This window comes from Homo sapiens, chromosome Y (assembly GCF_000001405.40).
Source record: "Homo sapiens chromosome Y, GRCh38.p14 Primary Assembly".
Classification (NCBI taxonomy): domain Eukaryota; kingdom Metazoa; phylum Chordata; class Mammalia; order Primates; family Hominidae; genus Homo; species Homo sapiens.
In genome coordinates, this window is record NC_000024.10 from 9,139,113 (window position 1) to 9,211,201 (window position 72,089).

Here is a 72,089-nt window from a genome sequence, read left to right on the forward strand (position 1 = left end):
TCCCTGTTTTCTCTAACACTTGGTAACTAATTTTTGCTTTTCTTAACTTACAGCAATATAGTTGTTTGCATCAGTGCAAAAAAAATTTGTTTTAACAAAACAAAACTGGAAAAAAACTGGTTATTTTACTGAGGCTTTGACTGAAAGGATATGTTTCTCTTTAAAGAATAAAGCTTGAGGCCGGGCATGGTGGCTCACACCTGTAATCCCAGCACTTTGGGATGCCAAGGTGGGGGTGGATTGCCTGAGGTCAGTAGTTCAAGACCAGCCTGACCAACATGGTGAAACCCCATCTCTACTAAAAATACAAAAAAAAAAAAAAAATTAGCCTGGCGTGGTGGTGAGCACATGTAACCCCGTCTACTTGGGAGGCTGAGGCAGGAGAATCACTTGAACCTGAGAGGCAGAGGTTGCAGTGAGCTGAAATCACACCATTGCATTCCAGCCTAGGTGACAAGAGCAAGACTTCCTCTGAAAAAAAAAAAAAAGAATAAAGCTTGACTTCAATAAACAACATAAGTCCCTTAAGGAAAAAAAATGGCTTTAAACCTTGTCTACACAGTTCCCATTCAGGGTTCTGAACCTGTGGTAAGTAGAGAATATCACTTTCTCAAAAGCCTCAAAACACCCCATGCTTTTGGTAACTCAATAAGAGAGGAGTTTACCCAGCTTAGGTATTTAAGGGTACAAGCTCATGGCTGGTCTCAGCGTTAAAACTTCCTGAGATTCCTTGCAGAACGGAGTTCCATGAAAGCCAACTGAAAAAAAAATGTAAAGGTAATTATTCTTGGCTTCACTTTATAAAACTAGGCCAAGTGGAAGACTGACATCTATTTTCCAAACAATTTAGTTCTATCATGATTTTTTTTTACAAAAATATGAACTGAAGAGAAATAATGTGTTTCAAAACTTATTGTACTTCTGTCATCAATGCATAGTCTCATAAGTTCTCATAAGTTGTTTTTAAGTTGTTGCCTACATTTTAAACTAACCCTGCTGAATCCCATGAGCCAATTAATAATCTTTGACTTTAGATCAAAGTAAACAGAAAGTAATGTGTAATTAAAAAATTTGTTACAATATTATATATAATTCTTGGCAAAAATCCTACAAATCCTGCCAGTTGATGAAAATAAATATGGTTCCCATAATACAGAGGCTTGTTTGTATTTTTTTAATTAAAGCTGAATTCCATATACCTAAATCTTAGCAGGCATAACTGTAGCCATCAGTTATAAGGGTGTGTCACCAGGCTTGGGACACTTAAGCTGTCCTTAGCCAACTTGTCTTGTTTCAATACATGTCCTTTAGTAACTCTATTTTTTTTTTCCTTGAGGCTGTCAACTCCAAATAGTAATAATGCAAGTAAGACCACACATAAAATCACCTATCTTCTGAGGACTCTGAAACAATGTCTGAAATAAATTCTAACTGCTGTTTTTTACAAACACCCCTCTGCAGCAGAGAGTAGCCGGAAAGATCAACACTTAATCTCCCTAAAGCAGTTAGGTTCTTTATTTCTGAGGGGAGACTGAGAAAAGTTAGCTAGCTTCCCTTAGGTAAAAAGCAAGGCAAGGGTTTCCAGAGAGCCCCAAGCAGATATGTCAGTGCCTCAACCAAACAGAACACAAAAATCAGCCTTAAAAGAAATTAAGCTGAAACCACTGATACAGGACCTAACACAGTGGCTACTGCCTGAACATATTCCTGCAGCTACACAGACAGAAGAACCTCCAGTCCATTCTGGGAAAAAAAAAAAAACTTGCACAAAACTCAGGCTTACACAGACAAAAGAAAGAGGTGTGGCATAGAATATTTTTGTCTTTTGTATACTCAGTGCCCCACACCCACAACAAGAAAATTTTATTCTCCTTTCACAGGCATAAATTCAGCAAGATTCAGTGGGTTCTCACTGGCTGTATTGGTTGTTATTGTTCAGACAGTAAGTCCAGCTTCTAAGAATTATCATTTAAGCTCCTGACTGATCCTGGGCCAAACTCACAAGCCAGTCTTTCATTTGCATTTTTAAGTCTTCTTGGGCTATCCTGAGCAGTCTCTATGAATTATCACTTCAGCCTCCGATTGGTCCCAGACCAAGGTCTTAGGCTATGCTTTCTTATTGGTCCAAGACCAAGGCTAAGACACATTGTATAAGATAGCTGACAAACTAAGAACATCCCTTTCTCTTTTCAGTTTATAAAAATTTTAAACACTTGCCTCATAGTTTGCAACTCATGTGGGCCCATATTTCTGATGGTGAAATGGTCTCTTCTTTTGCATATTGAAGTTTTCCTCAAACTTTACCCATGTGTTCATGCTCCTTAATCTTCTAAATTGTGTGTCTGTGTAGGTGTGTGTGTGTGTGTATATATGTGTGTGTGCATATACATATATATATACACACACACATATGCTATGTGTATTTATACATATATCTATATACACAAACCAGACTGTATATATACACTTACATATACTGAGTAGTACATATGTGTATGTGTTGCTCTGAGCAATATCTAAAACAAAAAAGAATTGTTACATCTTGTTGCACTGGTAAAACTAGTACATTATCCGAACATGTGACCTGCTTTGTAGCTTTTTTTTTTTTTAATCAGGACTGCCTGAAAAATAAACCTCTTTCTTAAGATTAACTGGTGCTCAATTGAGTCAGAAAATACAGAGGTGTGTTTTACTCACCCTCTCTCAGCCTTTCCATAAAGATTGAGGGATTCTCATCAAGTTTTAATCTATTATGTTTATCTTAGAGTAATTAAGAGGTTTGGTCCCAGTCCTAGCTGCTGGCATCACTATACTACTAACAGACCGCAACCTCAACACCACCTTCTTCGTTGGCACTGTTCTTTTACTAGCGTTCCTGTACATGCATTCTAAATTTTTATTCTTTTCCACTCCTCTATCAAATGACGGGGATTCCAATTATGTTTTCAAAGAGCACTGTCTTTTTTCCTGTTGGGAATAAAGATTATGCTATCTGTTCACCTTAGTTTTGTCTTTCAGCATCCCTTTTTCTAGATTTATTTCCCTTTATACTTTTAGGCTGGGTATAGTAAATATGTTGTTCATCTTCAAATGCTTTTGCTGCTAGTAAAGCTGCCAAATTTTCTGCAGCTTTGGTTTAGGATTAACATAGCATGTCTCCACATACAATGAAATACCTGTGTTAGATTTTGGAATGCCTCTATATATCTATTAGAGTCATCAGAGAACTCGACTAGATTTACATTTATTTTTCTAAGGCCCTGCAATGAAAAGAGAACTTGAAATCTAGTAGTACCACGTTTTTTTGGCATTTTCTACAGGGCCCACATTGAAATTGATGGTTTACAGGGTGGAACAGGGAGAGAAACTGATGACATGGGCATTAGAAAGCCTATAAAAGAGGTGCGGGTAGGGCATTTAGAAGTAGCATTTAAGGGTTTACCAAGGGTTTGTGTCTCTGACTTTGGGGCATTATCTTCTGTATGCCTGCTTTATATGACAGCCAAAGCTCAGAGACAGTTTTACAATGCTTACAAAGATCTGGGTTATCTACCAAGGCAACGGAAGATTGTACATTGGAAACACTGTACATTTCTAGGCTGCATCTCTGTTTAAAGAAGTTTTACCAATGACACCTACTAAGTTTCTCTCTCATTGTCCCCTGCAGGTGTGAAAACACTACTTGCTGTTAGGGAGATTGAGGATTGATCTTTCTAGCTACTTTTTGCTAGGAAGGGCATCTTGTAAGGAAATACAACAGCTGGAGTTCACACTGAGGTTAGGGTAAGGTTTTTCAAAACCACGGTGTTTACATAAGTGGTTTCGTTTGCAGTACAATTTGTTTGATTGCCTCTATGTGAGATGAAACAATCTCGGTTATCAAAATATAAAGTGTTAAAATGAGACGAGGTGAGGAAAAGGATAGCTTAAAAATTCTGAGGCTGCTGACATGCCCTTATAACTAATAGCTATAGATATGCTTAACAAGTTTTGGGTGCATGGGGCTTGGCTTGGCTTAGCTTCCTTGGTCTTATCCCCCAAAACACAAAACCACCTCAATTATGAGTCCACTATATACTCTCATTACCTGGCAAGATTTGTAGAGTAATTGCCCACAACAAATATATTGTTAACATATTTTTCAATATTAATCTTTTTATATTTTCAACCTAGCTGCAGCTAGAGATTTCTGGCTGGCTCACAGGAATCAACAGGGATAGCCTGAAATATAGGCAAATATTAAAGACAACTAATGAGATGAGAATATAATGGCAAACATATGATAAGATTTGAAACATGTAGGCTAGTTGAGGTAGCTCACACCTGTAATCCCAGCACTTCAAGATCAAGATCAGCCTGACCAACACGTAGAAACACCGTCTCTACTAAAAATACAAAATTATCCAGGCATGGTGTCACATGCCTGTAATCGCAGCTACTTGGGAGGCTGAGTCATGAGAATCATGTGAACTCAAGAGGCAGAGGTTGTGGTGAGCCGAGATAGTGCCATTGGCCCTCCACTCTGGTAAACAAGAGTGAAACTTCATCACAAAAAAAAAGAAAAAAGAAAAGATTTAAACATAATTTTTCTCTCTTCATTTCTTATTACTGTAAATAAACAAAGTATGTTAGGCCTGAGTTGAAAATAGTAAAATGAACTATAATTTTATATTTAACCTAAGTATTTGCATAAAGTGCAGCAAAAATAATTATTTTTAAATAGTCTCTCTAAATTGGCTTTTACGAAACTGTTCTTCAGGAGGAACCTCTGATAAGAACTCTTAAAGCCAAGAAGAACTATGGGTTTTACTTTCAAATACCTATGAGTTGGGCAAACTTTACTCTTCTTGAGGTCCAAAAACATGAAAATCCTGGGCCTGTTAGCAAGTGACATTCTTTACTCACCACAAGTCTGCAATATTTTGTGGGTTTTTAATACATATCAGGACGTAATAAATGCACACTTTATCTGTCATATAAATGAAGTTCTTCTCTCTATCTTTCCCTAGATAGCTTTTCAGATATTGAGCAGCAGGGATAGAAACTGTCTTTTGAGATTATTATTATTTTTGAGATGGAGTCATGCTCTGTCTGCCAGGCTGGAGTGCAGTGGTGCAAACTGGGCTCACTGCAACTCCTGCCTCCTGGGTTCAAGTGATTCTCCTGCCTCAGCCTCCTGAATAACTGGGACTACAGGTACATACTACCATGCCCAGCTATTTTTTTGTGTGTGTGTATTTTTAGTAGACATGGGTTTTCACCATGTTAGCCAGGATGGTCTCAATCTCCAGCCCTTGTGATCTGCCCGCCTTGGCTTCCCAAAGTGTTGGGGTTACAGGCATGAACCACTGCACCTGGCCTAAGAAGATTATTTTTAAGGCAGGTTTCAAAAGTATTAAGAATCTGTTTGACTCTTTTCAGTAGTTTTTTTTCTTGTTGTTTTATAAGTCAAAACTTGGTGGAGGACATTAAAAACATTTCACTGACTGAAGGCTCATAATGCAATTATAAATATTTAGAGTGCTGAAAAATGTATCTTTCAAAAGTGGTCCATTCTATCTTTGCATGGGAATACTGAGGCTTTATTTCTTTAATGAAGCTTTCTAAGGCAAGAGAGACTTCCAGTATATTGCAAAATTGTCTGTTTTTTTTGTTGTTGTTGTTGTTATTTGTTTGCTTGGCTCTCTGGTTTCTCAATCTATTTTTCTTGGCTGCTTTATCAGTCCCCTACTTGTGTCCTCTACAATGTAGTACTACTACTTTCCACGAAAGAAAAAGAGGAGAAAAATCTATGTATATCCTGATGATACTTAATGAGTGACTGTCAGAAAATGTATTTCTTTCCACAAAGTGGCATGGTCATAGATGATCAGAAAAGCATATTTAAAATGAGTATAAATATTATAAACATTTCTTTTTTATTTTTTGCTTCATTTGAGTGTTCTCACAAGGGCAAGTAACTCAGTGATTTGAACTCTGGTGCCTGGTAAGAGAGGCATATTCTCAGTAATATAATTCAAAGGGACTACTGCATACCCTAACTTTGGTGTTTCTTGTTTTAGGAAAGAGCTCCATTTCTACATTTACTAAGGGAGTTGCTTTGAGGTCCTCTCTGGCTGTGTAAGTTTTTACTACTCTCTGTTAACAATCATGCTGAGACCAGCTCAGTTGGTGAGACCCTAACCCAGTGGCAGTAGTGGAATTAAACACACACACAGAAATAAAGAGGTGTGAAGTGGGAAATCAGAGGCCTCACAGCCTTCAGAGCTGAGAGCCTCAAACAGATATTTACTCACATATTTATTAACAGCAAGCCAGTCATTAGCATTGTTTCTATAGATATCAAATTAACTAAAAGTATCCCTTATGGGTAATGAAAGGATGGGCCAAATTAAAGGAATAGGTTGAGCTAGTTAACTGCAGCAGGATCATGTCCTTAAGGTACAGATCATGAATGCTATTGTTTGTGTTTAAGAATGCCTTTAAGTGGTTTTCTGCACTGGGCAGGCAAGGTGTTCCTTGCCCTCATTCCCATAAACCCATAACCTTCCAGTGTTGGCTTTATGGCCATCATGCACATGTCAGTGCTGGAGAGATTTTGTTTATGGCCAGTTTTGGGTCCAGTTTATGGCCAGATTTGTGGGGGGCTTGTTCTCAACATGCTCCCTTCTTTAATTTTCAAATTGATAAAAACAAAGGCAGCTTTGTCATGGTGAGCTACTTCTTGCAGGAGTCAGGAATCCACATCTGCAGACTATACAAACAAAAACAACACAGATTAAAAGCACAACCATCACTGAAATCACAGAGCTTCCAAGTGTTTTGATCCATTTTAATGGGTTACCAGCTGCTAATCTGTCTGCAGCTCCTTTAAGCACTCCAGTTCCTGGCATTAAGGTCGGGTGTGCCTGGGATGCTTTAAATATTTGTTCTTTTAATTTTGCAATATATGCTTTTTCATTCTTTCACAGATTTTGATCTTATTAAGAGGTGTTAATGGTTTCCACAAATCCTTATGTTTAGCTCCTACAGCAGGCCATATCATTTGAGGTTGAGGTGTAACTATACCGCCACGGTTCCAGATAATAGGAACTCTTGCCATACTTCTTATCATTTCTACCATCCTAACATTTTGTTCAGAGAAGCTGAACATAATGTGGCCATGGCATGCAGACTGAGAGGTTCAATTCAAGAGAAACATCCCCTTAGGGGATCAATCAATAATGATTCCGTAGGAATCATTGTGCAGCACCTCTGCCTGTTCTGCAAAGAAATTTTCCTAAACAATTACATTCATTATTTCTGTCCAGGTTCTATTTTGTATACAAATAGGTTTTTGAGGGCAATATGCCTCAATTATAGGAGAAGATTTATTATGTAAAATACTGAGATCAGAAGGCATGTGTAACTGTGGCATAAAGTGACTATATCCAGGCATTATTACCAGACAGGATTGATAAATATGCCCAATAAGCATAATTGTTCGTGTGTCAGCCCTTGTTGAAGGAATACTCACAGCAGTGGTGATAACTGCTATGATAGCTACCATTAAATTACTCATTGTGACTGGTTGTACTGCTTTCCTCAGGTTTTCTTCTGCCACTTTTGACAGCTTCTTGATCTGTCCCCAGGTCAGTGGCTGTGTTCAATGGGTGTTGCTCATGACAGTTAGGGTGTTCCTCAGCGGCAGCCTTGATGTGGCTGCAACTGGGGGATCCTCGGGATCCTCACGGAGTCTCTTCCTTGGCATCTGGCTCAGGATAAGGTTTCAGGTGTCTTGATGGTGTCCAAATCGGTTGTTGATTTTGGCCTGGAGAAACACAAGCATAACCTCTACAGCAAGTTATTATTTTACCTATTTCCCAATTTCGTTATTGGATCTCTCCACCAAATCAGTTGTTCTGCTTCTGTCTTTGCAGGTGGTTTCTGGAGATGCTGTTCAGCTGCTGATAACATCTGGCCTTTGGACAGGCTCAAAAAAATTAAAGCTAATAATGCTAGATTCAATTGCATCTATGGGGTTCCATATTCTCCATTTCCCCCTTTCTCCTTTGCAACTGCTGTTTTAGGGAAAGATTCATTCTTTCCACTATGGCTTGTCCTTGAGAATTGTATGGGATACCAGTAATGTGTTTAATATTCCACATAGAGAAAAATGTAGCTAGAGTTTGGATAGTACAGCCTGGGGCATTATCTGTTTTAGTAGAAGCTGGAATGCCCATCACCACAAAACACTGCAAAAGGTGATGCTTAACACAGGCAGAAGGCTTTCCTGATTGGCATGTGGCCCAGACAAAGTGAGAAAAGGTGTCCACACATACATGTACATAGGCTAGTCTCCCAAATGAGGAAACAAGTGTGATATTCATTTGCCAAAGAGAGTTAGGTTCCAATCTTCGAGGATTAACTCCTCCTATAAAAGATGAGGAATGTACCATTTGGCAACTTGGGCATCACTGGATAATAGCTTAACTTATTTCCAGGTAATGCTGTATCTGCATTTGAGACAAGGCATTAACATGGGTTAAATTGTGAAAGTGGCTAGCATTAGATACTGCATTAGCAACTAGGTGATCAGCCATTTGATTCCCTTCAGTCAAAGGTCCTGTAAGAGGTGTATGAGTGTGAGTGATGTAAAAAGGGTACATGCTACTTCTAACTGCTGTTTGCAGTTGGGTAAATAAAGGCATCAGTTGTTCATCTGCATGAAATCATAACTGAGCCTTTTCAATTAACTGTGTGGAATGAAACACCTATGAAGAATCAGAAATCACATTAATAGGCATATCAGAGCAGTAAATACTTCAATTACAGCTACAAGTTCCTCTTTTTGAGCTGAAGTATAGGGCTTCTGAAAAACTTTACTTTTTGACCAAGAATAGGAAGCTTTACCATTATCAGACCCATCTATAAAACAATGAAAATGCTTAGCAGGCTGCAGATTGTTTACCGCAGGGATTGTAAATGCAAACCATTCACAGTCGTGCTCACCTAAGGGGACAGTTAATAAATAGTCTTTTAAATCTATGACTACTAAAGGCCAATTCTTTTTGGAATTATAGCAGGAGAAGGCAATCCTGGCTGTAATGCTCCCATAGGTTTTATAACTGAATTGATAGCTCTTAAGTCAGTTAACATTCTCCATTTACCTGATTTTTTTCTTAATTATGAAAACTGGAGAATTCCAAGGGGAAAATGTTGGAGCTATGTGCCCATTTTCTAATTGTTCAGTAACTAATTTCTCTAGAGCCTCCAGTTTCTCTTTACTTAGCAGCCATTGTTCTATCCAAATTGGCTTATCTCTTAACCATTTTAAAGATATAGCTTCTGGAGGCTTAACAATGGCCGCCATGAAAAACTGTTTCCTAATCTTTGGCGAGAATTTGTCTTTCCACTTGAAGATTTTGTTTCAACCCTTGCAATTTTTTTATAGTCTCATACCAGGAACATACCCCATTTCATGCACCATATGTGGACTTTGAGGGCTATATAATTGTCCTGGAATTAGAACTTGTGCTCCCCATTGTTTTAATAAATCTCCTCCCCATAAATTTATAGGTACCGAAGTTATAATTGGTGGAATAGTCCCAGGTTGTCCATCAGGCCCTTCACAAAGCAAAATAGAACTACTTTGATATACTTCAGGGGCTTTACCAACTCCAACTCTGTTAAAATGAGCGGGTTGAATTGGCCATCTGGATGGCCAGTGCTGTAGAGAAATGATTGAAATGTCTGCTACTGTATCTACCAAACCTTTAAATTTCTTTCCCTCAATAGTTATTTCACAGGTAAGATGTTTATCAGTAATTTGATTTACCCAATAAGGTGCTTTGCCTTGTTTATTTGTGCTTCCAAGTCCTCCTGTTCATTTAATTTCACATTTTCCCATTCCCATATACAGCACAATCAGGAGCTGTGCTATACACTCTCCTGGCTCTGCTTTTCAGGGAACAGAAGTAGATATAACAATTTCAATTTCCCCATTATAATCTGAATCAATGACTCCTGTATGTATTTATACCCCTTTTAAACTTAAACAAGAGCTGCCTAGAAGTAATCCTATTGTCCCTGCTGGCAAGGGTCCACAGACTCCTGTTGGGACTTTTGTGGCAGTTCCCCAGGCAGAAGCCTCACAGCTTTTGTGCAGCATAAATCTACTGGGGCACTACCAGCTGTGGCAGTGGACAGACATTGTACAGAGGTGAGGGAAGAGCCTGAGCTAGAAATGCCCCAGTTTAGAAGAGGGCCCAGGATGGGCACCCCATGGCATTTCCTGAAATTGCGTTCCCTTCTTTATCAAACTTAGAGTGACACTGATTAGTACAATGTTGTCCTTTTATACATTTTGGACATATTTCATGCTCAGCAGTTATCTTTTTTCTCCTATCTGGTGGCCTGACTCCCTGATTTTTTCTACATTCTTTTTTAGTATGACCATGCTTCCCACAGTTTAAAGAAGCTCCAGGAAATGGAGTATTTCCTTTATCCACTCTCAGTCCTGCCATTGCCTGTGCCAACAAAGTAGCTTTATGCAGATTGCTTCTGATACCATAACAGGCCTTGATATAATCAACTAAATGTGCTTTCCCTGTGATAGGTCACAGAGCAGCCTGGCAATCAGGATTAGCATTGCTGAAAGCTAATAACTGCAACACTATATGCTGAGCAGCCAAATCTGCAGTCATCTTTTTAAGAGACTCCTGTAACAGAGCTATAAAATCAGTGTATGGGTTCTTTAGGTCCCTGTTTTATAGCAGTAAAGGAAAGATATTGTTCTCCACATGAAGTGATTTTTTTCCCGAGCTCTAATGCACACTCCTCTAAGCTGTTCTATGTCATCATCCTGCATGACCAGTTGTGCATCTTAACCAGCCCAGCCGCCAACCCCCAAAGTTGGTCTGCAGTTATATTAATTTAAGGTTGGGCATGGGTATTGTGAGCAGCCTGAATGGAAGCTTCATCTGCCCACCAAGTTTTAAATTGTAGGAACTAAGCAGGAGTTAGACAAGCTCGAGTAAGAGCATCTCAGTCAGTAGGAATCATCCGACTGGAAACAGCAACATTCTTTAACAGTCCCATTACAAAAGGAGAACCTGGTCCATACTGATTTATAGCTTGTTTAAATTATTTGAGTAATTTAAAAGGAAAAGGCTCAAATGTAGCTATAATATTTCCCTGTTGACCTCGGTGGTGTATTCTAACAGGGAACTTCCAAGCCTCTAAATCACCCTCCCATCTAGTTTGTTGAATTCCTGCCTGAATAGAACTAAGAGTGGTCACTCAAGGTGCTGCTTGAACAGTCATGGGGGCAAATGCTTTTTGCCCAGTGTCCTCCAGAAAAGAAAGATATGGAGGGTCTTTTTCTTCATAATAATAATGAGGGTGTGCAGAAGTATAGGGATGAACCTCTCCTTCCTTTGCCGCTTTAGCTTTAGCTGGCAAATAAACATGCTCTGTAACCTCTTCTGTTACTTCCCTATATTCTCCTTCCTCCTCATCATCAGTACGAAAAAGTTCCAAGGTGGAACGAAACACACCTCACACTTCTCCCATTGTTACCCTGATGCTTCTGAGCTCCCCTTATTACTCACCACGGGGATTGTTTTAAGAGTACTCGGGTGTCCTCCAGCTAGTTCCACCTTCTCAAACCATCACTCTGGTGATGCTTCAACCTGGATTCAAGCCCCCATGATGGACGCCACTTGCCAAGACCAGCTCAGTCAGGGAACCCCTAACCCAGTGGTGCTAGAGGAATTAAGGACACACACACAGAAATGTAGAGGTGTGAATTGGGAAATTGGGGTCTCACAGCCTTCAGAGCTGAGAGCCACAAACAAAGATTTACCCACATATTTATTAACAGCAAGCCAGTCATTAGCATTGTTTCTATGGATATTAAATTAACTAAAAGTCTCCCTTATGGGAAACATAGGGATGGGCAGAATTAAAGGAATAGGTTGGGCTACATAAATGCAGCAGTCGCATGTCCTTAATGCACAGATCATGCATGCTATTGTTTGTGACTTAAGAATGCCTTTAAGTGGATTTCCATACTGGGCAGGTGAGGTATTCCTTGCCCTCATTCCTGTAAACCCACAAACTTCCAGAGTTGGCTTTATGGCCATCATGAACATGTCACAATGCTGCAGAGATTTTGTTTGTGGCCAGTTTTGGGGCCAGTTTTTGGCCAGATTTTGGGGGGCTTGTTCCCAACACAATCATATACAGGTTCTTCAGTTATTTCTGGGAAAAAATTTCCTGGGTTCAAGCAAAGTCAGGTTGTTAACCAAACTACAAACTTTTCAGCAGCAAAGCTTGATATTTTAGGAAAAGATTGTCTATTATCCAAAAACATTCTTTAGAGGATAGCAGTTCTCCTAAATTATGTGGGTGTAAACAGTAAAATTATTCCCCATCGTTAACTTTGTGGCTTCCCACAGCAGCATGTCCAACACTGCTACTCAACTGCTTGGAGGCAGTCTGTTTATTCTTCAGGCAGCAAGTTGAGATCTTGGCTTAGGTAACTTACCAACTGCTTGTCTCGACCATGGGCCTGAGTTGAAACTCTCAAGGCCATCCATTTCTTTTCTGAAGCATAAAATTTAAATGTCAACTTTATAGGAAAACTGAAGGTACGTGCTTTCAGTAAGGCTTGTTTTAGCTGCTTAAAGGTATTTTGAGCTTCAAGTGCCCAGATTAGAAAGTTAGCCATAGCTTCTTGAGTTTATTTTATAACGTGATATAAAGGGTTACCTAGTTTACCATAGGTCGGTATCCACAATCTGCAAAAATTGATAATGCCCCCAAATCCTCTTAATTTTAGAGATGGGGGAAAAGAAAAAGAGGAAATGGGATAAATCCTCACCTTGACTAATGCTCTAGTTTCTTCTGATAGGACCAGGCCTAAGTATTTCACTGAGGTATGACAAAGCTGAGCCTTACATTGTGATTCTTCATAACCTCTGCTTGCTAGATAATTGAGAAGCCTTCTCAGTTGGGGCACAGAGGAGAATGTCATATTGTAAAACTTTAACCTGAGGATGAGATAACTCAGAGAGGTCTCTTGATAATGTCTACTAAAACAGATGGAGGCTTTCTTAAACCCCTGTGGCAATACTTTCCGTGTTAACTGTGTATCCTGTTTGGACAGATTCTCAAAGGAAAAGAGGTATTGGAAACCAGGGTGCAATCATAAAAATAAAAAAGGCATCCTTCAGGTCTAAAACTTTAAATCATTCAGTTCTCTTGGGAATTTGAGTTAGCAAAGTACAAGAATTAAGAACAACCACATAGAGTGGAAAAACTGCCTCAATAGTGAGACAAGTGTTCTTAACTAGCCTCCAATCCTAATTGAGTTTCTCTACTCCTAATATTTGCAGTTTTTTAAAGACTGATGTGGGGTCTAAGGAGGCCTTTCTCCTATAGCTTATTTATAATGTCTTCTAGCATTTTTCTACTTTATGGCTTTGGGAAATAATGCATCTGGCTAGAAAGAATAGTGGGATCCTTAAGGTAAATATTGATGCATGTAGTGGCTGTAGTTCAGTAAGTTTTTTCTTGATATCCCACACCTTTTCATTAATACTGATTTCCGCTAAGGGGAGAAAAAGATTTTGTCCAGAGCCATTAAGATGGTGGCTTCTATATGGGCCAAAATATCTCTACCTAGTTAATATTGATTTCCACTAAGGGGAGACAAAGCATTTGTCCTGGAGCCATTAAGATGATGCCTCCTGTATAGGCCAGAATATCTCTACCTAGTAATAAAGTGAAACTTTCAGAAATGACTAAATTGGCATGAGTAAATAGAAGGTCGTTCCAACTATAACTGTGAGCTGAGAAAATATTGGGTAAAGTTCTTTGCTGACACATCAATCATTTGTCACATAATGGAAGGATAGAAGACCTACATTGGAGAGGAGAACAAAAAGACCTGCTCCAGCTTCCAGAAGGAATTCTACCTTCCTCCCTCCCACCTCAAGAATCACTCAAGGCTCCTAAGGAGTATGGCCCTTGAGGAGTATGGCAGCTCTTAGAGCTGAGGAATTGATATCTAGGAATTATTAATCCTGCTAGAGCATTTGTGAGACTGATCCTGGGCCTAGTGATGTATGCCTCTGGAAACAGCACTCCTTTCAGTGGTTACCACAACAAGTTGGACAGTGTTAAGTTGGTTTCCTTTGTTGTCTCAGCATTTCTTGTTAAGTGTCCTGTCTTGCCAAACTGATAACAGTTATCAGGTGCCCTCAGGGACCCACATTTTATAGACCTGTATTGTGGTCTTTAGAGTCTCTGTTCTTTTCTTTTCTTTTCTCTTATTCTGCTATGCTTGTTTTTGTTCCCTATTGTAAGTCTGAAGTAGCCACATTCAGGGGTTCTCTAGAATGTTTCTGAGAGGAGAAAGCTAGCTTGACTTAGGGGGACAGCAAGGAATTGTTCCTGGGAAACCCCCAGCCTAGAGGTCACTGCATCATTTATACATACTACACTAAGCAGCCTGAAAAATAAATCAGATTGCAGACTTCAATAAGATAACTAACACATGGGTGTTGTACCTAGAGAGGCACCTGTGTGTTTACAGGCAGAAGAACCTTCAATCCATTCAGATAAAAATCTTTCACAAATTCTGATTCACTCAAATAACAAAACTAGGCCTGGCATAAAAATATCCTTGTCCTTTTTATAATCAGTGGGCTCTCAGGAAGCAGTTTCTTCTTCATTTGGAAACATAAACAGAGTGGGTTCTGGTTGGCACTGATTTTTTCTTTTTGGACTGTGAGCTGGGCCTCTATGAATCATTATTTTAGTTATTAATTAGGCCTGGGCCAAATTCTTGGGCCAAGCTTTAACATCAGCTCCTGATAGGTCATGGGATAAGCTGAACATCCACTATAAATTATGACTTCAGTCCCTGATTATTTCTGTGCAAGCCTCCTGGGCTAAGCTTTTTAATTAATCTCAGGCAAAGACCCTGGGCCAAGCTGAATCACATGTTCTTCCAAACAGCCCACTGACTAAGCACATTTCTTTGTCTTCCCACTTTATTATAACCCTGAAACCCAGCCTCATAGTAGAAAACACAGTTGGGCCTCTCTTTTTACTAGAAGAGAGCTTTTTCTTTTACTCATCTCTTTTGTTTTAATCTCATCGTTGGTGCCATAGCTTCTTAATTTTTTTTTGGATGTAATACAAAAGTCTTTGGGTATAATATCATATGAAGGGATACTACTATATCTTGGTGCATTGGTGGGACTACAACATATATTGATGCATGGGCTGAGAAACAAATAATTCATAAGAGGGTAAGAATGGATCTTTAATCTTTTACATTCATTTCAAAAACGTGTTTGTTTTTTTCAATCTAGTTTTCTTTCATGAAGAGCCTGGCTACCACATGGGATGTAAAGGAGATCCTAGGGAAACTGCAAGTTTCTCACTGAGGTTACAACTCTGTAATCTGATTGCCCTTAGACTAGTTCCAGTCCCTAACAGCTCATCAGGCTGTTAGCACAAGGACTTCCAGTTTTTGTCTATTAAATTTACCATTTTTCTTCTCACAGCTATTATGTCTTTTATCCATTTTTTTGGTATGGAATGCTCTAGGCATTTTTACAGCCTAGGTATAAAATTTTGCTGAGTAGAGTCACTCAATGACTAAGCAGGAATGTAATTCAGAAAGGTTTGTTTTTGTGATTTCCCTGAAACAAGGGGAATTCAAGAATTCAGTATAAACATTTACCTATTAAGGGCCTTTCTGTCCAACAATGATAGAGTTTTATGGCACTGTATGGGAGGATATTTTACCCAAAGTGAATACTCTTTTTTTAATTTAGATTTTTAAGAGATATTATTGTTTTCCATAGAACAGTTATATCATGAGACAAGTTAAATTTTGCCTGATTGGGGGTATACACTGGAGACAACTGATCAAACCCTGAACTGTCTTTCTAACTTTTGGCTGAAGTGAGTTTGGAGTCAGAATTATTGTTCTTTCTTTTTTCTTTTTTTTTTTTTTGGATGGAGTTTTTGCTCTTGGCATCCAGGATGCAGTGCAATGGTGGGATCTTGGCCTACTACTACAACCTCCACCTCCCAGGTACAAGTGGTTCTCCTGCCTCAGCCTTCTGAGTAGCTGTGATTAAAGGTGCCCACCACCATGCCTGGATTTTTTTGTATTTTTAGTACAGATGGGTTTTTACCATGTTGGTCAGGCTGGTCTTAAACTTTTGTCCTCAGGTGATTCACCTGCCTTGACCTCCCAAAGTGCTGGGATTACAGTTGTGAGCCACCATGTCTGGCCAGGAGTCAGGATTTTTAACCTAGCATTTCTAGCCTTACAATACCTCCTAGTGAAGTGAGATTTCTTTTCTATTGAAAGCTTTGGCAAGTCATTGTCCAAAACTTATGGTTTCCTAATTATTTTCCCAATGATATTCCTCTAGCAGTGATTAGGCCCCATGTTCTATCTGTAAGCAGGCAGCCTCCACTTTAACTGTTGGGAGGAAGACACTGTTGAAGGGCAGATTTTAACCTCTTTGCTGTCCCCGTCTAATGAAGGACCAGCCATTCAGCTTTTGCACTCTTTTGAGGCACCTATTCTCCATTTTCTTAATTTGGGATTTAAAATGTTTGAAAGTCAATCTCTCTCATTCTCTGAGATTCTGATGTTTCTCTGGGAACATAGTTAGGAAAAGCAAGTTAGTATGAGGACATTTTCTCCATTAAAAAGTCTTGCACAAATTCTCCTACTAAATAACGTCTCCCTAAAAACGGAGTAGATGCTTCATGCAGGTAAGCACGGCTAGTAAGCTGACTAGCTCTCCCCAAATCCTTGAGTAAAGGTTGTTGTTTCATTTATGGGAAGCATGTATGGTAGATTTTCAGACCCAGATGAGACAGGGGAAGTAGAAGAAGGGTACCGTAACATTTTCTATTTACCCTGCATCACAACAAAAGCAGGAACAGGTCTCAAGGACACCTTGTCTCCCCTCTGTTTCTAGATGGCAACGATGCATCTGCAGAGTGCATTCCAATGATATGCATTTGGAAACACTGGAATTCCATCAACCCTGAGACTCTGAATTAAAAAAAAAGAAGCTTAAGCCAGGTGTTGTGGCTCACACCTGTAGTCCCAACATTCTGGGAGGGCAAGGTGGGCAGATTGACTGGTCAGCATGGTAAAATCCCATCTCTGCTACAAATACAAAAATTAGATGGATGTGGTGGCAGGTGTCTTTACTCCAAGATACTCAGGAAGCTGAGCCAGGAGAATCCCTTGAACCCCAGAGGCAGATGTTGCACTGAGACAAGATTGTGCCATTGCACTAAAGCTTGGTCAACAGAATGAGACTCTATTTCAAAATACAAATAAATGTAAATATACATATACATATACATTTAAAAAACAGCTTATATTCTGCTGACAACAAAGTGGCCATTTTACAAAGAGAAGGCCTGGCCTTCTCAAAGAAGAATAGTTTCAATACTATCTGGCAACTAAGGCTCTTTTGCCCTTCAAGAAAATTTGAATTTTGTAAGCATTGTGGAATTTACTTTGCCTTTTTATTAGCCATACAAAGCAAATGTACAATACATAATTTTCAAAAGTCAGAGAGAGAAATCTCTGGAGAACCCTCAGATGCTATTTCTAGTGCCCTATCTGCCTTCTTTATCTGGGGCTGCCAATAGCCATATAGAAACTCCTCTGATTGTGCTACCTTAAGAAACCTCCAACTTTGCTGTTGCCTGTATAGCAAATGCCCAATGAACATGGTGGAACTAATTTAAATTTCCTTATCATTGCAGTAACATTAAACCAATAAAGCAGGACTCAGGCAAGTTCTCTGATGACCCTGATAGACATACACAGGCTTTTCAAAATTTAAACCAAGTGTTTAATCTAATGTGCAGAAATGTTGTGAGACTTTTAGGCCAAATTTTAACTGCTGCTGCTGCTGCTGCTGAAAAACAGGCAGCATTGCAGGGAGCAAAGAATTTTGAAGATGAACAACTAGTACCCTATAGTCAGGAAAGAAACACAGTTGAAGGAAAAAAATTAGTAAAAAAGAGATGAATTACTATTTCCAATACATACAAAAACAGTGCTTTTTGAAAACCCTAATTGATGTCTGAGTGATCCCATGGATAAGTGGATAAGAAAACACTTTCTTACGTGCATATTAGCAGGCTTCCAAAGAACTAGAACAAAACCTCTTAAATAATCTAAACTACCATTGTTGAATCACAAGCCAGATAAAAATCTCTTAGGCTCTTTGGAAAGTCTGAGAGAAGCTTTAGTGAAACATACCTCTCTACCTCCTAAATCCATCAACAGACAGATTATGTTAAAATACATGTTTATTTCTCAGACAGCCCCTAATATCAGAAGAAAACTACAAAAGCAGGCCATGGGATGACTCAGCACTGTGGACAGCCTCCTGGGGTGGATTTTTCAGTCTTTTACAAGAAGACCTGGAACAAGGAGTCCCAGAAAATCCAGGGGGGTCATAAGAGAATGAAAGAGGTACTACGGCTACATTACAGGCCTACAAGTTGCAGAATTACCAAGGTGCACCTGCTAATTTCTACTGGTGTGACAAGCCAGGACACTTTCAAAGGGATTGCACAGGCAGCAAGAAGAATATACTTAACTTTGTCCAGCCTGTGGTGGAGACCAGTGAAAGTAAAAATGACCCCAGTGACATTTGTCACCAATCAAATGTGTTTTCCCCTGATTGTTCAGCAGGAATAATGGGTCCCAGGCTCTACAGCCATTGTGATACAGAGGATCCAAGTAATTCTGGAGGTAAAGGCTAAATAATTTTCATCTAGTTTTAATCTGTTATCAGTACCTTAGAGTAATTAAGAAGTATGGCCCTGTTCTCTCATCAACCTTCCAGTATGCTAATTAGATTTTTTTTTTCACTCATCTACAAGATCACCAAGATGTCAATTGGGTTTTCAAGAAACGCTGTTTCCTTTCTTATTAGAAATAAACATTTTGCTATTTGTTTAACTTTTTTTTCCCCTTTCACCCTCCCTTCTTCTTGAATTTTGGCTGGCTGTAAGAAACACACATTTCCTCTATAAAAAATTCTGCTATCTATAAAGCTGCCTGCTTTACTGTAACATTTAGGGATTGCTTTAGGAGTAATGTAGTATTTTACAAGTAAGATTGAACACTTGGGTTATGCTTTGAAATGCCTCTGTATATGAATCAGGGTCATCAGAGGACTTGCTTGTTTCCTGCTATTTGTGTAAGGCCCTGAAATGAGAAGAAAACTTGAACTCTAGTAGCACCACATCTATCGATTATTTCCTGCAGGGGCAGCAGTGAAGTTGGAAGTTTCCTTGGTGGCACAAGAAGAAAAGCTGATGAAATGGCTGTTGGAGGGCCTGCATAAGGGTGGCAGGTAGGGCATTTAGAAGTCACATTTGAGGGTTCCTGAGGGGTTTGTCTCTGACTTTAATAAATTATTGTTTTAAACTTGCCTGATGTGACTGCCAAGAGGGCAGTCAATTTTACAATGTTTATGACGATCTGGGTTGTCTCCAAAATCAAAGTAAGCTTATACATAGAAAATTTCAAAGTGTTTTTTTTCCCATCTCAAGAAAAGATCTAGTTGTTGAACAGTATTAAAATGAACACTTCCCTCAGGAAGCCAGGCCTGCCTGTCTGGAGCTGGTAAGATAGCCATGCCCTTTTGCCAAAACAAACAAACAAAACCACTTTTTTTCAGAGTCACATGGTCAAATAAATTCCAGTGTTTCTGAATGCAACCTAGAGAAGTCCAGAATGCAGAAGGTTTGTGACCTTTCAAAATATATAGAAAGAGAAAGAATCCCACAGTCTCCTTCCTCTTTTTGAAAAACCCTGAGTGAAAAGGAAGATCTAAAGTGTGTTCATTGTTTTTTCATTTTTCTTGTCTTTTATGGATCTGGCAACTATCATAGGTGTCCTCCATGGATACAATCATAATCTTCACCCATGGTTCCAGAGGAGCTAGTAAGAAGGAGAAGTAATGTTCACCTGCACAAGGCGTTAGCTCTCCACTAGTGATCCTTTGTTGGTCTCCTAAGCATACTCAACCCAGAAGATTCCAAAGGTAACTTGGCAACCTAAGAAAGATTATGGGTAGTTTGATTTGAGCAAGGACCTTTTGCACAGGGAGATGTTCAATACTATTTCTGTCTTTCTTTGCTGTTGCCCTAGTAAAATCTTGAAATTCTAGAAAATGAGATCGATTGACTTTGAAACATAAAATTCTCTTTTAGTTTAAATGCCACTTGCTGCTGGAAGCAGAATACATACCTCCAAAAATGTAGGGCTTGAATGGCTGGTCTTCTTAAAATAGCCCTAAGTGGCCAAGTGCGGTGGCTCATGCCTGTAATCCCAGCACTTTGGGAGGCAGAGGTGGGCAGGTCATGAGGTCAGAAGTTCGAGATCAGCCTGACCAATATGGTGAAACCTCATCTATACAAAAATTACAAAAATTAGCTGGGCATGGTCGTGTGCACCTGTAATCACTGCTACTCAGGAGGCTGAGGCAGGAGAATCACTTGAACTCAGAAGGTGGAGATTACAATAGCCGAGATTGCATGACTGTGCTATAGCCTAGGCAACAGAATGAGACTCCATCTCAAAACAGAGAGAGAGAGAAAAGCCCGGAGCTAGAATATGTCTCTCAAAGGCAACTTTCTGCCAACTATTGAAAGTAGAGATTTTCTGTTTACAGATAGGGCATGGAGTCTTATTACTGTTAGAGAGACACAGGAGAGAGAGGAGTTGAAAACCTCAGGGTTTTGGGCAAAGTACTGACAAGTCTTCCTACAGAGAAAAATTTCATCACACTAGGTGACATGGTAAGATCTAAAATGTTAGATGAAAACTCTGACTCCAAGATTTTTGTAGCCAAAAGTTAGAAAAAGAAGGGGAAAACTCTATAGGTTGTCCCCACAGTTCGTGTCTCTGGAGAAAAAAAGATTAATGTGTCTCATAAAGAAACTGTTTAGATTTATATGGCAATGCTGAGCTTTTTACAGAGAAATAACCAACAAAAACAAAAACTTTCTTCTGAATGTATATCTTTCCATACAGTGCCATGAATATCTGTCACTGGGGGACAAAAAAACACTCACCAAATAAAAATTTTTAGAGTACAATTTGAGTTCTTTCTGGTTCCAAAAAAATCACAAAATAGCATCTCTTTTCATTACATTTTTAATTACTAACACACCAGCTGACATTACCCCATAAGATTATATCTCCAGGTTTCAACATTCATACAAACAGGAAATAGAATATATAATAGTCACAAAAAGAAAAAAAATGCAACAGAAATTTCTGGAATTTTTGGTGGCAACATAATTATGGGCTGTCAGAAACTGTAGTTAGTCCCGAGGCTTTCGGGTAACACCGTGGTGTAGTCTTAACCAGAAACCTTCAGTTTTTCAAGATTTTCTTTCAGCCCCACATGATGACTAGGTCCTCCATGAAAGAAAACTGAATTGGAACAGAGGCAACATTTTTGACACCTAAGGGTAAAGGGGGATTGCCAGAGTGTTTCCCAGCAGGCCTATCTCCTGAGCCTTGTAAGGATGGTAGCCATTTTACTGGATTTTAACTGACACTGGCCCAGTGTTTTGTGTGCTCTTGAGAAATTAAAAAAGAAAACCCTGAGGACAACAAGCCTCAGAAATGAATGTAAATAGTTTGGAGGTGCACTCCTAGTCACTTTTTAATTAATCTTTTTCCAGTTCATGCACCAAAAACGTAGTTGCTGTCCCCCAACACACCACAGCGTATCAGTTTCTCATTCTGAGGTGTCACATATATTTTTTTTAATCTAAAGGCCAAGAAATTAAAAGCCATGAATGAAAATGATGAGATTGTAGCAAATGTTTAATAAGTTAACTTCTTGTGGAGGAAAGTGAGTTGCCCACGATAAGGAAGTGTCTGATGTTTTTTATGGAATGGGAAGAAACAGAATGTCCTAACTATTCTTGAAGAAAGCACTGCTGAACTTTTCCAGGGACTTTGACGTGGGACAAATTAGGAGCTAAAGTAGTGACTCAGAAGTGATTCAGCTTGGCTCAGGAACTTGGCCCTGGACCATTCAAGAGCTAAAATAATAGCATGGCCTAGGACCAGCCAAACTCAAACTGCTTCTGAGAAACAGACAGCCCTACATGCAACAAGAGAGATTCAGGGACAACTGCATGTCTTCTACAGCCAGCGTAAAATACAAAAGGTACTCAAAGGGACCATATTGAATCAGAAACCAGATAAAAATTTTTCAGCCTTTATGAAAAGGCAGAGGGACGTTCATGAAACACACTTTTGTAGCTCCTGAATCAATTAATACATGGATAATCTTAAAAGGCAAGTTTATTACTCAGGCACCTACTAATATCAGAAGAAAACTTCAGAGGAAGGCTCTGGAATTGTACACTACCTTGGGAAACTTCGTGGGCATAACCTTCTCTATCTTTTATGACAGGACTCAGGAACAGCCACAGCAAAAAGAGATGATGCAAAATAAAGACAAAGACCAGTGACCCAATTACAGGCCCATAAAATCCAAGATACTTGACATTCACCTGTAAACTCCTCTCAGTGAGGTAAGCCAGGGTACCTTAGGAAGAATGGCTAAGGCATCAAAATGTAGCTACCTTGACCCTTTCCATCCTGTGTTGGTGACTACTACATGTTGGACTGCCTCCAAGAGTGTTCATCACAGTGTGGGGCCAGTTTCCCAGATGGTCCAGTAGACTAATGCATCCCAGATCTCAATTCCCACACTTCATTTATTGCCATCTCATTAATGCACCACAATGTAGCAATCTCTCATTGTGAGGTGTCAAGCAGAGCTCTTTGTCTCATGGCCAAGAAAATTAAGGAGCATGGATGCAAACAGGTTGAAGCAAAAGTTTTATAAGTGAAAGTAAAAAGCTCTTTACAGTGGAGGTGGGGTGTAAGTTGTTTGCCTACTATAAGGCTGGGCTTCAGGGTTGATAAAGACAGAAAATGAAAGAAATGTGCTTAGTGGTCTTGGAGAAACATTACTCAGCTTGGCCCTGCACTTTGGCTGGGGATTCATCAGGAGGTTAAGTAATGATTTATAGATACAACTTAGCTTGGCCTTCATCCTTTGCCCTGGACCAAGCAGCAGCTAAAGTGAAAGCTTGGTCTGATACCTTGGCCTGGGACCAATAACATGCTGAAGTGTTGTTTCATGACCAAGATAATTAATGAAACTACACATAAAGTTCAGATAAGACAGAAGTTTAATAATCAAAAGAAGAAAGCTGTTCACATTAAAGAAGGGACCCATGAGACTTTCCAACTATAATGCTGGGTCTGAGGTTTTTGTGAACTGGAAAGAAAGAAATATTCTGAGTTGCATGTGGGCTATCTTGAAGAAAGCAGTAATCAGCTTGGTTCAGGACCTGACCTGGGACAAATCAGAGGATGAAATAAAAGCTTTGTTTGGGGCATTGCATCAGGAAAACACAGAAGCTGAAGGGATGATTCAGAAACACTTGGCTCACAGGTCAAAACATATTCAAAGTAGAAAAGTGTCCCAGCAGAGCCCACTAGAGCCTACTAGGTATCATGCCCACAAAGACAGAATTGTCTATTTTTTTGAAGCCTGCTGATTATATGAATGACAAAGGTATCTCTACATGTGGCCTTCCTCCCCTATCTGTGCAGCTGTGCATATGTTTTAGGCAAAAACGCAAAGGCATTTTCATGTTCTTTCCTGTTTTCTGATTATTGCAGCTGTGAACATGTCTTTTGCTACTCTCCTCTTCTAGTTCTCTTACAGTTGCCTGCAACTTAACTTTTCAGTCTGTTTCTGTGCTTAAAAGAGTTTTACCAAGAACCCTTCCTAGTTTCCTGTTTTTTCTCTCCCACATCATGAAGGTAAATTTAATGTGTTTTGTGCATAAAACAAAGCTGTGTGAAGAAATATTCTGTGGAGCTTTCCGCTTGTGTCATGTCATCACTCAAGTTTCACATTGGAGTACATTTAATGTTTTTATGTTAGCAATGTTCAACCTGCACTTTCTTCTTTTAAAATAAACGACTTTGAAAAAGAGAATAAATTGTTTTAATTCTTAGATCATTTGGTAGAATTTGACAGTGGAATTCTACCCAGGACTCTAGTCCTAGGGTTTCTTTTAAGTAGCTGTAAGATTGTGAAATATATTTGGTGTTTGTCTCTGTTTTCTGGCATAGAAATCCTGAGTTCTTTGGAATCTCCAAAGTGATGTCTTTTTATATGCTAATAACTGACAGCTTCAGGTTGGGGCTTGTTAATAAAAAGACAAGACTTGATAAGTGTGCAGGGACTCCCAGGATCACCCTGCATTATTTTGGAATAGGAGAGTTGCTGCGGGTACTGGCAGAAGCAGCCTATTTAGAGGGGCTGCAGAAAAGATGCCAGGTGTAGTGAAGGAGGGGCAGCCAGGGCTCTTCACTCTGTGAAGCTGGTGGGAACCAAGAACAGAGAGAAGCCACACCCACATCCAAGTGGAATTAGCAGAAACCTCACCTACTCAGGCACAGTTGCAGCTGCCTAGCCATGCTGCAGACTCAGGCATCCCTGTGCTTTCTGGGGCCTGGAAAGCCATCCTTCCTACAAAGCCTCTGAAATCCCATTGCCTGGCCTCTCCCAGATCCTAGTGTCCCCTTGAATGTTGAAGAAAATTTTTGGCTGAGCCCAGGTGCTGTCATGATCTGACCAGGAGTGCTTACACTTGAGGTTGTACTGAAACAAAAACCATATGCCACCTTAGCTTTCTCTAGTCTTTTGGCCTCAGTGAGCATAGGAGACTCAAGGAGTTGGTTAGGGGCTGAGGGCAGCTTGGTATGGGCCTGGAGGTTTGTCTTTGCAAAAATAGCCTTGGTACCATTAACTGTAGCAGGAGACAGACAGGCATCTAGGCAGAAAGAAGCAGTTTCTCATTAAAACTCCATCTTCAAGCCATGGATTTTCTGAAGACTGGGGGCTGGGCTGCATGTTCTGGAGATGAGAATGAAAAATTATGTCTCTTTCTGGGCCCACCAATAGCACCACTGACCAATCAGCACAGTACTTCTGCCTACTGAAGCCCATATGAACTCCAGAGTTAGGCAGATCATGGATAACTTGCTTGCAAGTTGGAGCTAACCATTGTCGGTCTCCTCTCGACTGAGAGTTGTGCAATTACTGGCATTACATGCCTGCAGTTAGATAGGTCTCCTCTCCGTTAAGGGCTGTAGCAACATCTCAACAACCTTCCTGCAGATAAAAGCTTGCCACTCTGCATCTCATCCTTACTGAGGACTGCAGAGATATCAGCACGAACTGCCTGCAGATTGGAGCTCCTCACTCTGGTTCTACTTGTCACTGAGGGCTGCACAGATGAAAGTAGGTCCTGCTTGTAAAAAGGAGCTGCCCGCTTTACATACCCTGCAAACTGTACTGTCACTCAATAAAGCACATATTTACCTTAATTATTTTTTAGTTGTTCACATACCTCATTTTTCCTGGACATGAGACAAGGACTCAGGACTGAATGGCAAAACTGAAAAATTAGTAACACAAACAGGACTGAAACTCACAACCCCCAAGTTGCCACATTGTTGCTTACCACAAAAAAAAAGGGACAGCAGAGCTTTGGCAAGACAGTGTTGTGACACCCTCTTGGGGGCTGTGCAATTTCTGGCATTTCTAAGCTTCTGGATTCCACTGCATTTCCCAGTCCCTGAAGAGGAAACAGCTTTTGGTATGCCAAATTCAGCCAAAGACCTTTAGGGAGCTGGCCCCTGTGCCAGCACCTGGAACTGCTCATCCATCATAGCCAATATGGCTAGCTGTGTGCAGTGGCTGTGCTCAACCATCACTCACTCATTCACCTAACTCTGTCCCTGTGATAAAGGTGACATTGATCACCATCAGCCAGTGGATTATTCAATCATACCTACATAATGGAGTCTCCATAAAAATCCAAGAGGACAGGATGCCAGAGCTTCTCGATGGCTGAACATGTAGAGCGTCTAAGAAATAGTGTGCACATAAAAGCAAACACCAGTAATTTAAATGTCAGATATAGTGTAGGTATCTTTTCTTTGCTTTGAAAGAAATTTCTGCCTTTAATAATGTGTCCAGAATTTTAACTTATTAAATAGAACATACTCAAAGTTAACCCAAAAGCATATATTCTAAACATTAACACTTGGATAATTCTACCTAAATGATTTCATGATGCACTAATATTGTACAACAAGTTTTGTTTTAGAGAGATAAAGATTTCTTCAAGTTAACTGGGTAAAAACTAGACATTTATAAAGAAGAAGAAATTCCATTGAAATCTCAGCATAAATTGCATCCTATTTCAGTTTGGGAGAGAAATCATCAGTGAGTTTTGTGTTGGAAATGTTTATCCTAAAATATTAGGCTTTTAATTTAGAATTTTGTGTCTCTGTGGTATTTGTTCCACTATAAAGTCAAAAGCACCATCTCAGATGTTTCTGTGTCTCCATTTTGGGGAAAGGGGAAGAGGCTGCCTCATAACCCATTAAATTCTGCATTCTAGAGTAAAAAATAAAAAAAAATTACAGTTTTTTGTATTTCAAATCTAATAAATCACAATTTTGTTTTTTTGTAGAGTAGTAGTCATGCATGAAAACTAGAATTTGAAAGAACAGCCAAGTGCTCACCAGTCTGATTTTATATTTGGGCTTATATGTGCATAAAATTATGACATTTTGACAAAGAAGCTGCTTCATTATTTATTTTAAAGTTACACTACTTAAAATTTCGTTCATAATATTAAATAAATAGCTTCGACATTTCCAGTTCTGTTTCCAAGTCTTAGATATTGGGGGAATTGTTTTGGGATATGCAGATGGATTAGGGCATCTTGCAGCTAATGATGTCTTCTTCTCAGCTCAGTTATTGTGCCCTGAGCAGACAGACTGACAATTAAAACTCATCATTTTTTTTTTGCACTTACGCTAACATATATTGTATCCCATGGGCTGAACCCCAGATTTTCTTCAGCATTTAACATTCTTTCTCAGCCATTTGTTCAAACTCCATCTTAATATTACAGCTAGCAAGGGCCTTACATTCCTCCAGAACAACTGGATTACATGAGGCAAGCTCATTAATTTGAACCATAATATCTTGGGTGAAAGTTGCTGTTCAAAACACCTGAGAAACCAGGTCTTTGGCACATGCCTCCTGTATTGTCAGCTTTCACACAGCACTCAACATTTTATTGGCAGATGCTTCACCCATCATTGGGAAATGTAACACTAGAAAGCCATCTGAACTCTGTCCAAATGTTGTATAAGGGGTTTGAAACCAAAGCTGTCATTAGCCCAAATCAAGTGACAAAGAGGCAGTATGGATGCACCCAGTCCAATGGCTGGCCCATTGACTGATACAACAGTTGACTTTTTAAATTGAATGAAATTGTCAAAAACATTCTTGATATTGTCCACCATTTCAATGCTTGTTCTCTTTCTGTCATTTGTTAAATGCTTCACGAAGTACCCAAAATCAAGACCACAGCAAAAGACACTGCCAACTGTGCTGAACAGCACAAGTTTGCTATCATCTGGAGCAGCCATATTCAGAGCATTCATGATTTCTTTCATTACTTCTGCATTCAGTGTGTTTTCTCCTGTCAATCTAGTTGATACCAATATCTAGGTGAATCCATCCTCTTTCCTCACTACAATGTCTCTGTATCTGCTGGCACTTTCTGTTAGCCTTCTGGTGACATGCATCCTCTACATAAAAGGCTGGTCTCTGTTATTATCATTAACCTTTCTTTGCCCGCCTCTCACTCTTGTAATAGGTGTATGCATATTTGTTCTTCTGTTGGCTGTTGATGAGTCCATTAATACCAATATACCTTCCTTGTTAGCTGAGCCTGTGACCATGGATGCAGTAGTAACTGAGCCAGACATCTGAGACAATAGTGCATGTATCAGTGGCCTTTTTTCTATTCCAGCTGGTCCTGCACTGGGATCTGATAAAGCTCTGACAGGCTTCTCTACTGCCACGTTGAACACCACTGTGTCCTGCTAATCTGGTGCAATAGGGTTTAGTGTCTCAGGTTCCTGAATGTCAGTCACTCTGTTCTTGCTGTTAAAGGGGCTCTGATGTGCAAGTGTCTTGATAGTTGAATTTACTATCTCCGTATGCTTTGGGTGAAAGAGAGGTGAAGCTGCATTTTTCCTAACATTGTGGCTGGCAGCAAATCACTGGCTGTTTTAGAACTTGTGGTGTTTGCCAGTTAATAACATATTAGGAGAGTTATTAGAAAAGTTGGTGTTGGTAGATCTGGAAGTTCTTTTTTTGGGGCATTGTTTGAAAAAGTTCTACTTGTTTTGATCTGTGTCTTTGTTTTCTGCTTTTCAGTCTGTCATCTGTTAAAGACATAGAAACATTTTTCACAGTTCACGATGTGCTGCTCTGGTTCCCAAGTGTCATCCTGTTTGTCATAACCTTTCCACTGAACCAAATACTCTGTCTTCTCTTTTTTGTCTTCTCTTGTGTAAACAAAAGTTTCAACCTCTAACTATTGGGAATCCGTAAAGAAAGAGACCGATTTGGGGTAGTTGCTGTGCCAACTTTATTTCAGTAGGGTCTTCCCATAGTTACATTTTTCTGCCTCCAGTTCTTTACCAGGTACTAAGTATGGATGAGTCTCTTCCACTTCATTGCCACTGGTGTAGTAAAAGTTGTGTGAAGGAGCAGCTATGGTATGTGCCTTAGGCTCTCCACACTTACTCCCTGGTGAGAGAGCTTGGGCTTGGTCTCAGGGTGCCAAGATAGCTTGCTTCTCACATAAGAGAAGCTAAATCCACCGCTCCTACTCTGGTGTAGTGCAGAAAGCTTTCTACCTGCCTGTTACTCTTTCCTTTACAGTTGCTCTGACCATTATATCAAACATTCTAAAGTTATAACATTGTTAAAGTTACGCTAATATACATTCAATAACATAAAAATCCCTACTCCTGTATAGACTGGCCTCCATTACTTTACTTACTGAGTTCTCAAAATTATACCTTTATGCACTGTATGTCAAAAACACAAGTTAGTGAATATATATATAAAATATATATAGTATTATATTATCTATATTTATATATATACACACACATGTATGTTTGTGTGTGTTTTAAATTATGTGGAGAATCACTTGTGAAGGTGCACATTGTTAATTTTTATATATATATTTTGTTAATTGCTTATGTATTTATCTTTACCTTAATATTTATTTATTCATACTCCTGCCTAGTGTTCATTTTGCCATGAAGTACCCCATAAAGCATTTCTTCAAGGGTAGTCCAGTGGTAAAAGACATCAGCTTTTATCTGAAAATGTCATAATTTCCCTCTCAGTTTTGATGGACAGTTTGAACATAAAATTTCTGTTTGAATTTGTTTTATTACATCACTTGGAATATATTAGTCCATTGCTCTCTGGCCTCGAATTTTTAGATAAGAAATCCACTTTTTAATTTTGAGGGTCCTCTGTACATTACTAGTCACTTCTTTTGCTGCTTTCAAGGTTCTCTTTGTCTTTGTTTAGAAATATTGAATTATCAAGGAAGTTGGAGTGTGTTTCTTTGAGTTTATCTTACTTGGAGTTTATTGAGCTTCTTGGATGTTTATTTATTTCCTCACACTTGTGACATTCTTGGCCACTATTTTTTAAAATAGTCTCTCTGATTCTTTGTCTCTTCTCTTTGAACTTCCAAAATGTGTAAGTAAGGCTGCTTGATGGTGTTCCACAGGTTTTAGGCTCTGTTCACATTTCTTTATATATATTTTCTCTTCCTTCCTTAATAATTTCAATTGCTCTTTCTTTAGGTTTGCTGGTATTATGTTCTATCTGCTCAAGTCTGCTTTTAAATGTCTGTAGTGAATTTTTATTTCAGTTGTTTCACTTTGCATATCTAGAAATTTTTTTAGTTTTAAAAATAATTTTACTCTCTCTTTATTAATAATTTATTTGTTCATGACTCTCTGTGCTTTTTTGTTTATTCTATTACCTTCCTAAGATCATTAATTTAAAAAAATAATTTTTAGTAAGCCTGCCATTTGGACTGTGTAGGAAAAGCTTGTGTTAGTTATTTTTTTTTTCTTAGAATGAGCCTTAATTTTCTATTTCACTTTATGGTTAGTGATTTTGTTAACGCTGAAAAAGGGCATTTACATATGAAAATGCTGTAATTTTAAAATCAGATTTTCTTACTCTATGATTGGCTAGGGTTTTGTTTATTTATAATGCAGGCTCTTTCTGTCCTGGAAATCAGTCCTATTGAACTTCTTGTGTCTTTTTTGAGCCTGCACCATCTGAGGAAGATATGGTTAACATACTTATTTATTATGTTTTTATTTATATATATTTACTTTTGAATGTTTTTGTACATAAATGTCTGACCTCTTAAAAGGAAAAAAAGTAAAATGAGGAAAAATATTCTGGCTCTCTAAATATTCTGAAAGTTGCTTGAGTAGGAGGAGGAAAAGCCTGCAAAAGCTTTCAGAAATGAAACAACGGCTATTCATCTATCTTGGGACTTCTATAATCAGAAGCAGCAACAGGTGCACAAGTCCTCTGACATTTAAATGGCAGGGTCCTTTCTGTTATCATGCCTCTTGCAAGCTGCTCCAGAGGTGTTTTCGAGGCAGCATACCACAGCAGTAGTTAATAAAGAATAAATAGCTGTTTTTCATCTATGCTATAAAATTGATAAAATTTAATTATTGTTTACAAATCTTGTTTTGGAAGCTGTAAACCTTCAGGTAGACTCTGGAATTCCAAAATAATAGGATCATACCAATTCTGACACTGCACCTATAGTGTAGTTGAAGAGACAGATATATAGTGCTCTGTAGTCACTTGTCATGCTTTTCTCAGAAGCTTGTATCATCTTACTTTTGGCCTTTCGGATAAATCATATACATTAATTTTTATCTAAGGATGCATTTGTGCCAGTCTTTGACTTTTTATGCAAGAACTCATATTTAAAGTTATTACAAGTAAAACATTACTTACTCTGAGATTTACTTGTTTTCAATATTTTATTATTTATTTTATCCTTAATTCTCCTTTATTTTTAAAATGTGGTTAATTTAGAAAAAAATTTGTATTTTTTATATTATAATTGGTTATTTTGGGACTTCAATTACTATTGTAAATTTAAAATAGCCTACTTTTAATAACACTAACTTGTTTCAATAACCTAAAGTTTAATTTAAACAATATAAAAATGTGCTGCTTTTGTGCTTTTCCATTCTTTTCAATTTATATTATTATCTCAGATTATATGTGTAAACACTGAGTGTTCAGTAATAGAAAACTTTGCCAGGGTTATAATAATAATTTTCTCTTTTAGAGAAGGTTAGTAACAAATTCTTTTAACTTTCCTTTATCCAGGCATTTTTGCTCATGTATCATTTTACCTGTTACAGATTTCAGGTTTGATAGCATTTTTTCTAGTAAAACTTTGATATCCTACTACCTTATGACTTCTATGGTTTCTGCTGAACAATCATCTGTTAATTTTAATCAAGATTCCCTTGAACATAACAAGTTGCTTGTCGCTTTCTGGTTTTACAATTTTCTTTGTCTTAGCACTTGACTGACTATAATGTTTCTTGATGTGGCTATCGTTGACTATATTACGGTTGAAGATTTTGTCCTTCTTTAACTTTTAGATTCTGATTTTTAATTAAGTTTGGGAAATATTCAGTCATCTTTGCTTTCAGATTTTTTTTTTGCCTCTTCTTTTTCTGTATTTATGAGATGCCCATATTGCATGTATTGATATAGCTCATAGTGTTCTATTAACTTCTTAGTATTTTTTCACTTAATTTTTTTTTTATTTATCAGACTGGGTTATTTCAGTTTTCATTGCTTAAAATTGACTGAATATTTTCCAGCTCAAGTCTGCTGCGAAACTCCTTTATTGTCGATTTTCTTTCGGTCATTGTACTCTTTATCTCAAATTTTTCATTTTTTTTACATATTTTTTCTCACTGATGCTCTCATAATTTTCTTTCATCGGTTCTGTCATTTTTCTTTTACACAACTTAAAACTGTTGTTTTAAATTCTTTGTCAATAAAATTTGGAATATTTTCAATTTCTGCATTTACTTTACATTAGTCATGTGTTTCTATTGGTTTTTATGTTTCTATTTTGCAGAAAACTATATTCAAAAAGTCAAAATGTGCTAACTCTGAATTCTAGGTTTTCTTCATTTCTCCAAGGTATTTTCTTAGTTATTAAAACCTTAGCTTGCATTCCATTAGTGTTTTGAATAAGAGCAATGTTAAAACTATCACTTTTAAAAACTAGATCTGTATTAACATTCTTCTTTAACTCTCAGGGGGATTGCTTATAATTCTGCCTTAGCCTTCATTTTCTTCTCACATTGAAGCTATAGATAAAATTGAGAATTAACACCTATTGTTTTATATACTTTTTGAGAATGTTTTCTGTCGTGAGCATGGGCGTGATTTTCTAAATCTTTCAATACATTAAACTGCTTTTGAATATTCAGATTTTTGCAAATAAAGGTCTCTTCAACTTTTCCTCCTTTTTATAGTTTGTCTATTGTATAAAAACTGGTTTGTTCTCAGCAACTTAAAGTTTTATGACCAATTTCTGGCATTTTCAACCAAGAGTGAATTCTATGTTAGACAAAACAGAAATAAATGTGTTTCATCAATTCTTCACATATACCCTAGATAGACTAGAAAAAAACACAATAATTTACCATATAAGGGCTTCTTTACTCCTTCCAGAAGCAGAATTCAGGGCCTCACATGGAAAATTGTGGATTTCAATTTTTATAAGCCTTCATCTGTGCTTAGGAGGCAGTATGGTAATACACAAAAAAATTTACAATTTTATAATTGTCTCTCTTGATTACATGTTAACTTGGCTAATATGAGCTATTTATTTCAAAGGTCCAGGCTGCTTATGAAAGGTATGAGTTTTCTTTAAATGGTTTGAAGTTGCCTTCCTTGCACTTTTCTTTTTATTTTTATCTATGAAACATTGATTGTTTTCTATTCTTGTAGCTTATTTGTATCTATGAGACGTATGTTTTTTCTCCTAAAATTGTGTTTAAAATACTTAAATTATGTGTTGTACCTCGAATTTTGGATTTTAGATGTTAGATTTTTGTTTTAGTAGTTATATTATAGAGTTTTTTGTTTGCTTTTTATTAATTGAAGTTCTGTATTCCATATAAAATATATGAGGCAAGATCGGTATAAAGTATATTTTGGTTTTATATAAAACAAATGTACAATAATTTGCTTAAAAGTGACTTTCAAGTAAATATCTAAATAAAATAATAAGGAAATAATCATGTAAACATGCAGGAAGTTCAACCAGTATGATGATCCCTGGTAGAAGCCTGCTTAATTGTTTAAAAAATAGCCAGGTCCCTGTTGCTGGAGCAGGCTGTGGAAGGGAAAGCATTATAGATGATGAGCTCATAGAAGTAACAGACAGTCCCTGTGATTGTCTAGGGATTTTATAGGTCAGTAGATTTCACGTTAGATTTCACTCTAAGCCTGGTTTATGACTGGAAGTGGAATTGGTAAGCTTGTTACTAGCATCTAGTACTGAGAGTTTAGAAATGCTGCTAAATATCCTATAACCTAGGGTATTAGGCACCTTTGAAAAATTAACTGTGTTGAACAATCTCTCAAGAAAATTATTTTTAAAACACACATTTAGAATTATTTGATATCACATTTGAAGATTTCTTAACTCAATTTTTGGTTTCTTATATCAGAAGGATTTTCAAAAGCTTATGTAATGTTTAGTTCATTCAAGTTAGGGTAAGCATTAGTAAAGTGAAGTCAGTTTAGTTAATAAATGACTACAAACTAAACCACATATTTTCTTATTTTCTTCTTTTTTCCCATTGCTTTTTCAATATTTCTGTAAACCACTAATATAGAAAATTAAAACTCTAGGCAGTCTCTATTTCAGGGGTACCAAGGGAGAAAACTCAATCAAGGGCCTTTGGGATAGATCTAATCTTGACTAGAGGTTGAAGGTATACGTAAAACACAGACACACCTGTGCTTTGGCACACTATGTTATGCATTCACATTGTGCATACACATTGTCTTATGACATGAAAGTTGCTAAGATATTACAATAAGCAAGCCAAATAAAAACCAAGCTTTCAAAGATTATAGCTGGGGTTAGAGAATTTTCGCTTTTGCTAAAATTGTTGAGTAGAATAAATACTCAAGTATCTTCTACTGCTTAAAAAATATTTTATAGAAGTTTGCACAGTGGGTATCTTTTATCAGAATTATTTCTCCTCCATCTTGTTCTAAGATAATAAAAGATAAATGCGTTCACAAAAATGCATATTAGACAATAAGATAAAGATAAATGAATGAGGAAATTAATGTGAGAAGAAAAATATGTGAAAATATTAAGGTAAGTCCAAAAAGGAGGTGAATTCATGCAATGTAAAATCTTTATGTTTGAATCAGAAATTTGTTTCAGAACGTTAGCAGGTAGCAATATGGTAGTAATCCACATTTATAATGCTCAAGTTGTTCTCATTTAGCACCTGACCTGTTGGCTATGTAACTGATGCTAGATAGAGATTTCTCCACTAGCAGAACTTCTACTCGTATAGAGCTTGCTTTTCCTCCAAAATTAATAAATTGCTACTCAATGCCTAAAGTAAAAAGACATAAATTTTTTTCCCTAATATACTAAGGGAGAGCTATGCTATTTAGACACATTCTAGGAAAAATGCAGACAGCATGAAATCAAGGCATCGGACAATATTAAGTAGTATACAGAAGCTGACATTATTTGTAGAAAAGAGTTATTCAGGCAAAACTTGCAGCAAAAGAGGTATATTTACTGTGCTTTACTCACTAATTTGTCAAAGTGCTGGAACTGCTTTAATATTATTATTGTTATTATTATTTGTAAAAGCTATTTCACTGAGGCAGTTAGGTAATAGATTGCTTACTTTTATAACTGATTTAAATGGTTACATTTTACCATGATTACAGAAACAGTATTTCCTAAATCTGTGTGAAAGTTTAAATTGTCATTTTCTAAGAAGACATAATATACCTCTATTCTTAAAGAAATAAATAGTATATACTAATTCATAACTATTTATTAAGCAACTCCTCTGATGTAGATTCTAGAGCCTTGACAGTAACTAAATAGAAACATGAGTACCTTTGGAGTGTTTGTTTACAGAGATCATTATGGACCATTTAAACACACACACACACACACGTATATATGTGAGTTTTTTGTACAGAATTAGTTCATTTTATGACTCTCAAATCAGCTGACTTATTAAAATAAGATTTACAGTTTTAGTATTTATTCAAAGAATGTTTTTTGAGAATACATACAAAAAATTGTATACTTTGTCATCACTTTATGTGTGTGTATCATATATATGTGTGTATATATATGTATCTCTATATATGTAGAGATACACACACACAAACAAAGGGTGCATATGTACATATATTGGAGGTTATGAAATATTAACTTACATGATCACAATAGGCTGTTTGCTAGCTGAGGAACAAGGAGAAAAATCCAAGTCCCAAAACTGAAGTACTTGGAGTCTGGTGTCCGAGGGCAAGGAGCATCCAGCACAGGAGAAACATGGAGGCTTTGGAGGCTAGGCCCATCTCACCTTTTCTCATGTTTCTGTCTGCTTTACATTCGCTAGAAGCTGATTCGATTGTGCCCACCAAATTACGGTAGGTTTGTCTTCCCCAGCCCACTGTCTCAAATGTTAATCTGTTTTTGGGAAACTACCAAGAGACATGCCCCAGATTAATACTTTGTATCCCTCAATCCAGTGAAATTGACACACAGTATGTCATATGTTCACCCCTTTTCAACTTGAATCTATCCACATCTCCTGAGATAATACGTACTCTTAAAATAAAGACAAAAATGAGGTTATAGTTACACCTAACATAATACAAAAATGAGGTCATATTTACACGTAACATAATAGAACTATCCTTCATACAATCAGGAACACACCAATCCCCAACCCGAACACTATTACGTAAAGTTACGTATACTCAAATGATGATATGAAGTCAATATATCTTATGTCACATAATAAAAGGAAAGAAAAAATGAAGATATTTTCTTACTACATGTGTATATATGCACAAACTTTTTTAGCAAAAGAAGGAGGAAATACGGCCGGGCGCGGTGGCTCACGCCTGTAATCCCAGCACTTTGGGAGGCCGAGGCGGGCGGATCACGAGGTCAGAAGATCGAGACCATCCTGGCTAACACGGTGAAACCCCGTCTCTACTAAAAAAATACAAAAAATTAGCCGGGCGTGGTGGCGGGCGCCTGTAGTCCCAGCTACTCGGGAGGCTGAGGCAGGAGAGTGGCGTGAACCAGGGAGGCGGAGCTTGCAGTGAGCCGAGATCGCGCCACTGCACTCCAGCCTGGGCGACAGAGCAAGACTCCGTCTCAAAAAAAAAAAAAAAAAAGAAGGAGGAAATACTTAAGACAATTAAAGTCGTCATTTCTGCAGCTGGTCACGTGTTTTCAGGCGGTATTGATGACTGGCTTCTACTCCCCATTGTGTGTTTTCTTTGCCTTCAGTAAGGTATTCAGCAGGTCATTTTTTTTTTCCTGGTTTGTGACCCAAACCTTAATTCCTGAAGGATCTGAACCATTTGGAGTCCTGCCAGGATTGGGCTCTTGTAGTTTCCTATTGACCTTAATCGCAGGTCATAGTAATACTAAGACACATCCTAATGTACCTTCTCTATTCCATTCATACTCTTCCTTACCTAAATTGTGGAGCAGTAGACTGATTTCCTCCTTGATAGTTTGGGTCAATCACCTCAGTCAATACTGTGCCTTCCTTCTTAGACTGTTGACTCAAAGGTAGGAGAAGGCCAAAGTGTTTGGGTGTCAATCTTAACTTCTAGTTTAATGGAATCATGGCCGTGTCTTCTGGTGGCAGCATTCCTCCCTCTAGAACTAAGATCTCTAGGCCAACAGAACTTAACGTCTTGGAAACAGAAAGCAAAAAATGTTGCTAGTGGATCTCTTGGGGTGGTGGTGAGTGGTGACATTTCTACTTACAACCCTTGATTTTTGGACCCATGAATTCTTGCTGTGAGAGAAACAGTACAATATATTGGATGCTGATTCACAGCACACATGGTCTTCTGGAGAACTTTGCCACAGGCCCTTCAAAGTATTCTCTCATAATTGGCATTGTAATTGTAACTTCAAAGGGCCATTTTACCATTCTATTTATCTAGCTGCTTCAGGATGATAAAAAGCATGGCAAGACCAGAGAATTTAATGAGGAGAAGCCAACTGCCACACTTCTTTAGCTTTAAAGTGAGTGCCTTGGTCAGAGGAAATGCTGCATGGAATAACATGATGATGAATAAAGCATTTTGCGAGTCCACTGATGGTAGTCTTGGTGGACACATTGCATGCAGAATAGGCAAAGCCATGAGAAATGTAAAAATTTATTCCAGCGAGGACAAACCTTTGCCCTTTCCATGATGGAAGAAGTTAAATATATTCAACCTGCCATCACGTAGCTGGCTGATCACCCCGAGAAATTGTCCCATAACAAGGGCTCAGTGTTGGTCTCTGCTGCTGGCAAATTGGGCACTCAGCAGAGGCCATAGCCAGGTCAGCCTTAGTGAGTAGAAGCCCATGTTGCTGAGTCCATGGGCTCCATTCCTGCCAACATGGCCGCCTTGTTCATGGGCCCATTGGGCAATGCCAGGCTGGGGAAAGAGGCAGAGCGGTGTCCACAAAATGGGTCATTCTATCTGCTTGATTACTAAACACTTTCTCTGCTGAGGTAACTCGTTGGTGAGTACTCACATAAAATAGAAGTATCTTCAGTTTTTCACCACTCAGAATGACCCATCCACTTATCTTTTCCCCAAATTTCTTTGTTGCCAATATTCTAATCATGCTTCTTCCAAGTGCCAGACCTCCAGACAAACCATTGACTAAGGCCCATTAATCTGTATATAAACACATATTTGGCTGTTTCTCCTTCAATGCAAAGTGCACAACCAGGTTCACTGCTTGAAGTTTTACCCTCTGGGAAGATGTATCTTCACCACTGTCCTTCAGGGATGTCCTAGAAAGGAGCTGTAGTGCTTCAGCTGTCCACTTTTGGGTGGTGGCTGCATATTGTGCAGAATCACTTGTGAACCAGGTCCCAGTGTTAGTTCCTCTGTCAACTCATCATAAATAACTTCCCGTTAGGCCATCGGTGCAGGATGGAGGAGAGAAGGTGCCATGGCCAGAGTGGGCCATGGTCTCCATGGGCATTTGAGCCACTTTCTCATGTAACTTACTTGTGCCTTAGGACCTGCTCAAGCCTTGTCACATATATACCACTTCCATTTGATAATGAAATGCTGCTTTGCACAACCCACTTTATGACTAGATGAGTTTAAAAGCACACAGTTTATGATAGGCAGTTCAGCTCACACAGTGACTTGATGACCCATAGTCAAAAGTTCAGTTTTCACCAAAGCCCAGTAATGGGCCAAGAGCTGTCTCTCCAAAGCAGAATATTTATCTACAGAAGATGGCAGGGCATTGTTGCAAAATCCTAGAGGCCTGTGCTGTGATTCACCTGTGGAAGCCTGGCAAGGGTTCCAAACAGCATTCCTATCTGCCACTGACACATCAAGTACCATTGGATATGTGGGTCATGTGGCCCAAGTAGCAGAGGAGCTTGCCCAGCAGACTGCACCTGTTGCAGAGACTTCTCCAGTTCTGGATGCCACTGGAAGCTGGCAGCCTTTGGGTCACTCGATAAGTGGGCCAGAGTGACACATCCAAATGAAAAATATGTTGCATCCAAAATCCAAATAATCCTACCAAGCACTGTGCCTCTTTCTTGGTTGTAGGAGGTGCCTAATGCAACAACTTATTCTTTACCTTAGAAGGAATATTTTGTTAGGCTCCACAAGACTGGACCCCTAGGAATATTACTGAGGTAGGAGGTCTCTGAATTTTAGTCAGATTCATTTTCCATCCTCTGGTATAAAAATGTCTCACCAATAAGTCCAGTGTTCTTGCTACTTCTTGCTCACTGGATCAAATCAGCATAATGTCATTAATTATATGGACCAGTGTGATATCTTACAGAAATGAAAAGAAATCAAGTTCTCTCTGAGTAAGATTCTGACATGAAGACAGAGAGCTGATATACCTCTGAGGTAGGACAGTAAAAGTATATTGCTGGCCTTGTCAGCTGAAGGCAAATTTCTTCTGCTGGGCCTTATAGATATTAATAAAGAAAAAGGCATTTTCCACGTCAATGGGTGCATACCAGTTACCGGGAGATGTATTCATTTGCTCAAACAATAAAACTACATCTGGTAAAGCAGCTGCAATTTGAGTCATAACTTAGTTAAGTTTTGATAATTCACTGTTGTTATCGAAGATCCATCTGTCTTCTACACAGTCCAAATGAAAGCGTTGAAGGAAAAGGTGCTGGTAATTACCACTGCTGCATCTTTGAAGTCCTTGATGTTGACACTAATCTTTGCAGTCCTCTCAGGAATGTGATATTGTTTTTGATTTACTATTTTTTATGTATAGGCAGCTCTATTGGCTTCCATTTGAACTTTTTCAGTGTAGTAGCCCTCACCCTACACATCAGGGAGCAAATGTGGGGTTCTGCCAGCTGCTAAGTATGTCTATGCTAATTATGCATTCTAGCACTGGGAAAATGACTCCAAGATGAGTCCTGGGACCCATAGGACACTCTGTAAGTCCAACCTAAGCTAAATCTCCATTCATTACCTGACCTCCATAAGCTCCTACTTTAATTGTAGGATCACACTTATATTGTCAGTAATGTAGTGGGGTCGTTCCTCAAGGGAAACTGGCCTCTCCTTCTTTCAAGGGGTTCTTGGTCTTTAAACTGGCTGTAGTTTGGAAACTGATTGGGGAGGGGGCTGCAATTCACTGCTTTTATAATTTAAAGTAATCTTTTTTTTATTTGACCCAAAAGTTATCTGTTTGTTTAACTTAAGTGTGAATGCAGTAGGCTTTCTCTCAATTTCACTTCCAGGAACACCTTGATTAATTAGTTAATGCCAGAGCTCCATAGGAGTCACATTATTGTAATTGCCACTTCCCTTAGTTACATCCACCTTGCCTTTGATGGTTGAGTACTGCCACTTGGCCCCTGCCACCTGGGGATCCAATTTTTCTCATCGTATTTAAATTTTGCCGTTGAGTGATTGTGTTTCCCACCATTAAATCTGACATACACAGAAGAGAAATTACAGGGCTATTCACAGATGCAAGTGCTTCCCTCACAAATCTATTTCACAAGGCATTGGTAAAGGGTATCTCTTCTGGACCCTTCAAAGTGGAATGAGTAAAGTCTAAGGAGATGAATCCACTCCACCATCCCAATTTCCCTAAGCCTCCAGATCTCTCTCTCTACATTAAGCCAACGAAGACCAGGCATTTCCAGCTCACTCACAGTGGGACATCTTTTAATCCATATTTCAGCTAACCAGGCAAATCAACTATTAGAATTTTTTTAGCTACCTGAGCAGCAACATTAAATGCAAATTCCCTACTTAGTGGGCTCTACTCAATAAATTCAGTCTGATACAATTCCATGATTCCTCTTCCCCCATTATCCCCTACACTTAATATTCATTCCCATGCCTGTCCTCCAGATTTCTGTTCAAATAAATGAGATAACTCTAACAGTTCTTTTTGAGTGTAGCACACCACTTCATGGGTCACACTCTCCACCTCACCTCTAGGAGCCCACCAGAACTTTAATCTACTTATAGGTTTAGAAACAAACAGAGGTGTTGGGGATGGCTTCTGAGGAGAAATCATATTATCTTTCCTAGAAACTGCCTCAGGGGTGGAAAACACTGTTGTCTCAGCCAGTGCAGGGTTTCTTTCTTCAGACAGAGTTGGAAAGGCTGATGGAAGTGTGGATCAGAAAGGGGATGTTGCCACTTCTTGAGATGAGGAAGCCATTCTTTCTGGCACCAAAAAAAAAAAAAGTTCATCAGAGTTAACCACTCACTGTCACCAGATTCATCAGGGTTCTTCTACACATCCCTATTGTGATTTACAGGGTCCGTTTCTTTTTCAATCCATGCCCTCACTATAACAGTAGACACCTGGTGAGGCTGTGCATGCATCTTTTATTGCAGGTCAGTGACTTACATGATAAGAGCCTGTGTCTGTTTTTCCAGTTTCAGCTCTTGCTCTACAAATGATAAGATTCTTACTCAGGGCAAAATTGGCAGATTTGAGCCTCAGTATCTGCTTCTGAAGTTGGGAGACAGTATCCCTCAGTTCATCATTTTCTTTCATCATATTGTTCACTGAACTTAGGAGCTACCAAGCAGCTTCACTGTGTTCTTTGGTTCTCCACATATGGTCAAAGGTATTATGTATAGAACCACTAAACTCCTTGATTCTCACAATCAGTGAATCAGGAGTGCCAAATTCATTTATTTTGCATAAGTCTCTAAATGGTTTCCACCAAGGACTATCAGTGTTCTCCATATTATTAGAAGCAGAGTCCACAGACTTTTTGCATCAAATTATATTAAACAGCCAACTTCAGAACCTCCAAAACCAATGAAAGAACTTTATTTTTAATGTTCTGTTCCTCTAGAACCATTTCTGGTACCAAAATCTTTATTAGTCAGGATTCTTTCACAGGGACAGAACTAATATCTATAGAAGAGTTTATTAAGTATGAACTTACATGATCACAATGTCCCACAATAGGCTGTCAGCAAGCTGAGAATCAACGATAGCCAAACTGAGTACCAAAATTGAACAACCTGGAGTCAGCCATGTGAGGGCAGACAGCATCCAGCACAGGAGAAAGATGTAGGCAAGAGGTTAGTCCATCTCACCTTTTTACGTTTTTTTCCTGTTTTATGTTTACTGGAAGCTGGATAGATTGTGCCCTCCAGATTAAGGTTGAATCTGCTTTCTCCAGCCCACTGACTCAAATGTTAATCTGTTTTGGGCAGCACTCACACAGACACACCCAGGATTAATACTCTGTACGTCTCAGTCCAGTTAAGTTGACACTCAGTATTAACCATCACAGGCTCCTGGGCATAAATTTGTTGCTCCCCACCGAAGCTCCACCTTCAAGCAGTGACATCTTGAAGTCTGGGGCATAGGCTGATGGACAAGAATGGGAAATGATTTTACTTTTATTAAGTAAATTGCTTTATTAAGTAAATTTACTTTTAATTAAATTTAAAGTAATTTTTATTTAAATTTACTTTTAAATTAATAAAAAGTAAATTTACTTTTATTAAAGAAATTGCTGCCCAATAATCCAATCAGCAAGCACTTTATTTTCTTTGAACGATGTAAAATTACTGGATTCAGCCACACTGGAAGACTTGACAGACTACCAAGCAGCTGTGGAGAGGACCGACACACTGAAGGGCCTTCTCTCTGCTGAGAGCTAAGGAGGCATCAGAACTTTCAACAGCACACTGGAGCTACCCACCACAGGCTTTGCTGAGAGCTAGGGAGATAATGGAGCAGCTAGATAAACGGATAAGCTACCTACTCCAAGATCTCTTCTATGCTGAAAGCTTAGATGTTGGGACCACCAGATATGAGGATTTCCCCACTGCAGAGCCTTCTCTCTGCACGGAGCTTAAAACTGGGCAAGATGACTAGCTGGATGGAGAAGATACCCGCTCCAGTTTCTCCTCTCTGCTGAGAGCTGGATGGTAATCACTGACACCCTGCCTTTAGAGAGGAGCTACCCACTCTCTTTGCTGAGAGCTGGACACTCATCAGGACATCTGGCTTGTGTGGAGGAGCTACCCAGTGAGGGGCTTTTCTGTGTTCTCTCATTCAGTACAGCTTCTCTTTACATTGCACACTCTTTAATTGTCCATCTACGTCTTTATTCCTGAAGGCAGAGCAATTATTTGAGATAAGCTGAATGGTGAAGCTGAAAGAGTTGTAACACAAACTGGGGGAAAAAAGACATACCTTGCTCATCACATTGTGGAAGACAAAAATAAGAGGAGAGCTATGACCCTTCAGGGTGCACAGACCTAGGCACTCTCAAAGCCAGGGCTGTGACATCTTTAGGGCTTTGAAGTTTCTGGCATCTTCAAACTTCTGGGCACAACTCCATTCCTTAGTATAAGCTATGGAAGCTGCTTGCAGAATGCCTGATCCAGCTGCAGCTTCTCAGTGAGATGGCACTTCTCTTGGCACCTAAAATTTCCTGCCCTGCCACAGCTGGCATGCCTGGCTATGTGTAGTGGCTGATGCCCACACTCGCTCATACACCCCTTGCCACTCTATGCCACATTTGCCCTTGGCAGGTGTTAAATCCATGCCTATAATGCAAGGGGAAGGCAGCCTCTCAGGCAGAGTGCGTATAACAAGCTTAGCAGGCCTTAGCAAAACTGAGGCAAAGGCACTACTGGCCACAGGGGTTTCCATCTGGCAAGGTGACTCCACCAAAATTCCAAGACAAAAGAAGCATAGCTACTTGTGTTTAAATGCCTTACATCTACTGGATCTTGAAATATTGATAATTGAGTGTCTTACAATGTGAGATATAGATACGTAGATAGATAGATTGATAGGTAGATAAATTGTGTGTGTATGTCTGTGTGTGTGTGTGTGTGTGTCAGAGTCTCACTGTGTCACTCAGGCTGGTGTGCAGTGGTGTGACCTCGGCTCACCACAACTTCTGCCCCCTGGGTTCAAGTGATTCTCCTGCCTCAGCCTCCTAAGTAGCTGGGAATACAGGCATCTGCCACCGCACTTGGCTAATTTTTGTATTTTTAGTTGAGGTGGGATTTCAGCATCTTGGTCAGGCTGGTGGTAAACTCCTGACATCATGATCCACCCACCTCAGCCTCCCAAAGCACTGGGATTACAAACATAAAGTACCTCATCTGGCCACAGTTTGATATTGTTAAACCTTATTTGGAAATTATTATATTTCCAATTTTTTTAGGAATTAAATTTGAAAGATTTGCATTTGCATTGAGTCACCTGATCTCTCTTACTTACACTCTCTTACTCTTTTTATTATGTGAGAATATATTTCTAAAATATGTGGCATTGGTGTTCAGATTGGCATTTTTCTGGTGGATTATAAAGTTTACTGATGGAACAGAATTTCTTATTCCTGGTTTTGACATTTTGTACTCATGTAATTTCTTTCTGTGAGGATTTTTTGCTGCATTCTGTAGGATTATGAGTAGCATTTCTGGCATCTTCGACTAAGTGTGATAGTAAATTTTTTTTTCCATGGTGGAAATACGCAAGTATGTTTGTATCTTGTGGAAACAAAACTGATGCAATTTACTATTCTACAGAGTTCTAAAGAAGAAATAAGAACTTGCTTTTAAAAATTTTGCGCAAATTTTACATGAAATCTCACTTTTCTCTAAGTCTTTGCTGTTCTAACATCCTGTAATTTTCTATCATCATCATGTAAGTTAAGCCTATAATACTTTTCCTTTTGCAGGATAGTGTTAAAAACACAGGTTAAATGGATGTTGAAGAGCTGATATAAGAGGCCACATTTGGGTAAGAAAAGAGTTATTGGTCTTTATCTCAAAAAGCTCACCATCATGAATTATTAGGGAAATGCACAACTAAACTGCAATGAGACACCATCTGAGGCCAGTCAAAATGGTGATTACTAAAAAGCCAAGAAACAACAGATGATAGTGAGGCAGTGCAATGATAGGAATACTTTTATATTGTTGTTCAGAATGCAAATCAGTACACACTGTGAAAAAGTGTGTGATGATTCATCAAGTATCTAGAACCAGAAATACCACTGGCCTCAGCAATTACATTACTGGATATATACTCTTCCAAAAACAAGCTATTCTATTACAAGGATACATGCATATGTATGTTTACTACAGAACTATTCACAGTAACAAAAACGTGGAATTAACCCAAATGCCTATCAACGACAGCCTGAATAAAGAAAGCGTGGTACATATACACAATGAAATTATATGCAGCCATAAAAAGGAATGAAATTATGTCCTGTGAAGGGGCATGTATGAAGCAGGAAGCCAATATCCTCAGTAAGCTAACACGGAAACAAAACACACACACAAAAAAAACACTGCATGTTCACACTCATGCATGGGAACTGAACATTGAAGACACATACACACAGGGAGGGAAAGAACACATACTTGGGTCTGCCAGGGGGGAAAAAAGAGACTCAGATAAATAACTAAATCATGCGGGGCTTACTACCTATATTATGGGTTGATATGTGCAGTCAACAACCATGGCACGTGGTTAATTGTGAAATAAACCTGCATGTCCTGCATGTGTACCATGGAATTTAATATAAAATAAAATTAAAAATAAGAAGGCTTTTATTTTTGTAGAGTTTATAGTAACTTTTAAATATGTGCCACACTTTACTGAAGACTTTTTTTTTTTTTTAAATATGGCGTCTCTCTCTGTTGCCAGACTGGAGTGAAGTGGTGCGATCTTGGCTCCCTGCAATCTCTGACCCCTGGGTTCAAGTGATTCTCCTGCCTCAGTTTCCTGAATAGCTTGAATTACTTGTGCATGGCACCACACCGAGCCTTAAGATATTTTTTTAAAAATAATTACAAATCAGTTTTTGACAAACTGCATTGAAAAGTAAATAGTGTATTTCAATTCTTAGTTGATTGAATTTCTTCCCTTTTATTTTTAGAATGATATCTCACACTGCCCCTTTGCCTGGAGTGCAGAGTGCAATCTTGGCACCCTGCAACCACCTGACTCACAGCTTCAAGTGATTTATCTTCCTCAGCCCCTTGATTAGCTGAGATTACTGGCGGACACAACCACAGCTGATGGGGTTTCCCCATATTCTACAGACTCTTCTCTAACTCCTGACCTCAAGTAATTTGCCTACCTTATTCTCAGAACATGCTGGGACTACAGATGTGAACCACCGTGCCTGGCACTTGATTGAATTTATAATTGAGAAAAACATACATCTTGCAAAAATTTATTTTTATATCATATTTTTATGAGTTTATATATCTCATAATTCATGAAAAATAATAAAGCTTTAATGCCTTTTTATATTTTAAATGAATTTATTTCCATTTTTATGTAATTAAAAGAGTAGGTTAATTTAGAATGTTATTTTTCTTTTGGGTAAATTTCTCAGGCTTTAGAAATTTCTTTAAAAATCTACTCTGGGAAAATAATTACATTTATTGATTTTACTTGGTTTTTTTTTAGGAATTGCTTATGTAAGAAAGTTCAAATTTGTTTCAAGATACAATGAGATGTTTAATTATGTCAAATAAACTTAAAATATTTTCTTTGAAAAGAATTTTTTTACCTATATTTTCTACAAATAATACTGTGATTACTTTTTCTGACTTACTAGAAATTAATTGATTGTTTCATCTTCCCTGCATAAAAAGTTCACCTGCAATATTTAAGAAGTAAACAACTGCCAGCCGAGCTGGCTGTTCCAGTCTGTCGCTCACCAAACACCATCAATTCTGGTTTTGAGCTACTTGTAACACCAGCTATTGGCTGTGTAAAAAAATCTTAAAAAGACAGTAGACTGTTTGGCTGAAATATATTACACAGACAAAACAATAGCTAGTGAGTATTTTAAATTAAAGCTGCTTTTGTTCATTAATCATAGTTTTGTGTGAAATTCTATTTTCTCATTTAGATAAAACCAACTCATGGTTTTTTGTCAACTATTTTAACATTCTGTAGCCATCAGGTACATAATTAATACAATTTTAGTCGGAGAGTACAATTTATTTAATATCTATTTATTTAATGCTCCCCTATAGTTGGCTTTGGTAACTTAACACAGTGAGTTGTTTGAATCACATGTGAAAAAATACTGAAACTTTAGAGTAATGAGGAATCAAATGTAATACTATAAAAAGTTTATATTTAAAATGTATGCATTAAAAAGTTTTTCATAACCCACAAATTGAAGTTGCTTAATGTTATTTTAGTTAAATTCTAAGAAAGTTATGGTTTAAAAATCATGATATGAGAAGAGAACATTTGAGTGCATTTTATTGCTTCTAAATACCACATCAGTCCCACAAAGAGGGTAGTAATGTTGAAATCTTACACAGAACTAAAACAAGTTTGAGGTAATGTAAGTAAATTAACAAAGAATAACATAAAATTTAGTTTATTTCAAGAGAAAACTGAATGTTAAATATATAATTAACAGCAGCATTCAGTATAGACCTTTAATTAGTAAATGTGAAATTATATTTATATTTTTATCTGTGGGAGTATATTTTCTAGCACATTGTAGGATTTTCTAGCTAAACTCACTGCTTAAAAGGTCAGATCTTTATTTGTCTTGTGGGTTCTTTGTAGAGGAAAGAGTTTACTTTTGAAAAACACCTTTTTCTTAATTTATTTAACTATTGTATTGACATAGTAAATACATATTTTCAAAAGAGTTTTTTTAAACAAACACTGCTGTTGTTAAACTATTTAGCTAACAGTTTTATGGGGTTAAAATATATTTCCAAATACATAAGAGGATATGTACTGCAAATTATTAACTTGCCACCAATATTATATTCCTGGTCCAGAGATTATGTCTGTATGTGCACTAATCCATGCATGTAACTATTTGTTTATTTTTTACACAAATGAAAATATACAATATACAGCATTATTAACTTTGTTTTGTATTTAGTCAAACACCTGTCAGTATATGAAGATCTGTTTCATTCTGATTTGTAGCTACATAACTTGCCTTTCAATGTGCTCTAATTTATGCAATCCATCTCTAAGATGAATTGATGTGTAAGCTGTATTACCTTTTGCAGAAAGTAGGGAAGAATTTATAGTCCTTACAGTGATTTTAAATATGCAAGACAAAGAAATTATTGTTAGTTACTGAGGAATAAAGCAGATATTTATGTGAAGCTTACAGTTTTATGAGTCACAACAATAACTTTAAATGAAGTGCTCAATTAAAAGTGAGAAAACCCTAATGTTTTATTTATATAAAGTTCTGATGACAATTAATTAAATACACTTATTTTAGGCCCAAAAGTTTTATAGTAAGTAAACTTGTAATGATTAAGGCTAAGTCCATGATTGTGTCCACACTCTGTATCTAGCTAATCTAGTGGGGATGTGGAGAACCTTTGTGTCTAGCTCAGGGATTATAAACCCACCAATCAGTGCCCTGTCAAAACAGACCACTGGGCTCTACCAGTCAGCAAGATGTGGGTGGGGCCAGATAAGAGAATAAACTCAGGCTGCTGGAGCCAGCAGTGGCAACCTGCTCGGGTCCCCTTCCACACTGTGGAAGCTTTGTTCTTTCGCTCTTTGCAATAAGTCTTCCTACTGCTCACTCTTTTGGTCCACACTGCCTTTATGAGCTGTGACACTCACTGCCAAGGTCTGCATCTTCACTCCTGAGCCAGCGAGACCATGAACCCACCAGAAGTAAGAAAGTCCAAATACATCTGAACATCAGAAGGAACAAACTCTGGACACGCCGCCGTTAAGAACTGTCACACTCATCTCGAGGGTCCGCGGCTTCATTCTTGAAGTCAGTGAGACCAAGAACCCACCAATTCTGGACACAGGAGGGCCTCCATCTTCCAGACCCCAGAATAGTAGATCCACTGACAGCTTGAATTTTGTTCCTGGAGAAGCCACAGATACTGAATGCCAGCTGGTGGAAACAGTTGGGAGGAAGGCTGTACCCTGCAAAGCCTCATGGGTGCAGGTGCACAAGACCATGGGAACCCAGCTCTTGAAGATCATTCTGAAGCTTTAAGATTGTACTGCCTCCTTGGATTTTAGACTCGCATGGGGGCTGTAGCCCCTTTATTCCAGTCAGCTTCTCACATTTGGAATGGCTGTACTTTTCCAACGCCTGTACCCTACTGTATCTAAGAAGTAACAAACTTGCTATCAATTTTACAGGCTCATAGGGAGAAAGAACCTGCCTTGTCTCAGATGAGATATTGGACTTTGACTATTGAGTTAGTGCTGCAATGAGTTGAGGCATTGCAGGACTATTGGAAAAGCATGACTGGTTTTGAAATGTGAGGAAATGAGATTTGGGAGGGGCCAGGGTTGGAATGATATGGTTTGACTGTGTCCCCACCCCACTTGAATTTTTACATGTGGTGGGAGGAATGAGATGGGGAGTAATTGAATCATGGGGGCAGATGTTTTTTGTGCTGTTCTTGTGACAGTGAGTAAGTCTCATTATATATGATGGCTTGAAACATCAGTTTCCTTGCAGAAGCTCTCGCTTTGCCTGCTGCCATCTGTGTAAGATGTTAATTGCTCCTCTTTCCCTTCTATCATGATTCTGAGGCCTCCCCAGTCATGTGGAACTGTCAGTTCATTAAACCTCTCTTTCTTTTATAAATCGCCCAGTCTAGCATATGTCTTTAGCTTGAAAATGGACTAAGACAGTACAAATATCAGATTGACTGATAAAGCTCTGTGACTTTAATTTCACAGTCAAGTCAAAGATGTAAATCAAATACAATTGTGTGTAGGTCTCTGAAAATTCTTATCAACCTTTTTCTAGTTCAGTAACACTTTATTAACATATTTTAACATAATGCTGAAAGAGTTGTTAAATCAAGTTATAATGTACTCTATACTTTTATAATTATTGCTAAGCTAAGACTACAGTCATTTTAATTGTTTTAAGAGACAAAGTCTCTATTGCTACAGCTGGAATGAATGCAGTGGTGCAATTATAGCTAACTGCGGCTTCAAACGTATGGGCTCATGTTATCCTGCTGCCTTAGCCTCCCAATGAGCTGGGTCTACAGGAAGAGGACAGTAGGCTCAGCTAATTATTTAATTTGTTTATTTATTTTAATTTTTTTGTTAGAGACGGAATTTTGAAATGTTGCTGAGGCAGGCCTCAAAATCTAGGCTTAAGGTAATCCATCCACCTTGGCATCATATAGTGCTAAGTTTACTGGTGTGATCCACCATATCTAGCTAATTCTTAAAAACTTTTTGTAGAGATGGTACTTCACTATTTTGCCAAACCAGGTTACAAACACCTGCCCTCAAGGTTATTTTTGCCTTGACCTTTACTATTTTTGGAATTACAAATATAAGCCACAAAACCTGGTCTAAAAATGATCTACATTTTTAACTATAAGTTAAAATTTTATCTGGTAGAGATAAAGCTTCTTATGTAATGATAAAGTAGAACATGATGTGATACAAATTTATTGGTATGTGAGCCAATTTTTAAATAATAAATGCACATTTAGATTAGAGATTTTTAAGTTTACTAAGAATTCTCTCACAATTACTACAAAAATGTTTATTGTGTATTTAAAATTTGAAATAATATTTTTATGGTTAGGAAAATGTAAAGCAGTATAATAGAGAACCAAACCAATTGTAAGAACTCTACGAATGAAATGCAAAGCCATGTACAAGTCACTGGCAGGACCACAAACTATTTTTTTTGGTGTGAAATCCAGTGGTGATGTGGAATATACCAGCAATTTGTATACTAATCATAGTAATTTCTTGTGCTTTAGGCAGAAAAGTAATTCTACTCTTCAAATAAAAATACATATACAGTCAAAAACATTTGTATTTTCAAGCACTTTCTAAATAAAATTTTTGTTAGTTAACACTAATTCTTAGTGATTTACTTACCACTTCACTAACCCATACTGCAAACTAGTGCTTGAGTAGAAAGTAATAATTATTATTATAAATAATGCTCTTTTATATATCCATATATTAAGTACCACTATTCTAATGTACAGATATATTACATTTTACACTTTAAATAACTAAACCAAAAAGAAACACTTTCACATAAATTAAGGCTAATGATTCGATAAGAAAAGGTAAATGAAGCCTAAAGAAAAAAAGTAAACACATGTTGATGCTTTGTAAGGAATCACGCAAGCCAAACACAAATTATTTTTTATTAGTAAGAAGCTAATCTAAAAGCTTACCTTGAGCAGGATTTAAATAAACACGATTAATGTAAATACTTTTATTCCATTATGGATAAATTTCACATTTTGTTTCTATACACTTCTCTCAATGGCTGGTGATGTAATGATGTGATGTGGTATTGCAAAAGTTAGTCATAATATATATCTTACCATCTCATCACCTTCATCTATCATGTCCATTTGCTTATTAAAAATAAGTACACAAGCATTTCACCATCTCTTCTCTCATCTCTATGACATGCACTTCAGTGTGTAATCAAATACATTTGTGTACTCTCCACCAAAACACTGACTTTTTAAATTTCTTTATCATCTTCTATTTTCAATTCTGTTACATCTCCATCATCAAATTTATACCAGTGATCTGAGTCATTGGCTACCATCTTTGAATAATACAAGAATAATAAGCCAGGCACGGTGGCTCATGCCTATAATCCCAGTACTTTGGGAGACCCAGGCGGGCAGATCACCAGGTTAGGAGATCCAGACCATCCTGGCTAACATGGTGAAACGCCATCTCTACTAAAAATACAAAAAATTAGCCGGCTTGGTGGCAGGTGTCTGTAGTCCCAGCTACTCTGGAGGCTGACACAGGAGAATGGCATGAATCTGGGATGTGGAGCTTGCAGTGAGCCAAGATTGCACCACTGTACTCCAGCCTGTGCTACAGAGCAAGACTATTGTCTCAAAATAAATAAATAAAATAATAATAATTCCCACTACTTGCTTGATCAGCATTGCTACTGTGTAAGGTCCCATATCCAGGTCCCAGAGAAATTAAAAATAATCACTGAATATAATTGTACATTTTCCCAGACATATTAAAATTGTTTGAGTTGGCTGCAAAACCAAAAGGGAATATTTTAAATAGCAAGTGCTTTCCTGTGTTAACATACCATAAACAAAGAATATAAACAAATATTCTCTTGTTACCTGCGCAGACATTAAAACAATGTAATGAGAATTTTAAAGTTTATAATCTTTTGAGCTGGGCGCGGAGGCTCACTCCGGTAATCTCAGTAATTTGGAAGGCTAAGGCCGGCAGATCACGAGGTCAAGAGATTGAGGCCATCCTGGCCAATGTGGTGAAACCCAGTCTCAACTAAAAAAAAAAAAAAAAAATTGCAGGGTATGGTTGTGCAAACGTGTAATCCCAGCTACTCAGGAGGCTGAGGCAGAATTGCTAGAACCTGAGAGCCAGAGGTTTCAGTGAGCTGAAATTGTGCCATTGCACTGCAGCCTGGGCAACAGAGCGAGACTCCGTCTCAAAAAAAATTATAGTCTTTCTCATCTAGTTTATACAGACGAGTAAATGATAGTTAACACCAGCAGGGTAATTATGTCATAACTAACTTAAGCAATGCTTACTTACCAAAGCTTAAAATGTTTATATATAGTAATCCTTTGGCATCTGTAGGGGATTGGCTACAGGATCCCCATGATTACTATAATTTGTGTCTGCTCAAGTTTCTAATGAACAGTGGTGCAGTACGTAAATATAACATACACACATCCTTCTGTATAGTTTACTTATCTCTAAATAACTTAAATAATTAATAAAATGTAAATGTTAAGTAGACAATTATATTGTAATTGCTTTTAAATTTGCTAGTTTTTATTGTATTGTTATTTTTTGTTTTTGGACATTTTAATACATGTTTAGAGAAATCTGTGTTTGCAGAACCTGTGGATGTAAAAGGTCACTTATGTGTTGCAAATTGGAAAACATTACTGACACAGACCCTGATGGCTATGTGGTTCCATATAGCCACTACTATCTGTTTTATTCCTCTAATGCTTTCTTTTATGCTATTAATTAGAATTTGGTGTGAGTAAACTGAAGATATATGATAAGCAATAATAATAGCAGCTAATATTTATAGCACTTAAAGACCAGGTAATACACTAAGAGCTGCACACATATTAATAAATTTAATCCTCACTGTCTTTTTTTTTTTTTTTTGAGATGGAGTTTCACTCTTTTCACCTACGCTGGAGTGCAATGGCAGGATCTCAGCTCACTGCAACCTGTGCCTCCAGGATTCAAGCGATTCACCTGTCTCAGCCTCCCCAGTAGCTAGTATTACAGGCATCTGCCACCATGCCTGGCTAATTTTCATATTTTGGGTAGAGATGGGGATTCACCCTGTTGGCCAGGCTGGTCTCACTAATTATAAAAAGGTAATAACTATATATAATTATTTTAAATGTGTGGATTTAGAGTGGCAGAAAGGGCAGGGTGCATGGCTCACACCTGTAATCCCAGCACTTTGGGAGGCCGAGGCAGGTGGCTCAGGAGGTTGGGAGATCGAGACCATCCTGGCTAAAAATGGAGTAACCACTTCTCTACTAAAAATACAAAAAATTAGCCAGGTGTTGGGGCAGGTGCCTGTAGTCCCAGCAACTCGGGAGGCCAAGGCAGGAGAATGACATGAACCCAGGAGGCCGAGCTTGCAATGGGCCGAGATTGTGCCACAGCATTCTAGCCTGGGCAACAGAGTCTAGGGCGACAGAGCGAGACTCTGTCTCAAAAAAACGGAAAAGGAAAGGAAAGGAAAGGGAAAGGAAGGGAAGGGAGGGGAGGGGAGGGGAGGGGAGGGAAGGGAAGGGAAGGGAAAAGAAAGGAAAGGAAAGGAAAGGAAAGGAAAGGAAAGGAAAGGAAAGGAAAGGAAAGGAAAGGAAAGGAAAGGAAAGGAAAGGAAAGGGAAAGGAAAGGAAAAAAAAGTGGTAGAAAGGGTAAAAATAAACTGTTCCAAGTCTCAGAGGTGTGAATAGAAGGAAGGATGACTTTATAAACAAACCACAATCTAAATGGCAGCTAAATTCAAAACAATGCAGAAAGCTTGGAGGTGAGAAGTTATGAAAGTGAAGAAAGACATATGTGTTACTTAACATATAACATCTTCAAGGACATTTTACCATTTCCTCTCCCAATCAATTTGTGCAGAGATAAAATCAGCTGGTTAGGCCTAGAGATTAAAATCTGTTTGTGAAACTACAAGTGGGTGTTAAAATCTGTTGTAACCACATTAAGTTAAGAAACTTTTTTACTTCTGAGGTATCTACAGTAGAAAAAAAATGTTTTATTCTATTAACTCCTCATGATTCAATCACTAAATTGCAATTTATTTTAGAGTAGAGATGAAAACAATCTTTGAGATCCTTTTATATCTAAAATTATTCACCTAATAAGGCTGATTTTTTTCTAGTCAGTCACTGTATTTTGTCAATATTCTTTCCCTTTAAACCCGTTATCATCTTGATTACCTCTCTGATACCACTAAAACAGTAAAGAGAAAAGCAGTAAAGAAAAAGCAGATGTTAATTTTGAGGATAAGCACAAACAACTCTAATGTCTTCTGATTCTGTTCAATGACATCATTATTTTTTTGAAAACTGAACAAAATATACTTTATATCACATTTTACAATAATATACATTTGCACCTTCATTTCATATACTGTTCCAAATAATCAAGAAGATTTTTATGTTTGTTAACGTCCACATTCAAAGTTGTAAATGATTCTTCACATTTTACCAAAACATATTATTAAAGAAACAAATTCTAAAAATGTATTATTTACATTATTTTCCCTGTATAGACAGTTTATTTGTTTGTTTATTTTATTTTTTTTTTTGTTACCCAGGCTACAGTGCAGTGGCACAATTATAGTTCACTGTGATCTCAAACTCCTTGGCTTAAGGTAGGGTTCACCAAGCAGTACCCACCTGTGTCCTGTTAGGAACTGGGTCACACATCAGCAGGTGATTGGTGGGCAAGCACGGAAGCTTTATCTCTAGTTAAACCATTACCTATGGTTCACCTTACCACCTGAACTCCACTTTCTATAAGATCCTTGGCATCAATTAGATTTTTATAGTAGCTAGAACACTACTATTTACTGTGCATGTGAGAAACCTAGGTTTTGCACTCTTTATAAGAATCTAAAGCCTTATCACCTGTAACTGTCTCCTATCACCTCCAGATAGAACCGTCTAGCTGCAGGATAGTAAGTTCAGGGCTCCTACTGATTCTACATGATGGTGAGTTGTATAATTATTTCATTAAATATTATAATGTAATAATAATAGAAATAAAGTGCATAATAAATGTAGGGCACTTGAGTCTTCCCCAAACTGTCCCTGCAACCACAGTCTTAAAAAATTGTCCTTCACTTCTGTTCCATTGATCTATATCTCTGTTTTGGTACCAGTACCATGCTGTTTTGGTTACTGTAGCCTTGTAGTATAGTTTGAAGTCATGTAGTGTGATGCCTCCAGCTTTGTTCTTTAGGCTGAGGATTGACTTGGTGATGCGGGCTCTTTGTTGGTTCCATATGAACTTTAAAGTATTTTTTTCCAATTCTGTGAAGAAAGGCATTGGTAGCTTGATGGTGATGGCATTGAATCTGTAAATTACCTTGGGCAGTATGGCCATTTTCACGATATTGATTCTTCCTACCCATGAGCATGGAATGTTCTTCCATTTATTTGTATCCTCTTTTATTTCCTTGAGCAGTGGTTTGTAGTTCTCCTTGAAGAGGTCCTTCACATCCCTTGTAAGTTGGATTCCTAAGTATTTTATTCTCTTTGAAGCAATTGTGAATGGGAGTTCACTCATGATTTGGCTCTCTGTTTGTCTGTTGTTGGTGTATAAGAAAGCTTGTGATTTTTGTACATTGATTTTGTATCCTGAGACTTTGCTGAAGTTGCTTATCAGCTTAAGGAGATTTTGGGCTGAGACAATGGGGTTTTCTAGATATACAATCATGTCGTCTGCAATCAGGGACAATTTGATTTCCTCTTTTCCTAATTGAATACCCTTTATTTCCTTCTCCTGCCTAATTGCCCTGGCCAGAACTTCCAACACTATGTGGAATAGGAGTGGTGAGAGAGGGCATCCCTGTCTTGTGCCAGTTTTCAAAGGGAATGCTTCCAGGTTTGCCCATTCAGTATGATATTGGCTGTGGGTTTGTCATAGATAGCTCTTATTATTTTGAAATACATCCCATCAATACCTAATTTATTGAGAGTTTTTAGCATGAAGGGTTGTTGAATTTTGTCAAAGGCTTTTTCTGCATCTATTGAGATAATCATGTGGTTTTTGCCTTTGGCTCTGTTTATATGCTGGATTACATTTATTGATTTGCGTATATTGAACCAGCCTTGCATCCCAGGGATGAAGCCCACTTGATCATGGTGGATAAGCTTTGTGATGTGCTGCTGGATTTGTTTTGCCAGTATTTTATTGAGAACAGAGCCCTCAGAAATAACGCCGCATACCTACAACTATCTGATCTTTGACAAACCTGAGAAAAACAAGCAATGGGGAAAGGATTCCCTATTTAATAAATGGTGCTGGGAAAACTGGCTAGCCATATGTAGAAAGCTGAAACTGGATCTCTTCCTTACACCTTATACAAAAATCAATTCAAGATGGATTAAAGACTTAAACGTTAGACCTAAAACCATAAAGACCCTAGAAAAAACCTAGGCATTACCATTCAGGACATAGGTATGGGCAAGGACTTCATGTCTAAAACACCAAAAGCAATGGCAATAAAAGACAAAATTGACAAATAGGATCTAATTAAACTAAAGCGCTTCTGCACAGCAAAAGAAACTACCATCAGAGTGAACAGGCAACCTACAAAATGGGAGAAAATTTTCACAACCTACTCATCTGACAAAGGGCTAATATCCAGAATCTACAATGAACTGAAACAAATTTACAAGAAAAAAACAAACAACCCCATCAAAAAGTGGACGAAGGACATGAACAGACACTTCTCAAAAGAAGACATTTATGCAGCCAAAAAACACATGAAACAATGCTCATCATCACTGGCCATCAGAGAAATGCAAATCAAAACCACAATGAGATACCATCTCACACCAGTTAGAATGGCAATCATTAAAAAGTCAGGAAACAACAGGTGCTGGAGAGGATGTGGAGAAATAGGAACACTTTTACACTGTTGGTGGGACTGTAAAGTAGTTCAACCATTGTGGAAATCAGTGTGGCGATTCCTCAGGAATCTAGAACTAGAAATACCATTTGACCCAGCCATCCCATTACTGGGTATATATCCAAAGGACTATAAATCATGCTGCTATAAAGACACATGCACACGTATGTTTATTGCAGCATTATTCACAATAGCAAAGACTTGGAACCAACCCAAATGTCCAACAATGATAGACTGGATTAAGAAAATGTGGCACATATACACCATGGAATACTGTGCAGCTGTAAAAAATGAGGAATTCATGTCCTTTGTAGGGACATGGATGAAATTGGAAATCATCATTCTCAGTAAACTATCGCAAGAACAAAAAACCAAACACCACATATTCTCACTCATAGGTGGGAATTGAACAATGAGATCACATGGACACAGGAAGGGGAATATCACACTCTGGGGACTGTTGTGGGATGGGGGGAGGGGGGAGGGATGGCAATGGGGGATATACCTAATGCTAGATGACGAGTTAGTGGGTGCAGCGCACCAGCATGGCACGTGTATACATATGTAACTAACCTGCACAATGTGCACATGTACCCTAAAACTTAAAGTATAATAAAAAAAAAAAGAAGTGACAGCCAGGCACAATGGCTCACGCCTGTAATCTCAACGCTTTGGGAGGCCAAGGTGGGCCGATAACTTGAGGTCAGGAGTTCAAGACCAGCCTGACCAACATGGTAAAACACCATCTCTACTAGGCATAGTGGTACATGCCTGTAATCCCAGCTACTTGGGAGGCCGAGGCAGGAGAATTTCTTGAACCTGGGAGGCGGAGGTTGCAGTGAGCCGAGATTGCACCATTGCACTCCAGCCTGGGCAACAATAGTGAAACTCGATGTCAAAAAAAAAAAAGTGCCTGACTGCTTGGCTGTTTATGGGAGAAATTAATGGCAAAGAGTATTCAATAGGCAAAGTTGTGTTTTGCACACAATTTTAAAGCAGTGTACTTAAGGCAGTATTTACCAAATAGAACAGATGTAACTTGTATTTTAAAAATGGGTTGTGACAGTAAAATATGAATGGAAAAAAAAATTATCCTTCACAAAAACAGTCCCTGGTGCCAAATTGTTCCAAACGATCACACATAGATGCACACACACATAAATACTTGAGTAAAAGTTTTGAAGACTAAACTCAAAGTGTTATAATAATTTGAAAGAACAAGAACAGAATATGGCCTAGATTGCAGAAAACAATATTTCAAGTAGAGAACGCTGATAAAAATAAATTGTTAACATACTTGAAAAGAAGAGGAAGTCACATGTGAGGCTATAGAACTAAAATAGGTAAATAAGAACTATATATGCAAATCATACTTATAACCTAGGCTTACAGTTTAGCTATGGAATCTAGAAAATTAAACTGAGAGATATAATGGGGAGTCAGTGCATTATAGGTGTGATACAGACTTTTAAAAGAAATCTAAGTGATACACTAATAAATGGAAGGGGAGGGGCTGTGAGTGAAACAGAAGGCAGCCCAGAAATCAGAATATCTCTTTTGCTTCCTACCTCTGATCTATCTAGTAAGCACTTTTTTGAAAGAACACTAAACTCTTATGAGGGAGTGCAGCTTTTTTTTTTACAAACTAGAAAGAGCTATATACTACGGTATATGATTAAAAGTTGTGTGACAGTGTTTATTATCATACGTGCCACAAATTAGGCCTTGATAAAATGAGTGAAACAAAGAAAACAAAATCAAGATGTTATGAAGCTGTGTGTTGGGGGTCGGGGGGTGACTTCTCTTCATTGCTCAGGATGAAGTGCAGCAGCACAATCACAGCTCAGGCAATGTTTTCCCCTCATTGTCCCAGGTAGCTGGGACTACTGATGCAGACCATTACACTCGGCTAATTTTTTGAATCTTAATAGAGACGGGATATCACCATGTTGCCCAGACTGGGTATGAACTCCTATAATCCGGTAATCTGCCTACCTTGGCTTCACAAAGTGCCAAGACTACCAGTGTGAGTGATAGTGCCTGGCCTAAATGAGCTTTTTCAAATGTAAAAATGGACCAAATATTACTGGTCACTTTTGTACGTGGCTCAAAAACTATATGATTACTTTACAAGCTTGCAAAATTATGTATATTATATAAAGTTATATGTTGTATATTTATATATAAGTATATTATTTCTTTTTCTTACATGGCTAGGAAGAGGTAGTTTCCTGTCAGTGATGAAAATGTTCATTTGATAATAAAAACGTCTATTTGATGATGAGTAATGTTGATCTTTGAGGTGATTATTATACATAATATCAAGCGTAAATATTACTCTAGAAGCTAAAAGACATAATTGATTCACTAATCTAACTTTAAAAGTATGATAAAGGAAGTTTAAACAAATACCAACAGGTAGTGAATAAAATGGCATGTTATCTTCCCAAGTACTTGAGACTACAGGTTCATACCACCACAGCAGAATAATTCTTGTATTTTTTTTAGAGACAGTGTTTTGCCACATTGCCCAAGCTTATAAAGTAGTTTTTATTATGTGTGATAATAGCACCATGGCCATCTTCTTAAATTTAAACTTTAGAGATGCATTAAAATATCTATACAAATAAAACAATATACTTGGCATTTGCTTTATTAGAGAACTGTTAAATCAATGAGATGACTACATTTCAGTATTTTGCTTATATATAATTTATAAATCTAATAATAAGAAGTTAATTATATCATGAGATATAAAAAATACACTGTCTGTCTTTGCTGTGAAAATTTTAACCTCTCTCAATTGGGACAATACTAATAAAAATGACCAAGAGAAACAGCTAGAATATTACTGTTTAAATATTAAACACCTAATAAATTATGTATTTTAAGATATATTTAAACATTTTAGTTAGTGTACAGATGACTTTATCATATCTTACCCATAATTTACATAAACTGTTTCCAAAAACTTCTGGGTACAATATTGTAGTCAGAAAGCAGCTAAATGTAAAAGATGACCTGAAATTGTCTTAGGAGATCAATATTGTACACTTTCCTATCTTCTGTCTTGTTTAGTGCTGGTTTCTCTTCAAATTTATAATGATATCTAAACACATCATCTTGGAGATCTCCAGAGACCGGAAGACATTAGTGAGGCACTAATCTAACGTTAAATGTATAATGAAAGAAGTTGAAATAAACACCAAAAGTTGGTTAATAAAATTATATGCATTTTTTCATACTATTTTCAAAAAACTTATTGGTTTTAATATTTAGTATTAGTACTTATTTCACAGATGGACCATCATAAAGAGTTCACAGAAAAGTTATCATTAGAAATAATAGAATAATAGCAATTATAACCTGCAATTCATTAAAGATTAAAGTCTAATCTGTGGTCTCTCATAAATAACTTATGAGGAATAAGTTACTTCGTTCTCCAAGAATTCAGTGTCTTCTTGTGAGCATAATGCATTTTTGCAGATTATATAATTTATGTGATGTATTTAGAGTTATTACAACTCAATAAATATGGCTATTAAGAGTAGTTGTGGAAGAAACACTTACACAGAAGCTCCAAAGGTCATAATTTTCTTGTAGCTACAGAGCAAAATATAGTTGTTTTACAGATATCTAACATGTTTCTACATGCTTTGCTCTTCTGAGGCTTCTGATACAGAAATAAACAATATCCAGTTCATAGCCTGAGGAAGTTCATCCCATAGAAAAAGCAACTAGGCAGACACGCATGCCACAGTAAAGTGCTGAGACAACATAAAGCAAAAGCAACCAAACAAGCACAAAGGTACGGGACTTAATTTGAATTTTATACTCTATCTGCCTCATTCACTTCTTGTCAGTATAATTAGCAATCTCTATCTATTTTAAATTCAGAACCAGAGGGGTAAAAGGGGCTTCAGTATCAGGACTTACATTCTACTTTTTTGTCCAATAGTTTCTGTTAACCAAGTATTAACGAACATCCCATATGGAGATTCTAGTAAAAGGAATGCTTCCCAGGTTGTAATTACTGCGTGGTGTAATCTATTCAATCTAGTAAGGCAGTGTTTTTTATAGTCTTCATAAATGAAAAGTGCTGAGATGTTATTTGAAAGGCAAACTATTTCTAACCACTGAGGGAAAGAAATGTAGAAATTTAAGACTCATTTACTACAGTTTAATTATTCAAATTTCTCTATTTAATTTCTATCAATATCTATAGAAAAATATAAATGAATGGTAAACAACTTGAGTGTAAACATTTCCAAAATTCAAGTTTTCTATATTCACCTATTTAATAGCTATATCTTAAAAATGTGATCTGCCACTAAAACGTGACTTTTTGCTGCTTTATTTTTATTTATGTACTATTTACTTAATTTATTTATTTTTTTGAGATAAAGTCTTGCTCTGTTGCCCATTCTAAAGTGCAATGGCGTAATCTCGGCTCAATGCAAGCTCCGCCTCCCAGGTTCACACCATTCTCTTGCCTCAGCCTCCTGAGTAGCTGGGACTACCGGAGCCCATCACCACACACAGCTAATTTTTTTTTTTTGTATTTTTTTTTTAGTACAGATTGAGTTTCACTCTGTTACCTAGGATAGTCTCAATCTCCTGACCTCGTGATCCGCCCGCCTCGGCCTCCCAAAGTGCTGGGATTATAGGCGGGAGCCACAGCACCTGGCATGCTGCTTTATTTTCAACAGATATTTTTTATTTTTAACCAAATGCTTTTATACTTTTAGCAGCCTAATTGTAATTGTTATATAATGTTGCTAACAGGTCTACGTAGCATTATTAGAAAAGCAAATTTTTTTCTGTAGCAGAGAAATCCCTAATTTTAGAAAAATATACATAGAATCCTAAAAATAAGCACAACTTATTTAACACAGATGGGATAAAAGTTTAAAAAAAAACCCAGAATACTTAAAAAAAGATGCGTATGATTATTAAAAATAAAGATTTCTAATTCTTCACATACTGAATTGCATTTACCGTATCATACATATGTGATTATATCAACTGTGCTTTGAAAATAAAGAAAAAAAGTGATAAATATTATCAACTATATTGTCAAGTTGTTAGATAATGAAAGCGATAAACATGCCAGTGATGGTATTGCAGACATTCTAGCCGTATCATCAAAATGCAGTTCTGAAAAAATCTCGTGAAAACACAGTAATCTCAGAATGAACAACTGTATCTGCTATCAGAATATTTTTAAAATAATTTTTACCTCACATTTTGTTTCTCATCTTTGAACCATAATTGTCTGTATCACTACCTGTGTTTTCAGTTACAGAAATATTGTTTGTGACAAGGGTGATTATGTATAGTTGCTAGATCACAGAATTAATGTGACAGGTAGTACCAGCTTGAATCCCACAAATCCTTTTAGTGGGTAGGGCCCAACAGGGGACAGATACTCCTACACACTGAGTGATTCACAAGATGAGATAAGAAAAAAAATGCTTATGCTACAAAAATAATGATTCTGTCCATTGTTCTCTTAATCAGGCTGGGTAAATTCATTCTATCAGGCTAAGACAGAAATTTTGAAAGAGTACTTTAAACTTTTACATCAGCAACTTGAGCCACTATACAGGCCCTTTACTACAGACTTGTTAAGTAAACATTTTTAAAGACATTGCTTCTGTAACCATTTTCTTAGAATCATGTAAGATGGTATAATATTAAATTTTCATGTGTTAAACGCAGACTTAGCTTTAATCATTAATTTAGTTATAAAAACTTGTGCACTGTAAGTGTATTCAAAACACTGTCATCAGAACTTTACATAAATAAAACATTAGAATTTTCTGTTTTAATTGAGCACTTCATTTAAAATTATTTTTCTGACTCATAAAAACTATAATCTTCACATACATTTCTGCTTTCTTCTTCAGCAAATAGTGAAAATTGCTTTGTCTATATTCACAGTTTTATTGTGAGATGAAGTCGTTGAGATGGTGTATTTAAAAATCACTGTAAGAACTGTAAATGCTTCTCTGTGTAAAACTGAATACAACTTACACATCAATCCATCTTAGTGGTGTACTGCATATTTTGGAGCACATTGAACTGCAAGCTACAAAACAAATGGATCTTCATATATTGACACGTGAGTGACTAAGTATAAAACAAATTTAGCAATATTTTATATTGCATACTTCTTTCTTTAAAGAAGCTATATGTATGGAGTAGTATATATGCAGAAATAATCTGTGCATAAGAAATATAATATCGGCTGCAAGTCAATAACTTTTAATACACATCTTCATTCATATATATGTGTGGGTGTGTCTATGTATATATACACACATATATATACATATATACATATATACACACATATATATACAGATATACACATATATATACATATATACATATATATACACATATATATGTGTGTGTGTGTGTGTGTGTGTGTGTGTATATATATATTTTTTTTTTTTTTTTGAGACGAAGTCTCACTCTGTTGCCCAGGCTGGAGTGCAGTCGCGTGATCTCGGCTCACTGCAAGCTCTGCCTCCTGGGTTCATGGTATTCTCCTTTCTCAATCTCCCTAGCAGCTGGCCCACGCCACGACGCTGGCTGATTTTTTGTATTGTTAGTAGAGACGGGGTTTCACCGCGTTAGCCAGGATAGTCTCGCTGTCCTGACCTCGTGATCCACCCCCTCTCGGCCTCCCAAAGTGCTGGGATTACAGGCGTAAGCCACCGCTACCGGCCATCTTCTTGTACATTTTTAAATGTATGTTAAACACAAGAAAACATTGACTAAATAGTTTAACAACAGGAATGGTGGTTTAAGAAAAATTTCTTTTTCAAATATATATTTATGGCCAGGCGCTGTGGCTCATGCCTATAATCCCAGCACTTTGGGAGGCCGAGGCGTGCGGATCACGAGGTCAGGAGATCGAGACCATCCTGGCTAATACGGTGAAACCCTGTCTCTACTAAAGATACAAAAAATTAGCCGGGAGTGGTGACGGGCGCCTGTAGTCCCGGCTACTCGGGAAGCTGAGGCAGGAGAATGGCGTGAACCCAGGAGGCAGAGTTTGCAGTGAGCCGAGATCGCGCCGCTGCACTCCAGCCTGGGCAACAGAGTGAGACTCTGTCTCAAAAAAAAAAAAAAAAAAAAAAAAAAAAAAAAAAAAAAATATATATATATATATATATATATATATATATATAATTTATATTTATGTATATATTTTCACATATATATTTTTCACACATATATATTTTTCACATATATATTTTTACACATATATATATTTTTCACACATTTTCACACATATATTTTTTCACATATATGTGGATATATACACAGACATATGTGTGTATATATGTATATATGTATGTATATATACATATGTGTATGTATGTACATATATTCATTCATATATATATGATGTCAATGCAATTGTTACATAAATTAACAAAAAAGATGTTTTCAAGCAGAAAACTCTGCTGTCTACATAGAGCCCCCAAGACAAATAAATATCTGTCCTCTTAAGCAGTGAGTTCAGCTAGAAACTACAGCAATGTGCTAGAAAATATACTCAGAGAAAAAATAAACAAATATAAAAAATTAACATTTACCAATTAAAAATCTGTAAGGAATGCTGCTAATTATATTCTTAACCCTCAGTTTTCTCTTGAAATAAACTAAATTGTATGTTATTATTTGTTAATTTACTTATATTACCTCCCTCCCTGATTTTGAGTTCTGTGTAAGATTTGAACATTGCTAGTCACTTTGTTAGACTGATGTGAACATTTAGAAGTAATAAAGTGCAATCAAAGGTTCTCTTCTCACATTATGATTTTTAAAGCTATACCTCTCTTAGAATTTAACTAAAATAACATTAAGTAACTTCAATGTTTGGATTTAGAAGATCTTTTTAATGAATACACTTTAAATATAAAGTTTTGTAGCATTAAAGTTCACTTGTTACTCTAAAGTTTCAATATTTTTTTCACATATGATTAAATAAAACTCACTGTGGCAAGTTACCAAAACTAAATATAGGGGAGCATTTAAGAAATACATATTTTTTAAAAAATTTATATTCTCTGACTTAAATTGTTTTAATTATATACCTGATGGCTACAGAATGTTAAACTTGATCAAAACAAAAAACCCGTGAGTTAATTTTTTCTAAATGAAAAAATAGAATTTTAAACAAAACTATTATTAGTGAGCAAAAGCAGCTTTATAATTTAAAATACCCACTAGTTATTGCTTTGTCTATGTAATGTATTTCAGTCAGTCTACTATCTTTTTGAGGTTTTTTTAGACAGCCAATAACTCGTGGTACAAGCAGCTGAAAACCAGCATTGATCGTAGCGTGTGAGCTATGCTAGAACCACCTGCTCTGCTGGCAGTTCTTTACTTCTTATATATTGCAAGTAAATTTTTGATGCAGGGAAAATGAAAACATTAATTAATTTCTAGTGAGTTAGAAAAAGTTATCACATTTATTAGTAGAAAACATAGGTTAAGAAAATATGTTTTTTTCAAAGAAAATACATTTAAAGTTTATTTGACAAAATTAAACATCTCATTATATCTTGAAACAATTTTGAATTTTCTTACAGAAGCCAATCCTAAAAAAAGTGACCATAATCAATAAACGTAATTAGTTTCCCAAGTTAGATTTTTTAAAATTTCTGAAATCTGACTTTATCCAAAAGAAAAATAACATTCTAAATTAATCTTCTCTGTTAACTATATATTAATTGAAATAAATTTATTTCCAATAAAAAGAAAATGAATTTAAATTATATTATTTTTCTTGAATTATGAAACATATAAAGAAACTCATCAAAAATATGATATAAAAAAACTAAAGTTTTCAAGAGGGATTTTTTCTCAATTAGAAATTCAATGAAGGGACTAGCATGGTGGCTCACACTTGTAATTCCAGCGCATTTGAAGGCCAAGAAAGGTCAGAAGCTTCAGACAAGCTTGGCCAATATGGTGATAGGCCCTATCAGCTGCGGTGGTGCACTCCTGCAATCTCAGGTATCAAGATGCGATGCAGAATAATGACTTGAACCTGGGAACCAGGGGATTTCAGTGTGCCAAGACTGCACCACTGCACTCCAGCCGAAGGGACAGTGTGAGATTCCATTCTAAAAATAAAAGAAAAGAAATTCAATTAACTAAGTTTGTGACAACTCTGACTTGTAGTAACAAAATGTCTTAAATTATGTGTGACACACATTTCAAAGTTACTCCAACATCACCTGTACAAAAAGAAAGCCTTTTTATTTTTAGTTAATTTATTTAATTTTGCTTTTTATAATTTTATTTATTATTGTTCCAGGGTACATATGCAGGACATGCTGGTTTATTTCATAGATAAACATGTCCATGATTGTTCGCTGCACCTATTAATCCATCATTTAGGTATTCAGCCCCACATTAATTAGCTATTTGTCCTGAAGCTCTTTTTTTATCCTGCCCCATGACATAACCAGATATGTGGCATTCCCCTCCCTGTGTCTATGTGTCTTCAAACTTCAGACCCTCATAAGAAGGTGGAAATGCAGTCTTTGTTTTTTTGTTTCTGTGTTAGTTTGCTGAAAATGATGGCTTCCAGCTTCATTCATCTCCCTGCACAGGACATGATCTCCTTCCTTTTTATGGCTGCATATAATTTCATGATGTATATGTGTCACACTTTCTTTATCCATTCTGTCATTGATGGGCATTTGAATAAATTCCATGTCTTTGCTACAGTAAAGCAATAACCGTACACATGCATGTAGTCTTAAAATAGAATGACTTTTTTGTGTGTGTGAGTGCTACATACCCAGTAATGAAATTGCTGAGTCCAGTGGTATTTCTGGTTCTAGACACTTGGTGAATTATCACACACTTTTCCACAATGTCTGTACTGATTTACACTGTAAACAACAGTGTAAAAGCATTCCTATTACTGCACTGCTTTACTACCATCTATTGTTTCTCGGGTTTTTAGTAATCATCATTTTGACTGGCCTCAGATGATACCTCATCGCAGTTTTGATTTGCATTTCCCTAGTAATTAGTAAAAGTAAGAGAAAAATGAGATCTCACATAAAATTTCTGCAAAATTTCATCTTTTTTTGAGATGGGTTTTGTTCTTGTCATCCAGGCTGAAGTGCAGTGGGGCAATTTTAGCTCACTCTAACCTCCGTCTTCTGGGTTCAAGCAATTCTCCTGCCTCAGCCTCCCAAGTAGCTGGGATTACAGGTGCCAGCTAAGTTTTTTTTATTTTTATGTATATTTTTGTATTTTTAGTAGAGATGGGGTTCAACAATGTTGGCCAGACTGGTTTGAAACTCCTGATCTGAAGTGATCCTCCTGCCTCGATCTCTGAAAGTGCTGGAATTACAGGTGTGAGCCACCATGAGAAGCCATTGAAAAAATTTTTAAAGTGTTTTTTTTTTTAATTTCTTCTTCAGAACTCTGTAGAATTGTAACTGTCAACAGTTCTGCTTCCACAAGACACAAACGTATTTGAGTATTTCAACCACAGAAAAAGGATGTCACTATTACACTTAGTGGAAAAGGCCAGAAAGGCTGCTCAGGCTTCCCAGGCTGCTAATCATCCTACAATGCACAGCAAAAGCTTCTCCCCCACAAAATTATATGAGTACAAAATGCCAAAGTCCAGGTATCAGAAATTCTGTCTCCTCAAGAAGCTTCATAATCTCCTAGAAAGATGCTAACTTGAAGCCCAATGCCATATAGTTCAGAAACATATTCTCACATTATATATTTCTGTGTAAGAGGGATCAGGTGGTTCAATGCTAATGCCAACTTTCAAATTTGATTTTTTAAAAATTTTGAAATGTAATAATAATTTCCTAATAAGGTTAAAACTACCAAAATGTAGTTCACAGAATTATCTGTATTTCAAGATCCAAGAGAAGTAAGGCACAACTAGCTATGCTTCTTTTATCATGGAATTTTTGGGGAGTCATTTTGCCAGATGAAATCCTTTATGGCCAATGGTGCTTGTGCCTGAGTTTTGCTCAGACCTGCTAAGCTTGTTCTACCCAGTCTGCCTGACGGGCTGCACTCAGCTTCCATTATGGGCCAAGATTTAACACCAGCCAAGGGCAAGCATGAGTGTGTGGTGAGTGGTGTATGAGCAAGCATGGGCTCCAGCCACAAAACACAGCCAGGCTTGCCAGGTGTGAGAGGGCAGAAAGTGTTAGGTGCCAACAAAAGTACCAGTGAAAGGAGAAGCTGCAGCTGGAACAGGAATACTGTAAGCAGCTTCCACAGCTGATACTGGGAAATGTAGTGGTGCCCAGAAGCATGGAGATTCCAGAAACTGCAAAGTCCCAAAGAAGGTGTCACAGCCAGCCCTTAGGTCTGAAAGGTCACCGTTCTCCTCTTATCTTTGTCTTCCACAATGTGATGAGCAAGGGGCAAGTTTTATCCCTGTTTGTGTTGCAGGTCATTCAGCCCTGGCATTCAACAGAACTAAAGCTGTTGTTCTGCATCAAGAAAGAAAGAGGTACATGCTGCCTTCAGCCTTTCCATTTCTGTCTGAAGATATAAAGCCTGAGCTAGCTGAGGCAACAGTGATGGCCTCCCCTGAGTCAGTTGCCGGGCACTATAATGTTGATTCTCCTCAGAATCCACCCTGACACCTCTGTTTACTTCTAGACCTATAACTAGACTCAAGTTCTGCAGGGGTCTGTCCCACAGACCCTGACCCAACAACAGATGAATAAAGTACACTGATGCATGATATTCTGCTTTGCCAGTTCGACTGAGCATCTGGGCCACTTACAGACTCCATGCAGAGTGCTGTAAACAGTTGTGACCAGGGGCTGTAAACAGTCCTGACCAGCTAATGAGACTGGTACTTATTCAGTAAAGACTAATTGACAAAGCTCATGAGTAAACACCACTAGAGGGTAATTGACATCGTGGAGTTTCTGAGTAGAAAGCAATTAAGCACCTGCAGTATTAGATCAAAGGTTAGTCTTAGGACCACACCAGTAAAGAAGCTAGTTAGGTAAACTACTCTATCTTCCATTGTACCCACTTTAAGCTATTTACACAAGGTATGGATTAGGTTGCCTTCAGTCATAACCTTATCCTCAGACTTTTACAAATATATTTAGGCTTTCCAAGAAGGTTTGTGGCTTATAATTGTCCCCACCATCTTGATCAATCTGCTACCTCTCCCACTTTTTTGTTTTCTGCATCAGGTTTTCTTAATTGGAGAGCATAGGTATGTCAGCAACCAGTCTGTCAGGTGTGGCAGTCCTGGCAGTCATTACTCTTATTCTAACTTTGCATCTTAGAATTAGCAAACAATAAAAAACAATCATGAGTACAATTAGCAGCATTCTTTTCCAGTCAAAGTGTGACCCCCAGGAGTGGGGGTCTAACTAGGAGAAATGATCTTGCACACCCTTCCTTGTGGCTGTTTGTTGTGTGTGTAGGTCTATGGTGTGAAGGGATTCTAAAATGTTAGTTTTAAGTTGGCTTAAAACTGCTGTTAAATTGTCATGAAAAGTTCCCCAGAGATGCTGTTCTACCTCATCTCAGCAATGTATAGATTAAGTCCATGGTAGAGAAGTGACATAGAGATGTTTATGTTCCCTTAATTGCTTTCAGAATGCCAGTAGATCTTGTCGTTCCCCTGCATATTTTAAAGTAGCCTTGAGGGCTCGCAGACATGCAAGGATTTTTTTTATCTATATCTTGCTGAAAGAGAATTCATTAGACACATTTTTGGCCAGATTATCTACAAAGGCAGCTATTTTTACTGACTCAGTAATAGATGCAACAGCAATGCTAGCAGTTGCCAGGATAACTACGGCTGAGAATATAAAGGCCATAAGTGTAACTGTAAACATTTTGTGTCTGTCCTGGGACAGAGCATATTCTAAGGTGGAAATGGCAGAGGAACTTTGCCAATTGCATGTCAGATTGACTGGTAGGAATGCCTCAGATTGTCTCCTTAATACCATGACACTAGTAATTATTGGGGAACCTGCCCCAGTATTCATGTAGGTTCTTTTCTATTTTCCTTAAGTGTCAGCTGGCTTGATAAATAAAGGGACAGAGTACAAAAAAGAGAAATTTTAAAGCTGGGCATCTGGGGGAGACAACACATGTCGGTAGGTTCTGTGATGTCCCACAAGCCACAGAAACCAGCAAGTTTTTATGAGGGATTTTCAAAAGGGGAGGAAGTGTGCGAATAGGTGTGGGTCACAGACATCAAGTACTTTACAAGGTAATAGAATATCACAAGGCAAATGGAGGCAGGGCAAGATCACAGGACCACAGGACCAGGGTGAAATTAAAATTGTTAATAAAGTTTCGGGCACCATTGTCATTGACAGCAATTTATCAGGAGACAGGGTTTTGAGAGCAAATGGTCTGACCAAAAATTTATTAAGTGGTAATTTCCTCTTCCTAATAAGCCTGGGAGTGCTATGGGAGACTGGGGTCTATTTCACCCCTACAGCCTTGACCATAAGAGACAGGAGCACCTAAGGGGGCCATTTATAGGCCTATACCTCCAGGTGCATATTCTCTTTCCCAGGGATGTTCCTTGCTGAGAAAAAGAATTCAGCAATATTTTTCCCATTTGCTTTTGAAAGAAGAGAAATATGGCTCTGTTCTGCCTGGCTCACTGGTGGTCAGAGTTTAAGGTTATCTCTCTTATTCCCTGAACAATTGCTGTTATCCTGTTCTTTCTTCAGGATGGCCAGATTTCATATTGTTCAAACACACATGCTCACAATTTTTGCAGTTGAGGCAATTATCACATGGTCCTGAGGCGACATATACCCTCATCAGCTGACAGGATTAAGAGATTAAAGTAAAGACAGGCATAGGAAATCACAAGGGTATTGATCAAGGAAGTGATAACTGTCCATGAAATCTTTGGAATTTATGTTTATGTTTAGAGATTGCAGTAAAGACAGGCATAAGAAATTATAAAAGTATTAATTTGGGGAAGTAATAAATGTCCATGAAATCTTCACAATCCATGTTCTTCTGCCATGGCTTCAGCAGATCCCTCCATTTGGGGTCCCTGACTTCCCACAACAAGTAATTTTGAAATTAGATATATTGTGATTGGTGATCATAATATATCTAATCAGTGTGATTATGAACAAAGGCAGTAATCAGTGTAATTATGAACAAAGGTTATAGTATAGTTGCAACTGGAATTATTATAATTATTATTATTATGAGATGTAGTCTCGCTCTGTTGCCCAGGCTGGAGTGCAGTGGCATGATCTTAGCTCACTGTAAGCTCTGCCTGCCAGGTTCACGCCATTCTCCTGCCTCAGCCTCCCAAGTATCTGGGACTAAAGGCACCTGCCAACATGCCTGGCTAATTTTTTTGTATTGTTAGTAGAGACGTGATTTCACCATGTTAACCAGGGTTGTCTCAATCTCCTGACCTCATGATCCACCCTCCTTGGCCTCCCAAAGTGCTGGGATTACAAGCATGAGCCACTGCACCTGGTTGCGACTGGAATTATGATAGGTACCATGCCAAGTGTTAAGGGAGGTGCTGAGATGTACCAGGCACCATAAGGTGACTTGGGGTGTCATGGACTTTACTTGGGGTCTGGAATATTCCATCCCCCCATTGGCCCAAATTATAGGGGAAAGATATATGGTTATGAAACTATGATTGTTGCTATGATGGAAGAAGACATTAGTAAGACTGCCCTGCAATAGGCGGTGGGGGCTCAAGTCTAGGATGTTATAATTGCCTAACCAGAAGCTATGGGCTTGTTTCCTGTGACAGACCTCCCAGCTAAAGTGGAATCCATTACTTTCCTGGCTTTTTTCTTTAGTACAGGAAGGAATGTTTGGGAAAGTGGCATTGATTGCATTGCCTGGATTAAGGCTTCCTGCAGCTAAGAATGTTAAGGCATTTCTTTTGCCATGATGTAGCCATACTTGTATTTGGGCAGGTACACAGTAAGTGTTAGGGCCTTTATAACTTACACACAGTGGGAGGATAGTGGAGTGATATGTAGTATTATTTGGCACC

General features: G+C 37.7%; 3 pseudogenes, besides 2 other annotated features; 1 reads left to right on the forward strand and 2 right to left on the reverse strand.

Moving 5' to 3' along the window:
- Nucleotides 4,432-6,026: a meiotic recombination region, noted in NCBI's record as "meiotic double-strand break mapped by DNA meiotic recombinase 1 chromatin immunoprecipitation followed by single-stranded DNA enrichment and sequencing in the germ cells of some male individuals with PRDM9 AA and PRDM9 AB genotypes". NCBI's record gives the evidence for it as "EXISTENCE:chromatin immunoprecipitation-seq evidence [ECO:0000229][PMID:25395542]".
- Nucleotides 4,796-4,948: a non allelic homologous recombination region, noted in NCBI's record as "sub-region WHT5557, recombines with sub-region WHT5557' within the IR4 Yq recombination region". NCBI's record gives the evidence for it as "EXISTENCE:fluorescence in situ hybridization evidence [ECO:0001047][PMID:23643616]" and "EXISTENCE:nucleotide sequencing assay evidence [ECO:0000219][PMID:23643616]".
- CDY3P (chromodomain Y-linked 3 pseudogene) lies at nucleotides 26,116-28,915 on the reverse strand (annotated as a pseudogene).
- USP9YP22 (USP9Y pseudogene 22) lies at nucleotides 46,487-46,700 on the forward strand (annotated as a pseudogene).
- On the reverse strand, nucleotides 51,065-51,475 carry USP9YP4 (USP9Y pseudogene 4; annotated as a pseudogene).